This window comes from Trichosurus vulpecula, chromosome 2, assembly GCF_011100635.1.
Source record: "Trichosurus vulpecula isolate mTriVul1 chromosome 2, mTriVul1.pri, whole genome shotgun sequence".
Taxonomy (NCBI): domain Eukaryota; kingdom Metazoa; phylum Chordata; class Mammalia; order Diprotodontia; family Phalangeridae; genus Trichosurus; species Trichosurus vulpecula.
Genome location: NC_050574.1, coordinates 33,539,508 through 33,610,880, shown reverse-complemented (window position 1 = coordinate 33,610,880; position 71,373 = coordinate 33,539,508). Strand labels below are relative to the sequence as shown.

At 45.8% G+C, this 71,373-nt stretch overlaps 2 protein-coding genes and 1 pseudogene across 2 annotated transcripts; all 3 read left to right on the top strand.

Annotated features, from left to right (window-relative positions):
• Positions 1-12,851: 12,851 nt before the first annotated feature.
• TTLL10 (tubulin tyrosine ligase like 10) lies at positions 12,852-36,334 on the top strand. Its single transcript, XM_036743648.1, has 11 exons — positions 12,852-12,906; positions 17,512-17,677; positions 18,152-18,270; positions 20,078-20,207; positions 20,832-20,917; positions 21,152-21,323; positions 22,717-22,888; positions 25,058-25,198; positions 28,629-28,745; positions 34,304-34,397; positions 35,622-36,334. The coding sequence occupies exons 1-11, from the start codon at positions 12,852-12,854 to the stop codon at positions 36,332-36,334; spliced, it is 1,965 nt and encodes a 654-aa protein (XP_036599543.1).
• Positions 36,335-49,007: 12,673 nt separating this feature from the next.
• Positions 49,008-49,519, top strand: LOC118835485 (annotated as a pseudogene).
• An 8,229-nt stretch (positions 49,520-57,748) lies between these two features.
• Positions 57,749-65,579, top strand: LOC118836319 (rho guanine nucleotide exchange factor 7-like). Its single transcript, XM_036743647.1, has 8 exons — positions 57,749-57,859; positions 58,503-58,572; positions 59,681-59,817; positions 62,472-62,618; positions 63,088-63,174; positions 64,093-64,168; positions 64,268-64,344; positions 64,993-65,579. Exons 1-8 carry the CDS (start codon positions 57,749-57,751, stop codon positions 65,059-65,061), a joined length of 774 nt encoding a protein of 257 aa, XP_036599542.1. The 3' UTR covers positions 65,062-65,579.
• Positions 65,580-71,373: the final 5,794 nt, after the last annotated feature.

Genomic DNA, 71,373 nt, shown 5'->3' with positions numbered 1-71,373 from the left:
CCTACTATGTGTCAGGTGCTCAGGACACAGAGACAATTGTGGAACAGTCCTTGCCAGGACTGGTGAGGAGAAGGGGCGGAGTAACTCAGGAAATGATAAATATCTGATGAGGGACAGCAAGGCACGGGGCGGGGGAGACCCAGGTCCTGCCTCTGACAAGTATTGCCTGGGTGACCTTGGATAAGTCACTTAACCCTCTGAGGGCTCTAGGCAGCTCAGACTTAGACTAGAGAGTGAAAAGAACCAGATGTTTGTGAACATGCAACATGTGAACAAGTATACATGCATGTGTGTAGTGTAGACATGTGTTCTGTGTACACACATGTACAAATATAGTTTGCATTGCGTGCACGTATGTATATGTAGTTGCGTGTGTGCATATGTGCACATGTGTATATGCGCATGTCAGTCTATACGTAGACTGTGCATGCTTGCATTTATAGGCACGCTTGGATTTGTACACGTGTGCAGGTGTATGTGTCTATGTGCTTTACATGCACGTATGTAGCTGTATGTGGATAGGGATACAAGGTGCACATGCACGTGTGTGTATTGCAGGCACATATGTGCATGTGGTCCATACTTGCATGTGCATACACGTGTATCTATGTGCGTGTGTGTATTCAATCTATTTATACATACATATGTGCATGGGTATAGTGTATGCATGTATATGCATGCATGTGTGTAATACATAAACTTGTGCATGTGTTGCATGAGTGTATGTAAATACATGTGACGTGGTATGTGTTGCATGCCAACATGTGCACATTCATACACATTGTTGCACACACACATGTATGCCTGTGTAGCATGTATAGCAGCCTGTACGCATGTATTGTAGGCACATGTGTATAGCACCATGCATATGAACTTGTACAGTGTGTTGCATGCATGTGTGTACATATGTATAGTGTGTATAGCAACTTGTACTAAGTTATGACTCCATGGCAGGCTCTGCACACACGACAAAACCCAAAGGGTCTCTCCCCTCAAGGAGCTTCCATTCTATTGGGAAGATTGGAAGGGAGATCTTCTGAGATGCAGGGGTGAAGAGGGAGGGCATTCCCAGCAAGGAGCAGCACCTGGACAAGGGTGTGGAGGTGGGAGATGGGACCCTGAGTGGGGCCCTGGGGTGACCAGGAAGGACGATACACCCAGGGTTGGAGCTGGTTGGTACAGGGCCTCAGAGTCTGAGCTGAAGAGTCTGTGCTGAGGGCCACGGGGAGCCAAGAAAGTTGCCGGAGCAGGGGCCTGACAGGCACAAGATCGTACAGATGATTCTGTTGTGATATGGCGTGCGTCGTGAGCAAGTTTTGTGTTTGTGACTGTGCGTCTACAAGGGCAGCTGGAGCATCTGACCCACAAGGCAGGCTCTGAATACAGCAGCAACAGCAGGCCTTCCTGGAGAGACCATAAGATCCTAGGATCCTACAGTTGGGCCTAGAAGTGGCCTTCGAGGCCATCAAGGGTCACACAGCAAGTAAGTATGTAAGGTAGAATTTGAACTCAGGTCTTGACTCCAAGTCCAGTGCCCTATCTTCTGTGCCATAGGAGGGAGGTCATATCTCTACTCATGTCAGCGAACAGGCCCAAGGTATGTGTGTGCAGATGTCTTCTGTGCTTTTTAGTGGACAAAATTTTCTCATCCACTTATTTAGCATATGTATGCCCAGGTCCAGTACCCTCCACCCATCCCCCAGATGTCAACACAGTCATGGAGGTCAATCCTATTTGATCCTATGAGCTTGGTCTTTGTCCAGCCTTGTCCTGTCTCCTGTGATACCCCTATCCTCATCCTAGGCTCATTCCTGCCTTTCCCTGTGCTTGGCCTTCATCCATCCTGCCCTTAGCCCTGCCCTTGGAACTGGCTTGGCTCAGTCTGACCTCTTCCCCAACCCCACTGAGGACAGACAGTCAGTGTACTACCTTGGGTATGAGCGGTGCTAAATCAAAGGTTCGTCCCCTCCCTTCTCCCCCAGGCTACATGGGTACAAAAGAACCCTCTGGGCCTGGCCCGTCTTAGGCTGCTCCAATGGTCCAGGCTCGAGATCCCAATGAAATGAGATGCTCATAGGCCACTGCTGGTAGGTAGAAGGAACCCAAATGGGCAATAAATAGCAAGGAAAGGTTCTTCAGCAAGAATACGACATTGGTTCAGTGAATAGTTCTCCTGGTTCTGCATTCGTCATGGTGCTGTGTACCCAGTCTGCAGGACTATAGGGTAAGCCCAAGGAGCTCCTGTTCCTCATGCACTGAGTGACTTTATACTCAGGCCATCAAGAAGCTGTGTCAGTGGTCATGTCCTCTGAACCAACTGGGTCTAGTAGATGGCTTCATTGTCTTTTAGGGAAAAACCAGACTCACCTACATAGCAGGGACTTTGGTAGATGTCGCTCCTATCAGGAAGAGCCAATTAAGTCAGAGAGGCTTTTAGTACAAGCCCAGGGAGGATGTGTGTGTGTGTCTGCTATAGGAGGCCCAGCCTATGGAACCAATACCATAAGGACATTGGCCACCAGCCAAATGGCTCAGCTGAATTTTTTTCCTTAAGTCTATATTTCATTTTTTAATTTAATTTTTATTTTCAATTGCAAATTCTCTCCCTCCCTCTGCCACTTCCCCCATGTCTATATTTATTTTTTAATTTAAGTTAAGGGTACTTTACTTGGCCCTGGGGATACACTCTAGTTTTTATTTTTAGTTCCAAATTCTCTCTCTCCTGTCTAACCCTTCCCCCACCTATTGAGAGGCAAAAAAAAATACCCATTAGAAAAATACAGTCATGCAAAACATGTTTGTGCATTGGTCATGTTTCAATATATGTATATATACACATACACATCTACACACATATGTATTCAGATACATATATACATATGTATATGTACATATAAACATACATACGTGTACAGACACACATAAATATATGTCTATACATACAGGCACATACATATAAATATATGTACATGCACATACATGTGATATATGTATGTATACACACCTATATATATCGGCACTCATGCATATGCATATATACATATATAGATGTACATAATAGACATATGAACACACACGTGTGCATGTGTATGTGTGAAAATACGCTTCAATCTTCAGGGACCAGATCTGAGTCCATCAATTCTCCATTGGGAGGTAGATAACATTTTACATTAGGAGTCCTTTGGGGTTTTGGCAGATCATTGAATGGATCAGTGACCAAGCCTTTCAGGGTTGGCCACAGAATTTGCTGAAGTCTGGAAGGGGCCTCACTGGCCATCTAATAGAGAACTCTAAGGAATCCCCGCCATGCCATACCTAATACATAGTGCCCCAGTCTCTGATTGAAGACCTCCAGGGAGGGGGAACCCACTACCTCTGCCCACTCTACTTTGTGACATCAATCATTAGGAAGTTCTTTTTTTTTTTAGATAAATCTGCCTCATTTGCACCTTCCCCCCATTTCTCCTAGTTCTTCCTTTTGACGGCAGGTAGAATGAAGCTAAACCACCTTCTGGGTGACATTGCATAAGGCAGTTGTCATAAACCCCTTCCTCCCACCCCACGGCTTCTCTTTTCTGGGTTAAATGTTCCCGGGCCCTTTTATGATGCCTCATCTGGCCTAGACTCAAGGCCCATGCATTGCTCTCCTCTGGACACTCCCCAGAATATCAGTTACCTTCCTAAATTTCTCACCAATAGGTTATTCCACAAGTAAAAATACTGAGCTTTATGACAGATTTGGATAACAAAGAAGAATAAGGGGCAACACAGTTGACTGGGAGAGAATGTGTGGGTGACAGAAATTTAGAATTTACTGATAACATACCACTATCTAGTTATGCCACCAGAGGTATGGTCAGTTTGGCAAAGTAGCAGGTCAAAGTTCTGCCATTTGTAGAAGCAAGCCCAAGGAGAAGAAAGAGATTTAGGGCATGAAGGGAAATCTAACAGAATATGGAACGTGAACACGAGAGCAGAATCTGACATTTTCAAGTCAAATGTGATAATTGTTCGTTCATGATTGACAAAAGTAGAAATTAGCTCACATAGAGATAAAGAAGACGTCAGGGGAGGGGGTGGAAACTGTCAAAAGTTGATTAAAAAGGCTTTATCTTCACCTCCTTCCCACTCAGCTCTGGGGGACATATCTTGCCTGGAACCAAGCCTCACTCTTTGCCACTAGTTTCAAACTACTCCTTCCAACCCCGCCCCCTCCTCCCTCCCCACCGTTACCTTTCTTTATAGATTGTCTTCTCCAACTAGAATGTATACTCCTTGAGGGCAGGAACTTGGGTTTGTTGCATATATTCATATCCCCAGAACTCAGTATGGCACCTTACACATACTAAGTGCTGAATAAATAGTCTGTCTATCTATCTACTTATCTACCTCTCTTTCAGTTTATCTGTTGGTCCATCTGTCCAGCTCTCTGTACCTTCATCCATCTGTCTGACCATCAGTCCATCCATCTGAGTGTCTATGAATCATCTATCTATTTATTATCTATCAGTATAATCTATCTTTGTCCATGTGTCTCTCTCTATCCCTCCGTTTGTCTGCCCATCTGTCTGTCCATTTGTCCTTCCATCTCTGTCCATCTCTGTGTGTTTCTATTCATCCATTTGTTCATCTGTTTGTCTGTCCATCTGTCCATTTATCCTTCTATCTCTTTGTCCATTTCTATCTATTCATCTGTCCATTTGTGCTTCCATCTGTCCATCCAACTATCTATCTATCTATCTATCTATCTATCTATCTATCTATCTATCTATCCATTTATCTATCTGTCTATCCATCTATCCATCCATCTATCCATCTATCTGTCCTTCCATTGATCTGTCTGTCTGCCCCTCTGGGGTTCCTGGTGAGAAACTCCCTCTACTAAAACTCATTAGTAAATTACTAGCTGGTGGCAGCTGAATAATGCAGTGAATAGAGCGCTGGGCATGGAGTCCAGAAGACCTGAGTTCAAATTCAAGTTTAGGCACTTCCTAGCTGTGTGAACTTAGGCAAGTCACTTGACCTCTATTTACATCTATTTTCATAACTCTAAAATGGGGATAATAATAGCAATAGTTGTGAGGATCAAAGGAGACATTTGTATAGTGCTTAGCATAGTGCCTAGCACACAGTAGGTACTACATAAATGATAGCTGTTATAGTCTTTGAGAGTTTCCTAGGATACTAAAAGGCTAATTGACTTGCTCAAAGTATGTGGAAGGACTCAAACCCAGCTCTTCCTGGCTCTTGGGCCAACTCTCTCCCTTTACTGGTCACTCACTGGGCACTAACTAAATGCTTTTGGATTGGATTGGACCAGCGGATGTGGGAGGAGAGGGAGTGGCATTCCATGAAAAGCAGTAGTCATAATAGTAGCTCACATTTACAGGGCGTTTTCTAATAGGAAAGCATTTGAAATGGCATTATCTCAATTGAGCCACGTCATGAAGGTGGGGTGAGTGGAATGAGCAGCTTTGGCTGGAGCTGATGAGTGAAGGAAGGAAGGATTAGAAAGGGAGATGAGAAGGAAGACTGGTAGATTGTAGGGAGTCTCAAAGGGAGATGGAAGGTGGATTGGTAGATTCTGGGAGTTGGGTCTTTGTGCTCTAGATAGTGTAGAAGAGCCAGGGAAATTTGGAGCAGGGTTAGAGGATATGGGAATCAGTGCTGTTCATTGTTCATTTCTTGTGTACAGGACGGATTAAGGAGGGGAGACATGAAGGCAGTGAAAACCTAATTATGAAGAGGTGCGTGTGTTAATCCAGGGGAGAAGTGAGGAAGGTCTGGGCTAGGGTGGTGGCCATAGGAGTAGAACATTAGAATATCAGAGCTGGAAAAGATGGTAGAGGTCAACTAGCCTAACCTCCCATTTCCCGAAGGAATTCCCTTCTACAGCGTGCCTGATGGGGGCCCATCCCTACTTCCGCTTGAACATTTTCAGTGATGAGAATCTCATCACCACCTCCTGAGACAGCCCATTTCACTTGTGGATGGCTCTAATTTTGGGAAACTTCTTCCATCCAATGAGCCAAAATCTGCCTCCCTGGACCGATGAGACATACCTCGAAGGAAGAATCCTCAGAACTTGGTGAGTGATCATCTCTTCCCAATTGGCATGCGGCAACTTCTCAGGACACCGATTCTATCCCCCTCATCATCACAGGCAGCTAGAGGACCCAGTGGATGTGCAATGGTGGGAAATCACTTAACCTCTGTTTCCCTCAGTTCCCTCTTCTGTAACAATAGCACCTACCTCCCAGGGTTAATGTGCAGAGCAAATGAGTTAACATATGAAAAGCAATTTGCAAGCCTTAAACCGCTGTCTAAATGTTAGCTGTTATTAACATGACTATTATTATCACAGCTCTCAAAATATAGAGGCCGGGTAGACAAAATCAAAGCCACATGGGAGCAGGATGAGGGCCATGGTGTCCCCATCGTCCTGTCTGTTACTGGAGCTTTCCCAGAGATGCTTCCAGTAAGCCTACAGAGGATGGGGTTGGCATTTTTATTGAATTACAAAAGTCATCTTATCCATCTGATGAACATGAAATATAAAATTCAAGCAGATTGATATATTTAATATATCTGATTGTTCAATCTAGTAGAACAAATACAAATGATTTAATATCTAAGATGGAAAAATAGCTGGTTAGTGACTTTCCCCCACAAACCACTTCTATCTGAAACCCATCAAAAGTGAGAATGAGACAATAATCATAATTAATAAGAATTCACAAAATCTTGAGAATATTTTGAATAGGTATCACCATTCCAAACATATCCAGTCTCCAAACTACATGGAAGTAAAAGGCTTTCGAAATATAGAGACTTAGCAGAAGAACTAAATAAGCTCTTTAAACTGAACAGGACTAATCCTAGAAGGGAGGCCCTTCCCCAGCTCTGCAGGACATGGGAAGCCAGGGTCTGGCTTTCTGAGTGCCGCCTCATCTCTCCGTTCCTTGTGTAGCAAGGGCTCTCATCTCAGCAGGAGCGCAGGCCCAGCTCTGAGAGCCCTGAGGTGGAGAAGGGGAGGAGATGGATGGCCAGGGACCATCCTTTTGACCCAGCAGGGATAACCTTAGCAAGGAGCCAACCCCCAACTCCGGCAGCTCCTACTGTGGGTGGGTGAGAGAGTCATTTGCTTCAGTGGCAGGAAGACAGAGCCTAGGATATGTGTGAGGATGCCCCTATTCCCAAATCCAGCAGGGAGGGACAGACAAGGACTCCCTCCCCCCAGCCTCAGGATGGCTCTTGACCTTATCTCTTACCTCCATGGCACATCATCTCCCCCCTTCCAGGAAGAAAAGCCATAAAGAAACAGGGAGGTATGAAAGGGGGAGGGGGATCTGTTTGGCAGATAGCACTTTATTTCCCCCACACACACACCCCTCTGGCTCTCAGAGAGGACACCCCAACTCATCTTTCTCATGGTGCTATGGCGCTGGTGCCACCTGGAGAATGAGGGGAGGAGGGGGCCAACGCAGCCTGGAGCCCTTGGCCTCACCACCCCTACCCCCACCCCACTCTGGGGCTTGGGGACACTGGGCAACAGACAGTTTATAGCTTTCCTTTAGTGATCAAAGTCCTTATTGGTTTTTTTAAATCATATGGGAAGGAAAGGAAATGAATATCATCCGTATTTCCCCATCTTCTAGGGGTTGAACCAACAGTGCTTCCATCAGTGCCTGGAAAGGATGAATTCCCCTTTGTTCTACTCCAAAAAGCAGTGATCTTATCCACGTGCACTTAGCATAGTTCCTGGCACATAGTAGGTGCTTAATAAATGTGGATTGACTGACTGACTATGCAATCATACACAGAAAACAGTAAATAATAGTTGCAGGAGAGCATCTTTCCTGAGCTGAGTCAACAAACATTTATTAAGTACCACCTGTTTATAGTTGAACTCCAAAGAAAAAAAATGAGAAGAAGATGCGTAGGAAGTGATTGCCCTTGTCACCACCATGGTAATTGTGCTTATTATTGTCCTAGCATCTGAAGGTTTGAAAAACGCTGTACATATTATGTTACTTGAGCCTCACAACAACCCTATGATGTAGGTGCTATTATCTCTTTTTTTTTTACAGTTGCTCAGGGTCACACATCCAGTAAATGTCTGAGGCCAGATTTGAGTGGTGGATATGGCATGGTGCCTCTTTCCACAGATCTGCTGTATTAAATGATTGCCATGCTTCTGACTCTAGGCTTCCCCATGGAAGATTCTAGGTAGAAGGCAAAGGACATTTAATAGAAGAGGGTGGCTAAGAGAATAAGGGATGGAGTTGGGGGCTTGGAGAGATTACACATCTCCAGGGAGGGGGCCCTTTAAGCTGCTCCTTCTCCATCTCCCCCCTCCCCCACTTGATAGTGCACTGGCCATGTAGTCACAAATGACATCATTATGGACATTGTGACTAGATCCCTCCACTTTCCCGCAGGGGGTGGGGAAGAGGGCAGAGGCCAAGGACCAGCAAGGGAAGAATGTTCGCTGAAAGCATAGGTCTCACACTGTAATTGACCACCATCCTCATCCACTCATGGGGCCAGAAAAAAAAACCCTTGAAGGTAAGGTCAATAGCACCAGAGAGAAGCAGGGGACTCTTGGAGATGAAAGCAGACAGTCTGACACCCTGGCTTTGGCCAGAAGGGGCCAGAGTCCCAGGGCTTTCAAAAGTCTTCTGAGATCTAAAGAACAGACCAGGAGAGACTGCAGTTCAACTGTGCCTGTCAGGGCAGGCCCCTGGGGAGGAAGGGCACAGTAATGAGAATGACAACAGAGAGGTTGGGGGGTAACTTGGGTCCTTCTGGCTGAGGGCACTCACCCTTCCCCCCACCCCTATCTCCAGGCTCGTGAGCCTCCATCCACTTCCATATAAAAACCATCCCAGCCATAGTGAGAGGCAGTGTAGTGGGAGAAGGAAGACCTGGGTTCGAATGTTACCTCTGGCAGACAGTAGCTATGTGGCCACAGGCTTATTCTCAGGCATGTCTCTAAGACTGACTAAGTTATAAATGGGTTGGGATCTATATTTATACCCCTAGATGACCATTAACATGACATTGATATTGGATCCAGCCATAAGTTGGGTGATGCACCTGGATCCTAGAGTCAGAAAGAACTGAGTTCAAGGCCCAGCACTGATGCTTACTTAACATGGGGCAAATCACTTAATTATCTGCTCTAGGCATCAGTTTCCTTATCGATAAAATGGACATAATCATATTTACACTTGCCATCCTGGGGAATTATTGTATAGAAAGCCCCTTTAGAAGTGCTCAAACATTATAGAAATGTGAAAACTTATTATTGTGTCCTGGAGTCATTTCATTAATTAGTTTTGACTCCTGCCCCTGACACTGTCTCTGTGACCTTGGGTCGTTCTCCTTCTCCTGGGATGCTTGTTTCCACATCTATAAGAGGGAAGGGACCAGAATAAGCGGCTTCTGAGGACCCTTCCAGCTTCAGAACCCGCATCTTAGGGGCTGTTATCAATGTGAGGCATTCATTGGCAGCCAAAATTCAGACTCATCGAAGCTTATTTAGTTAGTTCTTTGCTTAGAAGAAAGGGTATCTTTTTTTCAGAGACATGGGTTGGCCATAGCAGATAAAGAGCTGGCCATAGTCCTGAAGATATAAGTTACTGCTTTGACACCTACAGGCTGTGTGACCCTGGGCAAGTCATTTAACCTTTTATTGTTCCCCACCCCCACCTCCACTGCTCTCTCTTCTCCCTTTCCAAACCTAGTTTACATTGGCAGAAGGAATTTCCTCAATGGTAGTTCACTGCACAAATGAAATTATAAATCCAGATTCCACTCTCCATCCCTTTGCCCCGCCAAAATAATCTTCATGGATAGCTAGGAGGCGCAGTAAACAGAATGCTGGACTTGAGTCTCATCCTCCTCCGTAAAGTGGGAATGATATTGTCCCCTGCCTCCCAGGGTTATTGTGGGGACCAAAGGAGTTAACCAACATAAGTCAAGTGCTTTGCAACCTTCAAGTGTCACATACGTGTTAGTTATTATCATCATTGTAGCTGTTGTAATGCCAGTTTGTCTATGCCTAGGGCTGTTCCCAGGTGTAGGATTCTTCAGATCAGAGGAGGGTGAACCTTTGGAGTCCATGATAGACCTGGGATCATGGGAGCGAAGGGGCCCAGTCTTACATGATCTCACACCTGCACCCTGGAGAAGACAGAGATAAGCATTGCCACCCACTCTCTAATCAGCCAGGGCAAAGGATACATAGAATGAGCATGATGGTGGCTGTGCATGGGGTGCCCTGTCTCATTGGCTGGAACTGTCCCGGTCTTCCTAGCAACCAAATTTTGATTGGCTTGAGCATTAAATGCTTCTAAGCTGGCAGCTCTCTCTGCTGTCCACCTATCAAAAAAAGCAGAAGGTAGAGAAAATTGTGTGTGTGTGTGTGTGTGTGTGTGTCTGTGTCTGTGTCTGTGAGAGAGAGAGAGAGAGAGAGGGAGGGAGGAGAGGCTATAGCTTGGTTTTTAAGGTGCTGTTACATAATGGTTACTGAGAAACAACATTCATTAGGGCTCCCTCATGGATATGACAGGGTGCTTAAGTAAAAGCTTCCAAGTTACAGCCCTTGCCATGGTGATGCTAAGTAGGGCAAGAGTGGAAAGAGTCAGGATCAGGCCCAGTGGGTGTACCAGAGCCGAGGTGGTCAGTGTTGGAGATATCACTGTGATAGAGCTGGGATCCTAGAATGAGGATAATCCCATTATATGGGGGAGGGGGAGGTAGATAATGGTGAGGCTGAAGTCGGGGAATGAAGGTGAGCTCATGCTTCAGTGGTTAGGGCACTGGACCTGGGGTCAAGAAGACCTGACCTTAAAACCCTGTCTTAGATACGTACTAGCTGTGTGACCCTGAGCAAGTCACTTAACCTCTGTCTGCCTCAGTTTCCCCATCTATAAACTGGATATAATAATAACAGCATCTCCCTCCAAAGGTGGCTGTGATAATATTTAAGGAGCACTTTGAAAACCTTTAACTGCTTTGTATGTTCTAGTTATAACTCCATTAATAATGCAAGGGATCAGAGGAAAAGACAACAGGGATATTTATGACCCCCTTACAATGCCTGGGTCAGGGATAGGGATAACACCCTTAAGACAACACCAAGGGTGGAGGTGGCCTCATCCTAATGCTAGAGGATTAGGAGTGAACCTCATTATAACACTAAAATGAAGATAAAGAACTCCGGGCCTGGGGTCAGGGGGTGGGGGTAGAATTATCCTATTAATATACTGAGATTGGGTGAGAAGCATCACCTGAGTTTAAAGGCCAGCGTTGCCGTTGCCATTAGAGCGTAGGGAATCAGGCCTGAGATTTACAAAGAAGCTCGGAGTTTCTCTATGGCCCAGGGAGCTTTCATGGGGGCCCTTCCTAACAGGGCTTGAGGGCACCTCATTTTAACAGGAATATTAAATATATAAATTATAAACATTGTATGTATGTGTATAGCCATACATAATATTTCCATCTCTGTGCCATGGGTAGGGGTGAGAGAAATCACATCCCTGGCTCTTATCCTTGTTAGGAATTTTGTTTGGTTCTCCTAGGCCCCAAGCTGAAGCCACTGCTGTCATCCCTCCCCAAAGGCCCCTTTAGACCTGTGCAGTTAAATCAATGATTAGGCGCTTACTGCGTGCCAGGTACTATTGCTAAGCTGGCAGGGGAAGGTGACAGTGGGGGGGGGGGCGGGACAAAGAAAAGCAAAAACAGTCCCTCTGCTCAAGAAGCATCTTTTCTAGGATGGGAAATAACATACAGAGTAGAGGGAAGGGTGATTTCAGGTAGGAGAGTCGCCCTTACAGTGGTAAGGAGAAGAGGGAAGAGAAAGAAAGGAAAGAAGGCACTAGGTGTCCAAGCCAGAGCTACTCCCAGCAAGGGCGACCCTGTGGAGAGGAGGTCACATGGAACATCTGGCCACCTATAGTAAGCCCCAGGTGTATCTTTAAGGAGCAGCAGCAAGTTCCCTGTACTATGTAGGGATGGCGGCTAGAGATGGCAGTCCCTTGACCATCAGAGTGCTAGGGATGGAAATAGATCCCTGTTCTAACACCGGGGTCAGGATATTATATGATAACGTTAGGGATGGTGTCTAGGATGATTTCATTAGAACGCTGGGGGTGGAGGTGAGCAGGGAAATTGGGGTGGAGATTGTTATCCCTGGTATACTGCTTGGGGGTTAGGAGATGGGGGTAGCCTCATTATGATGCAAATTGGGGCAAGGGATAAGGGACCAGGGAATGGGGGAGTCCAGCGGTAGGTGGAAGTGCTCTTTAACTGTTTCATGACACCCAGGAAGTGCATTCAGGAAGGCAAGGAATTCTTCAGTAGATCTGAGGGAAGGTCAAGATGCAGAGTGCAAAGGAGAGGAAGAGAGAAAGAGTGTGACTGTTAGTATGAGCGAGAGAAGGAAGCATGGTGATTTGGGTCTGTCCCTAGATGGGGGGGATTCCTGTCTTGTCCTAGGGAATGTTGGGAGGGCAAATAGATCAGATAGGCTGTGGGGCCTGGGCTTCAGAAAGGCATGGAGGAAACCCTCCCATTATACATGTGCTGGGAATGAAGAGAATGCCCTGATCCTATTTAGAAGTGCCAGTGCTGGAGAAAATGCTGAACAAACCCAACCACATGCAGCCCTATATCTGAGTAGCACATGTCTGAGTTTCCTGATGGGGAAAGAGAAGCCAGCTGGGGACTGGGGTGGGGCTGGGGGAAGGGAAAGAGGGATTACATTAGCAAGTGTACTCAGATCATAGGATGTAAAGCTGGAAGGTACCTTAGAGATCATTGAGTCCACCCCATTCATGGTACAGATGAGAAAACTGAGGCCCAGAATACTGACCTCAGCAAAGTGGGGAAAAATGGTAAGTAGGAGAACCCTGGATAGCAAAATAGGTGGAACACTGGACTCAGGGTCATTAAGAGCTGAGTTCAGATCCTGCCTCAGACACTTACTAGCTGTGTGATCCTGGGTGAGTCACATCATCTCAACCTCAGTTTCCTCATCTATGAAATGGGGGAGGGGATAATAATTGCACATTATTCACAGGGTTGTTGTAAGGATCAAATGAGATAATATTTGGAAAAGTGCTTAAAGCACTATCTATAAATCCAAGCACTTATTACTATGATCGTTCTCAGACGCCAAACTCTGGGCTCATTCCAGCACTCTGTGCTCACCTTGGGGCAGGTGTGAAATTGGTGGCGATTGTGTCCATTGTGTTGCTGCCAATGATCAGGCCATTGACACCAAGCCCTTGTAAGAACGTTGCTGACTGGGCTCTGCAGCCAGATCTAGACCTGGAAGACCCTGGTAGCACTTCCTTCCATGTGACTGGTCTCCCCAACCATAGGAGACCAGGCCATTGGTAGGCTCAGGGCTCCAACCACCAATGCTGCTCTCTCCCCTGACCAAGGGGATCAGGCCACTGAGCAGACAGAATCCCAAACCTCTGAGTTAGACTGGACCACAAGAGGACTTCCATCCAATTCCATCCCTGAATAAGAATTCCATCTACAGCATCTTGGACAAGTGTCCTGCAGGCTCTGAATGAAGGAAAACATACCATCTCCCATTCTGCTTTGGGACCTCACAACTCTTGTCCATTGTTAGGAAAATTTTCCTAATACCCATCTGAGTCAGTAGGCAGCTACCTCTGTCCTCTTGAGGCCATGGAGAAAACAAGCAATCTCTATTCTACACAACAGCACATCAGCTATTTGAACTCAGCCATGATGTGTCCCTCCACTAAATCTTTTCTTCTAGATTTTTTAACTGTTTCTCATATGGCATAGTCTCAAGTCTTTCCTCCACCTATGGCATGGTTTCCAGTCTCCCCCCGCCCACACACACACACAAAACACACCATGTTGGTCTCCACCTTTACTGTCTTTCCTAAAATGTGGTTCCCAGAACAGATAAAATACTCTAAACTGGTCAAAGAGCACAAGGATTATTGAGAATTTTCCTGATTTTAAGTAAGTGTATTATATACCTCTATCATTAGCCTAGAATAGCATTATTTTGGGGGCTTGCCATGTCACAGTCTTTTAAGTGAGACTCCTCCGCAAAGATCTTTCTCATGAAAAACTTGTCCAGCTATGCCCCATCAAGTTCTGAACTAAAGTACAGAATTTGACCTTTATATACCAATTAATTTTTCCCTGTTGATGATGGATCTGGAATACTGTATGTCACTCAGGGCACTGTTTCCCCAGACTTTGTATTATGTGCAAACAGGATCAACACATGATGAACAGGATGAAACAGAGTGTTCCAGGCACTGACAAAAAATAAAAATGTTAACTGGCTCAGGACCAAGGACAGATCCCATAACCACTACCCTAGAAATCCCCCTGGAAGTTGATAAAACACTTTGGTTCCAATTGTTCAACCAGAAAGAACACTGGCACTTGAGTTGGGACCTGAATTCAAATTCCACCTTTGTTACTTAGTATCTGAGCAAGCAACCCCAGAGAGTGACCGCAGGCTGTCATTTCCCTTCTCTGGCCTTGTTTCCTCACTTGTGAAATATCTAGATGGCCTCTAAACAAGGTCCTTTCCAGCTCTTTATCTACATACACTCCTATGAACCAATGCCCTCATTTTGGAGGTGCCTTCCACTGTTAAATCCATAATTCTGTTATTACCTTTTTGACATCTATCTCGCCACAAGAATAGCATAAGACAGACCAAAGATTTGGTTAAACTTAGGCATGCTGTCCCCACTGTTCTACCTCAGTCAAAAAAAAAAAACATAGGAAATTAATTTAGTCTGGCATGACTGGACAAAGCCATGGTGGTTTAGAGTGGTTACCTCCTCCCTGTCTAAATGTTCGAAATCCATCCCTTGGATAACAGCTTCTGGCATTTTGAGAGGAATTATTTGATCTCACCTATGGTCAGCAGAGTCTTCATTCTCTTCCCTTCTTAAAAAAAAAAATCAGGAGAAAATGACCCTTCTGCAGTCCATCGGCACTTCTCCATTCTCTGTGATCTTCCATCAGCCAACCACATCTAATTGTAAAATACTTAGCTCAAATGCCTGACACATAGTGGGTGCTTAATAAATGCTTGTTCCTTTCCCCTTCCCTTCCCTCTTTTGGTTCCCTAGGATGGAGTCTGTTTGGGGCAGGTAACTTGAACTCACTCAGAACTCAACTCGACTCCCTTTTACCACCTTCTCTTTTATCTTGGACATCAACTACTCGTTAACTTTGGGTTTATTTTGCTTCTCTTTCCTGTGCCAAAGAGCATTCATCTTGACCAAGAAAACAGAAATTCTCCTTCCTCTCTCTCTCATACTTTATCATCACCTCACTTACCCATCTCTTTTTTGACTCTGCTTTTGCCCCCAAAGTAGCTAAAGAAACTCTCTTTAACTGTTCTTAGCATTCATTCCTCCCTAACTTGAACTCATTCCAGTTTTAGTGATCCCCATACTCTTCTTAAAGGACTCTACTATACTTTTGAATTTTAGCCTCTTATCTTTGTTTTCATTTATCTTTATTAAAATCTGACTCATCCAGTGAGTTCCCTATGCATCCACATCGGTCTGTTTAAATAGCTTCTCCTTCTCTTATCAGCTTTGTCAATAAACATTAAGTTCTTACTGTGTGCTAGGTACTGTACATCAGAAGTATTTCTCTTTGTAAAGTTCTCTTCAGAATTTCATTCTCAAGAGCTTCCCCTGCAGAAATTTGGATTGTTGGAATCCTATTATTTCTCTCACTCTTTTGAACTCCACTCTCCCCAAATCTAGGGTGCCCATCATACTACACTTTCTTCTACTTCTTTATTATGAACTCTATGACAAAGTGGTCCCTTGCCACCCACCCACTGCCCCTCCCCCAAGGCACCCATCTTTTTTACTTCAGCAACCAAAGTTCCATCTTGATGCTCAGATGTTTCAGGTTCAGAATTGCATTTCCCCCCTCACTACACGTTTTAAAGAATAAAATTATTATTCAGGTGAGTCAGGAATTTGTCATCTGCCCACATGGTATCCCAGAGGATCGTCTCCCATCTTTTAACAACCCTCAGCTCTCCAGAACCCCAAACTGAAGCTGAAAATTCTGGTTCTTTTCGTTACATATGGCATCAGCTCTCCTCATTTCCTGAAGGCTCCCACTGTCCCATGCCTGAAATCCAAACTGTTATCTTGACATTCAAGGCCCTCTACAATCTACTCCCTACTCCCCTGATGCTCTTCCTCCTGGACCCTTTGTCTTTCCCCTTGTGCCTGTCTTCCCCAAAGGCCAAGCTCACTCTAATCTTTCAATCTCGCCCCTGCTCTACCCTCTGCTTGGAATTCTCCCTCTCTACCTCCTAGGCAATATGCATGGTTCCCCGGTGCTGTTTGAGTACACTCCCTATTATCTTTGTCTGTGATCTCCGGAGATCTTGGATTGCTTCTGGTATCCAGATCTCATCGCCTACCTTTCCCTAGGACTGTTAGTGTGACAAGCACTTAGTTAAGAGCCAGATTTCCTTTTTGGAGGGTGCCCTGGACCCCTTGGGCAGTCTGGTGAAGCCTATGGACTCTACACGGTCATGTTTCTAAGAGCATAAATAGAGCACATGGGATACTAAGGACCCAAATTACATGTAATGCAGTTGTGAAAAAATCTCTATTTTTTAAGGTCATGCACTCTGGTTTAAGGACTCCGGCACTGGAGTCTATTGGAGTCTCCAAGTTCTGGAGGAACCCTCAAATCTCAGACTCCAAGGGGCCCTCAGATGCCATAGAGCCTGACCCCTATCCAAAGCATGAGTCAATGTCCACAATGCCTCACCCCACCCCCAGCAAGTAGCCAACTGGCTTCTGTCCTTCAGGGAGTGTGATACAGGGAAAATAGCCCTAGGTTTGGAAACAAAAGACCTGAGTTTGAATTCTAGCAACTGCATGATGTTGGGAAGGTCTCTTTTTCTGTTCATGCCTCAGGTCCCTCCTGAGGAAAATGAGGGATTTATTCTAGCCAAGTTATCCTGAGATGTCTTCCAACTCTCAAACCTTATGACCCTGTGCTTGATATAGAGGAAAGGGCACTGGCTCTTGTGGCCAAGGGTCTGGAATCAAATTTTACCTCTGCTGTGTGACCCTGGACAAGTTTCTCCCCTCCTCTGGGCTTCACTTTCCTTCTTTGTAAAATCAGGGGGTTCTACTAGAGGGGCTCTGAGGTACTTTCCAGGTCAGGGTCTGTGATGCTCTTCTAAGTTTATTCGCTGTGTGTCCCAACACTGCCTACCCTACTTTTGGGCCTGAAGGTTCTTTCTCTCTGGGACTCTGCGGCCAGGTAGAGATGGGAGCTCCTGGTCTCCCTACTGTTTCCAAAGGGCAGGGGTTCGAGTGAGCCCTGGATGGATGCTAGCTCCCTTACTACTCTCTGACCCCAGACCAGCCTGACTCCTCCACAGAGGGGGAGGAAAATCACTAGGGTGACATCTCTTGGGGCCGGGTCATGTTTTTGCAGGTGCCCTTGCCCACCCAGAAACACAGGCTGTGACCAAAACTGAAGCCCCAGGGATTCAAGCCAACCACACTCACCCCCCAGAAGAGCCCAACCTGGAAGAGAAGAAGTTGACGCCTCCCGCACAGGGTCCCTTTTTCTACATCGGGGGGACCAATGGGGCCGTGCTGTAAGCAATCTCCTTGGAAGAAGGGAGATGGGGAAGGGGGAACCAGGTGCCACCACAGGCCTCTAGGGGAGGAGGGACTGATGCCTTAATTGCCTTTCCTGAGCCAGAGTCTGGGCACCAGAGTGATGTTGATAACCCTAAAACTGAGGTGCATGACCGAGGACACCCACCCCTACTCACTTTGTCCTGCCCTGTCCCCACAACTGCCAGGTCTGACCTGGTATCACCCCTCCTCAGCTGCCCAAGTGCTGGCCCAAAGGCTACTTGGCTTACTTTTTAATTAAGAACAGGAGGAAAAATTGCTGGCTCAGGGCCACGTTTTCCTCCTCCCATCCCCCCTCACCCCCAGGTTTGAGACCAGCTGCAGAGCCTCGGGTGTCAGTCAGCCTTCCCAGGAGCTCCTCAGGGGAATCTGAGGCCCCAGAGCTAATTAAGGCATCGTTAACAGTCCAGTGAATCTTGTTATCCTGGCAGGATCAGTTCCTATTGCCGGAGCAAAGGCTGGCAGAGAATCCATGACAACCGTCGGGAGGATTACAAGCTGAAATGGTGTGAGATCAAGTGCAGGGACACCTATTACTCCTTTCGAGAAGGTGCAGCCCAGAGAAAAGGGGGGCAGGGGGCAGGGGGGTGGGGCAAGGGCTTCCTAGACGGGATACCTGGTCCCAGCCAGTCCAGATAACCAGCATCTGAAATGAATGCCCGACAGGAGCCAGCTGGCTGGCCAAACATGCTGGGATTCTGGCTCAGGAACACAGAATTTCAGAGCTCTAAGGGACTTCCATAATTCTCCAGCATAAGCTCCTAGGGAAAAGAATCTCCCCTATACCTTCCCAGACAAGGGAGGGCTCCAGTGAGGGGAGGAGAAGTCCATTCCATTCCTGGACAGCTCTCACTGTCAGGAAGGTTTTAAGGACATCCAACCTAAATTAGCTTCTTTGTAGTTTGACCCATTCATTACTGCTGGTTGGGTCCTCTGAGGCCAAGCAGAATAAAGCTAATCCCTTTTCCCCAAGAAAGCCCGTGGGAAGGTTCTTTGGTGACTGCTGCCCTTAGGCATACCACTTCCCATAGTTGCTGCCCCATCTGGAAACATGGAAGGTCCCTGTCCCAACCATCCCCATCTCAACCGTCCCCGTCCCAACCAATGTCATACGTCATAGCAGTGGCCAGGCCATCCTTCAGGCCCAGAGGGAGACTGGGATGACCAAAACACCAGACCAAGCCATACCTGATGAAGTGAATATTAATCCCTGGCCCCTCTGGCATCTTTTGCTCACCTTGAAAGGTACAAGGGAGCTTCCAGTCCATCCATTGACTGTCCCCTGCCCACTGTCACTGTTACAGCTTTTTCCAAGGAGCAGCATCATTGGAACAATAGGAAGGAGGCATAAGTGACCCCAACTTGTGTCCTTTTTGGGACCCTTGAATTTGGGTGTCAGATGTATATTCCTTTCCCCACTCAAGAGTCTCTGAGTCCAGTAATGGCCAGAAAATGCCAAGTACTTTCCTGTTGAGTTGCCATACCCCCACTCCTTAGAATGGTCAGCTGGGGGCTCCTAATGGCCTTACCTTTTCTGTATATTCTGTCTCCTCCCCAATAGAGTGTAAGGTCTTTGAGGGTAGAGACTGTTTCAATGTTGATACAACCCTAGCACCCAGCATAGGGGCAGCCTGGTACAATGAGTGGTATTTAATCAATTGCTTAATTGGGCATTAATTCATCTGGGCATAATGAAGAAGGGTCCTGGATCCCTGAAGCTACAATCTATGAGTGGGATCTAGGCATCTGGACTGAGACTAGAAGCTGTGCCAGGCTGCATATCAGCAAGGTGCCTTTGGGGACGAGATAGCAATGTCTCTGGGCATCAAGATATGCCAATCAACCAATTGCCAAATATTTGTTAAGTTCCCTATGTCAGGAAATGTCTTAAACACTGAGGATACAGAGATGGAAATAAAACCATCTTTACCCCCAGGGGCTTACACTCTTATTGGTGGTGTGGGGGTCGGATCATATCTAGGCGCTCAATCAACCAACATTTATCAAACGCTGTATGCTAGGCTGACACACTGGCAACAAAAGTGAAAACAGTCCCTGTACTGAAGGAGCTTACACTCTGTAGGATGTACAAGCCATAATTCTTTAGAAAAGCCATCTTCCCTCCTTCTCCTCTCCTTTCCTCACTTCTTTCCCATCCGTCTATTTTCACCCACCTATCCTTCCATCTCTCCTTCTATCCCCCCATCTATGCACCCATCTTTGCTCCCATCCACTTTTCTACCCTCCCATCCCAGAAACACCTACTGGGTGCCCTACACTATAGAACAGAATCCCTTTAAAGACAGGCACCCACCTCCCCACTGCCCAGCTCATCATCCCGGTGTTTTGTGATATAGGCGAACAACTCCTCTACCAGATCCCTAACAACAAGCTGTTGACAACTAAGATCGGCCTCCTGAATGCCCTGCGAGAATATGCCAGAGTCATGAGCAAGATCACCAGGTCACCAACTGCAGTGCACATCAAGTAAGGACACCCCTCCCCCCGCCATGCCCAGGTGCTATCTGTAGAAGCAGGAGCCATCTACCCTCCAAGCCAGTGTCCTCCCATAAAGAGAAAGATCATCAGTTTAGACCTGGAAAGGACCTTGGGTGTTCAGTAGTCCCAGCTACCCCTCCCCCATTTTAGAAAGGATAAAACTGAGGCCCAGATCACATAGAAAGTGACAGTGTCAGGCTATGAACCCAGGTGCTCTGACTCTAAAGCCAAATGGTGATGGCTTTGATTGACACTACTCTGCAGGCTTTGTTTGAGTGTCCTGACCTCAACTTCGGGGAAAGGTGGCAAGAAAGCAAGCCTTACATTTATTTATTTCACAAAGTGGGCACTCAGTAAAATGTCTCTGTGATAGATGGAAGGAAGGAAGGAAGGAAGGAAGCAAGGAAGGAAGGAAGGAAGGAAGGAAAGAAAGAAGGAAGAAAAGAAGGAAGGAAGGAAGAAAGGAGGGAGGGAGAATGAAAGGGTGGATAGAAGAAGAGATGAATGGAAAGAGACAAGATCTGGAAGGAAAGAGGGATGGAATGAATGATTCAAGGAGGTGACTCCTTTTCCCTCCTGTTCCTTTGTCCTTCATGCTGAACTCTCCCACAGGGTTCTGAAAATGGATGACTTTTTCCCAGAGACCTACCGTCTAGATGTGAAAGATGAACGGGAAAACTTCATTACCGTCTTCCGTGGTAAACTGTCAGCCCTACTCTAGGGTGGGGCAGGGGGCAGAAGGGAGGGGAGCCAGGCACCTGCAGAGCTTCTCTCCTGCCATGAGGTCTGTCAGCCCAAAGACCAGAGCATAACTGAAGGCCTAGGCCCCTGCCCCTTCCAGGGCATGTCAATGCCAAAGGGTGACAGGAGTGACATGGCAGAGTTAACCCCTTCCCCCTCTCCCACACCCTCACCGCTCTCTGTGCCTGCAGATGAAGAGATCTGGATCTGTAAACCTACTGCTTCCAACCAGGGGAAAGGCATTTTTCTGATCAGGACCCAAGAGGAAGCAATTTCCCTCCAGGCCAAGATGCAGAGCATCGAGGATGATCCCACCTATAAGAAGATGCCCTTTAAGGCTCCCCAGGCACGAGTTATACAGAGGTGGGTGTGATCAGCTCTAGGCATGTGAGTGTGGGGGAAGGCACTAGGACCTCTCGATGTGGCCCAGAGGAAAGACCCTGCTCTGGAGTGTAGGGATAAACCTCCCCTCTGCTGTGTACCACCTGCATGACCTTGGGCAGAATACTCCTTTCGCTGGCCTTCACTTTCCTACTCTGAAATAAGAGGTCTGGACAAGACCATCACTGGGGTCCCTTCCAACCCTAAGCCTGGGACCACTTTATACACCGCATCTTTGTTCAATGGACTTAAAGCCATGAGTAGCTGACTTAGTTAGGGGTGGCTGTGACACCCACCTTCAATCCTGGACCCATGATTAAACAAAGATGGCCCTCGCTTCCAGCCTTGACGCCTTTGGACACCATTGGCCAAAGAGGAGAGGCAAGAGGTTTAGAGCCAGAAAGGGCTCCCAAGGACATCTCATCCAATCCCCTTACTTTACAGATTAGAAAAGTAAGGCCCAGGGAGTTCAAGTGACTTGCCCACTTGAGGTCAGTAACCATCCTGATGCTCATAGTAAATAGGATTTGAATCCAGGTCCCTCTGACTCCAAATGCAATGTATCACCCTGCTTCTCCCAATACAAAAGAATTTTCATGAAGGAAAGAATGCTAACAACTTGGGACCAGGGTGTGGGGGAGAGGAGGGAGAAGGGGGGGAAGATCAAGGAAGGCTTCCTGTAGGAGACAGCACACAGACCAAGCCTTGAAGGAAAGCTAATTCTAAAAGGTGGGAGGAGAGAATTCTGGGCATGAAGGGGAACAGCCTGTGCAAAGACAAAGGGTTGGGGGGTGAAGTGTCAAGTTGGGGGAACTTTGAGGTATAAATAGGGCAAGGTCACACAGATAGTAAGTGGAGGATCCAATAGTCTTGGGGGAGACAGTCTAGTGGAGAGAAGGGGATGGAAGAGGAAAAGGTCGTGGAGGTGGAATCAATGAGATCTGACAACAATTGGATATATTTGGGGAGACAAAGGAAAAAAGTGATTATTAAGCACCTTCTATGTGCCAGGCACTGTGTTAAGTGCGTTACAAATATTATCTCATCATTATCTCATTATATCAATCTCACAATATTATTATGTCCACTTTTCAGTTGGGGAAACTGAGACAGAGCAAGGTTAAGAACTTGCCCAGTGTCATATAGTTAGGAAGTGTCTGAGGCTGGATTTGAACACAGGTCTTCCTGATTGCAGGTTGCTCTCTCCATGGTGCCCCCTAGCAACCTTTAGGTGAGAATGAGAGAAGGGTTAAGAATAATTCTAGGGGTTTTACCTTGGGTGACCAGGTACCTTCAACAAGAAAGAGAGAAGTTTGGAGGAGGGAGGGAGAGATTTTGAGGGGAATGTAGTCAGCCTGCCTTTACTTTCCCAAAGATATATCCACAACCCACTGCTCCTGGATGGGAAGAAGTTTGATGTGCGATCCTACCTGCTTATTGCCTGCGCTATGCCTTACATGGTCTTCTTTAGTCATGGCTATGCAAGGCTGACTCTGAGCCTTTACGACCCCAAGGCCAAGGACCTTGCAGGACATTTGACTAATCAGGTATGAGGAGAGGTCCCTGGGGTATCATGTGGAGTGGAAACCAAGGCTCTCCCTTCTCCCATAGTCATAGACTATATATAGTCCCATAGACTAAAAGGTGACCTTTCCACCCACCCCCACTCAATAAACTCCTGTGGCGCCTGTCTCCTCTAGGATCAGAGAGAAGACTTCCATTTAGCTTTTAAAGTCCATCACAACCCAGCCTTTCCAATCTTCTTGTACTTTGCTTCCCTCCATGCACTCTCTATCTCTCAAAGCCTTTGCACTGGCTGAACCCCATACCTGGAATGCTCCTTCCTTCTCTCTTCCCTCTGTTACCACCTCTATCTCCTTCTCTTCATCTCCTTTCCTCTTCCCCATCTCTCCATACCTCCCTCTTGCCTCTCTCCGTTTCTCTCAGGACAATGTCCACTCCCCCAGGCCCAGTTTGTTGGTATAGCTTAGGAAGGTCCCTATTGGGATCTGGGCAGGTGGGAGATAGAGGTCCCTTCACCAACTTCTCCTGTTTCTGTTGAGGGTACCATTATCCTACCAGTCATCCAGGTTCACCTCTTTGGAGCCATCCTTCTCTCTCACCCATATCTGATTGGCTGGGAAATTTCATTGATCCTACATCCTCAGTGTCTCTCCCATCCATCCCCTTCTCTCCACTCACATCACCAACATCCCAGATCAGACCCTCATCATGCCCACCTGAACCGTTCCTATAATGTCCCAATTGATCTCCTCATTTCCAAGTCTCTTCCCCTTCTCTAAGTAAGTAAACCTTCCCTCAATTGCTAAGACAGTCTTTTTAAAGACTAGGTCACTCCTCTGCTCAAGGCTCTTCAATGAATCTCTACTGCCTCTAGGATAAAATACAAACTCTTCAGCCTGACATTGAAAATCTCCCCAAAAACGAAACTGGCCTATTTGCCAGTCCCCCATCTAACTTGGAGGCTGTCCCCGAAAGCTGGAATGCCCTCTGTTCTCACCTCATCCTCTTAAAATTCCTAGCTTCCTTCAAAGCTCAGCTCACTTGCAAACTTTGCTTCATCCCCTTAAGCTTAAGTATACAAGTACTTATATAAGCATTCTTTCCCTCTTCCTAAAAAATACATGTTTGTCACCTGTCCTTGGGTTACCCCATGTAAGCTCCCTGAACTCATTTTTTCACTCTGTATCTCCAGCTTCTAATATAGTTCCTGGGCCATAGTACCTGTTGAATAATTCTTTGTTGGATTAGCTTGGAGGTGGGGGGGGGCAGAGAAAGGGGTTGAAGGAATCATTTGAACGTGTGGGGAAGGGGCTCTGGGGAGGGGGTCAGCCAGTCAAATCAATCCTAAAATGGTCATTCTTGTAGATGCCTTAGGTCCATAAACCTGAAGGTGCCCTCCCTGTATCTGCCCCCCCTTAACACACACACACACATACTGTAACGACAACAACAAACCCTCTAGCCTGGTGGGGGAAGGTCTGTCAGAGGGATTTTTACAGTTATTTAGGGGGGCAAGTAGCCAGCAGTGGTTGTTGGGGAGCTCCATGTGGGGGAAATACCTGTAATTGGGGGAGGGTCTACAGGAGAGTTGTCTGTGTTTATGCAAGGATCTATGAGACAGGTGTGAGACTCCCTTCAATTAATCTGCACAATTAATCCACATAATAATTAATTGCCAAGTAAGAGACAAGTTGGTATATTTATTAGAGAGCTGGCCTTGCAGCCAGATAGATCTGGGTTCAAGCCCCGCTTCTAACACATATTGACCATGTGACCCTGGGCAAGTCACTTAACCTGTCAACTCACTAAGACCCTCCGTTGAAGAGAAGATGCAGACCTGTTCTGCTAGAAGGAGTTTTTCTTTATCTGGAAGTTCAATGAAGTTGTAGATCTGATCCTATTCTTCTGTGCTAGGAGCTGAGGAAAAAAAATCAAATAGTTCCTGCCCTCTGCGAGTTTATAGTCTACCCAGGGAGGAAATATATAACCATTAGAAATATACACATGAAATGAATGCAAAATAAATAGAAGGTAGTTGGCAGGGAGGGGAAAGGGTAGATGTAATGCTTTCTGAAGGTCTATGGCTTGAAGGATGCCTGTGGCTATTTCAGGAGCTGAGGGTGGAACGTCTGTGGCTAGGAAGCCTGGTGAGGATTCCCAGAGCCATATTTGTTTCTCATCCTTTCTCCTAGTTTATGCAAAAGAAAAGTCCCCTGTACATGCTCCTGAAGGAAGAGACTGTGTGGAGCATGGACCGCCTCAACAAACACATCAATGAAAAGTTCCGCAGAGCAAAAGGGCTCCCCAGGGACTGGGTGCTCACCACTTTCACTGTAAGGACCTCCTGCTGCAGGCTCTAAGGGGCCCCCTTCTTTGGGGGAGGAGAGGAATTACCTAGTGGGTTTGAGTCTCCAAGGGGAGAAAGAGATGTCTAGGTCAAGAAGAACCACAATACAGCTTCTCAGGAGGACGGGACCACAGCTTGGCAAATGAGGATGGGACAAGGTAGTGTGGGAAAATGGACAGTGCACTAGATAGGGAATCAAAGGGCCCGGGTTCAAATCCTCTTCTCTAATAATTACTACCTATGAACAAACAAGACACTTCACTCCCTTAGATCTCTGTTCCTCAACTCTAAAATGATGGGGGTGAGATTAAATGGCCTCTGGGGTCCCTTTCAACTCTAGATTAATGATCCTAAGCTACTTAACCACCCTGGGCCTCAGTTTCCTCATCTGTAAGTTAAGAGGGTGTTGGATGCAATGGCCTAATGGCTTCTGAGGCTATGAGTCTATGACTTTATTCCATGTGTATATGTGGCCATATGTCTGAACGAGTAGTGGGATTCAAATAAATTAACAACCAGTTCTCCACGGAACCAAGCCACGGTGCTGCCACTGCCACTAATGTGGCAGGCACAGGTCCCACCCCACTAACAACTGGTTTGCCGAACTCAACCTAAAATTAGGTGCCAGTTCTGGTGAACTGGTGTGAACCAGCTGGATTCCACCACTGGTCTGAACTTTGGGGTTTTTGCCTGTCTGCTTTTCTGTGAATATGCCCATATCATGGGGCATGACTATACCACCTGGGGATGTTCCTAAGAATCCTGCAGCAGGTGCATTCTGGAGAGGTCTTTGCTAATCAGGGTACAGATCTCTGGGCATGTCGCCCTCTCACTGGAAGGATCCAAGGGGGAGGGGGAGGAGCCCAACCTGAGCTGGCAAATGTGGACTTCCTAAAAGGAAAGGGTCCCTCTGCAACCCATATCTCTCCATGCCTCTTGGAATTTTCCTAGTCCTGATGAGTTCTTAGGGAAAATCTGGTTTCCCCAGGTGTTTCCCAAGTAGAATGGCAGCCTCTTGAGGAGAGGCAGGAAAAAAGAAATATAATGGGGATACATGGAAGCATCTTGGCTCCTCTCTTTAGGGAGTCACCCTCTTGCCTTCTCCTAGAGCCCCTGGGGGAGGGAGAGAGGAGAGGTAAGGGGTCCAACTGGCACAGCAGTCACCCATTTAGGAGGGCTGAGGAAGTCATGTTGGATTGACCACTAAGGGTTGTCCTTGACTCCTTATTCTCTCTACCATCCAATCCCTCATATCCAATCAATGGTCAAGTGCAGGCATTTCTTCTTTAGAACATCTCTTGTACATGCCCCCTTCTCTCCTCTGATACTACCCCCACCTGGTACAGTCCCTCATCACCTCAGACCTGGACTACTTCAGCAGCTTCTGGGACAGGGGTCTTCCTGCCCCAAGTCTCTTCCCACTCCAATCCTCCACTCAGCTGTCAAATTGATCTTCCTAGAGCAGCAATCTGACCACGTCACCCCTTATTCAATAAACTCCAGTGTGTTCTCTATTACCTCCAGGATCAACTATAAAGCCATTGGGTTTTTAAAGCCCATCACAACCCAATCTCCTCCTACTTTTCAATTTTCTTACACCTTAATCCTCCATGTAGTCCACAATCCAGCCAAACAGTCCACCCAGGAAGCAGTTCCATGGACAAGACACTCTACATCCTGACAGTCTATTTTCACTGATTATCCCCCATACCTGGGATACTCTTCCTCCTCATCTCTACCTCCTGGTTTCTTTGACTTCCTCCAAGTCTTAGTTATGGCCCCATCTTCGGGAAGAGTCTTTCCCCAATCTTCTCTAATGCCTTCTATTGATTACCTCCGGTTTATCCTATCTATATCCTGTTTGGACTTAGTCATTTGTATGCTGTGTCTCCTCCATTAGGGCAGGGGATTGTTTTTGCTTTACTTTGTATCCCAAGCACTTAGCATAGTGTCTGGCACATAGTAGGTGCTTAATAGATGTTAGTTGGCTAGCTCATCCTTTAAAGGGAGTGGTATACCCCTTCCCCCTCTGTTCCCACAACACACAGGATGAGTAAAGGAGTGGGTGAGGAAAATAAGACAGATGAGTCCAGGACCTTGTGTCTCCACGGGTTTTCAGGAAAGGGGAGGGAGGGAGAAGAAAGAGAGGAAGAAGTATCATAACCCCAGGTGACACAAAGCTGAAAGAGAGAGCCAGAATACTGTGACAGGGTCCAAAAAGTATCTCTATGGGCTAGAACAAGGGAGCAAACCAGATCAGATGGGATGTGTCATAGAGATAAATGTAAAGTTTTCCATGCTGGTTCAAAAAACCAATGTCCCAATGTCCCATGCACAGGATATGTATGTGTGACTAGAAAACTGATTATCTGAAAAAGTACTAGGGGGTTTAGTGGATTGAAAACTATACATGACTCAATAGTATGACATTTGACTTTGGAAAAAAAAAACATTAAAGCAATCAGGCTATATTAAGAGAAGAATGTCTACAAAAAGGGAGTTGTCTTGCCATTGTCTGCTCCGGTCAGACCTCACGTAGAGTATTGTGTTTCATTCCAAGCCCTACATTTTAAAAATATGTTGATAAGCAGGATTAGCCAGAGGAACATGACCAGAATCAAGAGCATTGAGGGGAGTGGAAAGAGCCCTCCATAAGAGGATCAGTTGTAAAAGTGAAACATTTATGGCCAGGAGAAGAGAGGATTCATGGCAAAAGATGTCAGCTGTTTTCATGACTGAAGGAAGGGGGGTTACACTGAAGAGGGATCAGTTTTGTTCTACTTGGCCCCAGAGACCAGAACCAGAAAGATGGGAGGGGAGTAATCTCGAGGGAGCTCTAGGTTTGATGTGAGGGGAAACTTCTTAGCTTTGAAAGCTGTCCCAAAGTGTCTCCTCTGTGACATTCTTCAAGCAAAGATCAGATAAGCATCTTAGCTGCATAGTTTTCTAGCTGGAGGCAACAGAAAACATTAATTAAGAGGACTTACTATGTGCCAGCTGGACCCTGCATCAAGTGCTAGGGCTATAAAGACAAAAGTGAAATCAGTCCCTGCCCTCAAGGGGCTTACATTCTCTTGAGAGAAACTGGAAGGGACCTTAGAGGTAATCTAGCCGAAGCCGCGTTCCGTCCCCCTCCCCCCCACCCCCGCCATCCCCTTCACTTTACAGATGAACAAATTGAGGGGGGCTAGTCCAGTGCATCATGGAGGGTATAGGCTGCATTAGACGGCCCCTGAGGTTCCTTCATCCAGGGATTCTGAGAGGTAGAGAAGAGAGTAGGCAGCAGGAGGAGGGGAGGTAGTGGGGGAGGGCTGTGGAAGGCAGAGGCAAGGCTGCAGGCTCTGGACTTTGGGTGGATCTGTAACCAGGATGTCCTGACTCTGCCCCATGTCTCCCCACCCCCACCTCCTGCCCAGAAACGGATGCAGCAGATTATGCTCCAGTGCTTCCTAGCTGTGAAGTCCAAGTTGGAGTGTAAACTAGGCTACTTCGACCTCATTGGCTGTGACTTCCTCATTGATGAGAACTTCAAGGTGGGTCCTCCCCTAAGGGGCTTCTGGATCTTAACCATCCTTAACTCCTTGGGGAGAGGGAGGAGGGAAGGGGAGGAGATTCCTTGGAACTGTGGGGATGGGAAGGAATGAAGGAGGGAGGGAAGAAAGAAAAAAAGAAGCTAGGAAGGAAAGAAAGAATGGAGGAAGGGATGGAGGGAAGATAAGAGGAAGGAAGGAAGGAAGGAAGAGAAGGGGGAAAGTGGGAGGAAAGGAAGGAAGGAAAGAAGGAAGGAAGGTGGGAGGGAAGAAAGGAGAAAAAAGAAGCTAGGAAAGAAAGAATAAAGGAAGGGATGGAGGAAAGACGGGTGAAAGGAAGAAAGGAAGGAAGGATGGATGGATGGAAAGACCCAAGAGAAGCATAAAGAAACCAGAAGATGGAAAATGGCAGTGGTTACGGGCACCTTGGAACTCTGAACAATCACCTAAAGCTCCCCTCCATAGAAGCTAAACATGGAGCAGCCTGGTGCTTCCTGACCTTTCCAAAGACCACTTCCAAAACTATAGGATCATAGATATAAAGCAAGAAAGAGGACTTAGGAGTCACCCAGTGTGGCACCATCTTCTCACATAGGCAGAAACAGGCTCACAGGAGGGAAGTGACTAACCCGTGATCACATAGTTAATGACTGGTAGAGTCAGGATTTGAACCCAGGTCCCTGACTCTAAATGCAATACTCTTTCCACTTCATTTCTCTTCCCTCCTTGTCTCCTTCCCTTTCCATCCTCCCCCTCCTGGGTGATGGGTAGGTGGGATTCCACAGGAGCTCAGTGGTTTGTTAGCATGGGAGAACACAATACCGCAGACATAGTCCGCTGAGGACAGAGAACTGGCTGGATTTAGAGTCAGGATTATAGTCAAGAAGGACTTGGATTCAAATCCTCTCCCACCCCACACACACTTGCTAAATTACTTAGGGCAAATCGTTTAACCTGCCTCCAGTTTTTTCTCTAAAGTGGGGATAACAACAACAGCTCTCCCACAGTGCTATTGGGAGGATTAAGTAGGAGAGCATAGGCAGAGTTTTTGCCAAACCTTAAAAGTTCATGATAAATGGCAGGCCTTAGTATTATCATTGTCATTATTAATTATTATTATCATTACAAAGGGAAAGGCCTTTCACTGAAAGCCAGGTTGTATTTGTGAGGTGGGGGAGACAGGAAGCAGAGAGGGCTGACTCCCTACCCAGAGGCAGGCCTTCTTCCTCCCCCAGACAGGATGCTCCCCATGGGGAGCTTCAGAGGTGGGTGGGGGGCGGGGCAGGGCCAAGGGGCAGCAGTCAGTCCCAGCGCTGGCTGGGGAGAGACTTTGCTCACGGCCCTGCCGGGCAAGGAGCCGGCTAGCACAATACCCTGCTTTGTTGAGGCGGTAAGGGGCTGGCCCAGCTCTGGTTTCCCAGTCCATTGTGTCTTGGGTGTGGGCCCACGAGCCCCCCTCCCCTCTCTCTCTGCTGCACTTCTGGCTGGGGGAAAGGGTAAGATCCAGTGTCAGACATGGGGACCAGTCCAGGGGGGCTCATTAAATGGTCTTAGTGAGCCTAGCAGGGGCCCTGCACCATCTGGGGGCTTGGCTTGGCTTGGCTTTCAGAACACTCCTTTCTTCAAGGCCTCCTCTGGGCTTCTTGAGAAATCCTGTTCCTCAGCTTACTGGCCCTGGGAAAGTACAGGAGAGAGAGAACTCTGGACTGGAAACTAGGAGACTCAGCGGCTGTGCTCCATATTCCCCTGTGTGACCTTGGTTCAATCACTTTCTTGGCCTGGGTCTCAGTTCTGTAAAATGAAGGGGGTGGATTCAATGATCTCCAAGGTCCCTTTCAGCTCTAAATCTACGATCCTATTAATAATGTGGAGGACAGGGCAGCAGGAGACAGAACTGAATCTCCTGATCAGAGATGGGGCTGAACTGAGTACCTGTGCTATGTCTTTCTATTTGCTGAGACCCTACAAGTACAGGGTGTTCTAAGAAACCACCCTAGCAGGCCAGAGGACTCACTCCTGAGAGAGGAGGGGAGAGAGGGAGCAGAGAAGAGCCAAGACCTCTTGTGTGGGGGTTGTGGTCCAAGAGGAGGCTTTCCTTAGGCCCCAGGAGAAAAGTAGAACAAGTGCTGGACAAACTCTGCTCACTGGGAAGGTGTGAGTCTAGTAGAAAGTTCACATATATAATATTACCTGGGTCAAGTCTCTTCCTCTCTCTGGGTCTCAGTTTACTAATCTGTAAAATGATGGGTATTGGACTAAATGGACTCTAAGAATCAAATGAGATTACGTATCTAAAACATTTTGCAATCCTTAAGCCGCTGGATGAATGTCTGATGTCAACATTAAAGACCTTTCCACTTCTACTGTGGTAGGACCTAAGACAAAGTGATAGATCTTCATGTTCAGTGTTAATAAGTTCCTTGAATGGAAAGCCTGGAATAAGGGTCTCTGCATAAGAGAAGCCCTGCAATGTTCTCATTGGGCCTGATGAGGGGTCAGTAACTAGGAATGACCACTGGCTGCAGTGGGAAGGTATTCCTCCTGGGACCTCACAAGCGAGTCTAGTCAGAAACTACTACTCCCCCATGTTCCAATTAACTAATGACCAGGTCCAGAAGACCAGGTCCCAGCAGCCTACCCCCAAAGACACTGGCCAGGCCAATCTCAGCCAGGCTGGGAATATAAGTTCATTCATTCATTCATTCATTCATTCAAGAAGCATTTGTTAAACATCTATAATGTTCCAGGAATTGTGCTAGGCACTGTGGCTGTAAAAATAAAAAATAGAAAATAATCTCTGTCCTCAAGGAATCTTACATTTTAACTGAAGAAATGGAATGGGACAAATATACCCAAATAAATCAATATAATATATAAAGTGCTGTAGCTGCTGACAAGCCAGTCGAAATTGTCTGTGGGGTTGGGGTGCCCTCTGCTGGCTACAGTGTGGTAAGACCAGGTAGAAGGGAGGTCCAAGTTCTCAGCTGCATTGCAGCCTTAGGCTGGGCTCAGGACTGCTCCCCAGCTGGTGTTTGAATTTGACTGCTGTCATTCCTTCTTGACTTGGAGCAGAGCACTGCACTTTTAGAACACATCCACGTTCCCTGGTCAGTTCTGACATCAGCCACTAGCAATTCTCAGAATTGGTACAAGTCACACTGGGTTAAAAAGAGCTCTGGAGTTAAGAAAATGGAGAGATGAATTCTAGCCTGCTCCTGTCACAGACTTAAGTATGCCAGACTAGGGAGTAAGAGGACATGAGTTCAGCTGCTTTGGACAATTAGCTACCTGTGCGACTATGGACCTCAGTTTCCCTAACTATAAAATCAGAGGTTTGGATTAGATAACTCCTCCCACCCTAGATCTAGGATCTTATGATCCTACTGTGTGACCTTCAGCAAGTCATTTTCCTCTCTTGGGCCTGTTTCCTCATCTGAAGTCTTGGAAGTGTCTCTTAGACTTCTCACTCTGACAGTCTGTGATTTGTGTGACGTGGGCTCCAGATTTCTCAGAGCCTGATCCACCCACCCCAGCCCTGAACAAGAGAGATTGCAGATGCATTATTGCAAAATCAATATCTAGGGTTAAAGGACCTAGGTCCAAATATTGACTCTGCCAACTACTGCCTCTATGAGCTTCAGTTTCCTCATCTGTAAAATAAAGGGGTTGTATTTTGGAAAACCATTTGGAATCAGGCTAAGACAATGACTAAAATGTCCATACTCTCTGACCTAAGGTATGTACTCCAAAGAGGTTAGCGGCAAAGAGAAAGATTCCATGCACATACACCAAAATATTTCTAGCAGCACTTTTTATGGCAGCAAAGACCTGAAAACAAAGTAGATGCCCATCGATTGGGGGATGGCTAAAAAGATGGTGGCACATGAAAGTGATGGAGTATCACTGTGCCATGAGAAATGAGGAACATGAAGAATCCAGAGCCATGTGGGAAGACTTAGAGAACCTGAGAGGAGAGTAAAGTGAGCAAAACCAGAAAAATAACAGACACAATGATGACAACCATGTAAGAGAAAAGAATAGCAACAACTCAATTGACGTAGAAAGAAGTGAAAAATTATGATATCTAGAGGCAGCTAGGTGGCGCCATAGCGGATCAAGCACTGGGCTTAGAACCAGGAAGACAACTTTGAGTTCAAATCTGACTTCAGACATTTACTAGCTAGCTGTGTGACCCTGAGCAAGTCACTTAACCCTCTTTGCCTCAGTTTCCTGAAGTGTCAAATGAGCTGGAGACGGAAATGGCAAACTACTCCAACATCTCTGCCAAGATAACCCCAAACGGGGTCAGGAAGAGTTGGACATAACTGAAAATGAACAACAGCAAAGCCTGGCCCCAAAAAAGAGTTACAAGAATACCTACTCCTTTCCTTATCAGCAAGGATGGAGGACTGCGAGTGTGGAACACTATATATAATATCAGACTTGGTTGATTGTATTGGTTGGTTTTACTGGATTCTTGCTGGTGTTTAAAAATTATTTGTTACAAGAGATGGCTCTCTGGCAGGCGGAGAGAAGACAATTTCCCGTGTATTGGAAAGTGAAGATGATATGAAAACAAAAGATCTCAAAAATATTTTTTAAAGAAAAGTAAATGACCAGGGTGGACTAGATAGCCTCAAAGGTCTATGATTATAAAGTCGGCATTATTGGTTTTAATCCTCACAAGGAGCCTGTGAGGCCAGGGCTATATATACATATGTGTATATATACATACAACATATACACGCACACAATGTATATGTGCATACACACATGCACATGTGGGTATATAGTGCCAGTATATGTATGTATGCCCACATATGTATGCAGTAGAGAAGACATATATGTGGGTATATGTGCATAGGTATATATGTATATATGCATGTACACAATACATGTTTATATGTATACATTTGGTTTTTAGTCATTTTTTTTTAGTTGTATTTGACTCTTCATGACCCCATTTGGGGTTTTCTTGGCAAAGATACTGAAGTGGTTTACCATTTTCTTCTCCAGCTTATTTTACAGATGAGGAAAGTGAGGTAAACAGGGTGAAGTGACTTGCTCAGGGTCACACAGTGTTTGAGGTGGGATTTGAACTCAGGAAGATGAGTCTTCCTGACTCCAGGCCCAGCATTCTATCCACTGTGACACCTAGCTGCGCATTTGCATACATATATGTACACAAATATGTATATTGCATATATACGAATATCAAATGAGATATACCCATTTTACAGATGTAAGTGAGGGAAGTGAAGTGATTTGCCCATGATCACATAGCTAGTAAATATTTGAGGCAGGATTTGAACCTAGGCCTTTCTGGCTCTTATGTCCATTTTTTTATCCACTGTGGAATATTATGTTCAGATAATAGCCCAAAAGGACCCTAGAGGAAGGTGATAGAATCTAGATTCCTAGTTTCAAACCCTAGGGTTAGAGTAGAGTTGGAAGTGAGGAACCTTAGTGTCTTTGAACTTGCTTCCCCTATATATCCCAGACTGTCCTTAAGCTGTTTTCAGGAGCTATGCATAAAAATTTCCTTTTTTTTCTTTTTCTAGGTATGGCTGCTGGAAATGAACTCCAACCCTGCCCTACATACCAACTGTGAGGTCCTGAAGGATGTTGTACCCAGAGTGGTCCATGAGACTTTGGGTAAGGGATGTCCCAGTTTAGAGACACTCAACCACCCTCAGGCCTAACCGTGAGCTCTTCTAGCTATGTTAACCCTGAGCCCCCTCCATATACTTTAGCTCCCAACCCTGAAATCCCTCTGCCCACCATAGCTTCTACCTCCTTTGGCCCACCCTTCTCAGGCTTGGAGCACCTACTTAAAATCTAAGCAAAGTCTTATCTCTATTCACCTTAGCTAGATAAGCCATAAGCCCTATTTGCCTCCCAAGCCCCAACCTTGGGTGCTGCCCTCTCTACCTAAGCCCTGAACCTCTCCTGGCCACTTTCACTTCCACTTCCAGTTTTAATCCACTTTCTCCATCTTGATCTCAGAGGCCCTCTGCCTACCTAAGCCCTGAGTCACCTCTGCCCCCCCAAAACCTGAGCTCCCATCTGCTCATCTTAGTATTCAGCCTTGAGCTGTTTTCCCCTAAGTCCCCAGCCCTGACCTCCTCTGCTTATACCTTAGCCCTTAGCCCCACTGTCCTCTGCCTTGTTCAGATCCCATATTGAATACTGTGTTTAGTTCAGGATCCTCAAGTCCTTAACTCTGATCTCCTCCAACCTGTCTTAACTCTGAGCCCTCAGTCCCTTCTTGCTCTTCTGAATCCTGAGCTTCTCTGCCCAGCTGAATCCTCAGTTCTAGACATCTTCTGACTACTTTAACCCCAAACACTGAGTCCCTAGCTCATCTTAGCCCCAGCCCTAAAGCTCAACTTATTCATCTAGCTCCAAAGTCTGGTACACTCTCCCCTCCTGAACCCTAGAGCTGAGCCTCTCTGTCTGCCTTGGCCACAGACCCTGAGCCCCTTTGATCATCTTGGCTCTAGCCCTAAACCTGCAGTCTCGAAGCCTTCTCCTCCACCTCCTTAGCCTTGAGCTGCTTTTCCCTAAACCCCCAGCCCTGAGTTCCCTTAGCCTTAATCACTCTTTCTCCATTGCAGTTCCCAGACTGTGAGTATTCAGGAACCCTAGGCCCAAGTGCAAAGGTTTGAAATTCTCTGTCCCAAAGCCCAGATATACAGGCATGTGTCTCTTCGTCCCACAAGTGAAGGCCTATGGACTTCTAGTCCAAATTCCAAATCTGTAGATATGTGGCCCTCTGTCCCAAGGCCCGGACATGCAGGCCCCTCTGTCCCCAGTGCTCAGTGTAAAAGCTGTTGACCCCCATCTGAGGGGTCCAAGCCACCACATCTCCTATTGCAGATCTCGCTCTGGAGACCTTCCACAAGAGCCTCCGAACAGAAAAGATGCTTCCTCTGCTAAGCCAGCGTAATTTTGTGCTTTTGCACAGTGGTGAGGATGACCTGTGGCCCCGGTCTGTCCGCTTAAGAAGCCCAATACGACATCTGAGGCTGGGCTGTGAGCCATCCTGCCAGGCCATGAACCTGCTGTCGTCAACCACAGGCTCCAGCTCAGCCAAGGCTGTGGACAGGTCTTCGAAGAAGCAAGAGCCCTCTAGGACCTCTCTGAAACGAACAGGCCTGCTGGGGCCCCCAGGGCCCGTCCACCCCAAGTCCGCCTTACATCTCCTCAACCCAAGCTCCATGGTGAAAGGCCAGTCCCAGGCCCCAAGCCAGGGCAACCTCCAGCCCCAGCCTCACCCCAGCACCTTGTCTGAGGAGCCTGAGGTGGTTCCTGACCCCCCAAGTCACACGCTTACTCTCCTCCGGCCACTAGCCTCAAACTCCTCTGACTTTTGGTTCCAGGGAGCTCTGGAGATAGAGCAACCCATAATAGCTAGCAATGACCTCTTCTTGCCCCTCTATCCATCCCGGATGCTGTCTCTGAGCTTCCCGTCAGAGCCCATTCCCCCATTTGATACCCCCAGCCCTTTGGAGGTCCAGGATGGTGCCCTCGAATCCTTCCTGGGCCTCCCTGAGTATGAGCGCAAGGATGTGGGCTACCGGGGTTCATAGCCCTGCCTGGGGGCATTGGCATGTACAGAGTGATTCCATAAAGGCCCATATACCCACATCTGTGACGTATGTATCTCACCCTTTTCTAGGCTGACCAATTTATAAAAATTACTTTGCTATAAACCCACTAATCATTGACTCTCCTGCCCTATTCCCTACCCATGGCCCACCCTGCCACACCTCCCCTATACCAGTCCCCCCTGGCCAGTGGAGGCTCTGGGCCAGACAGGACAGCAGAGCAGGAGTGGGCCTTGGAGCAGTTTGGGGGAGTATGAGATACAAGGGGTGCATAAAGGGATAAAAGAGGGGAGCAAAACTGGGATTCAGCCAAGGGAGGTGCTCAGGAATGGAGCCATGGGATGGACTCAGAAGGGACAATAAGAATGGGGACAAAGATGTGTTGAACAGTGGGGACAGGGGAGTGAGAGGAGCAGGGGTGTATTTGGGCTCCAGGCCTGGGGGAGCCGGTGACTTTTAAGCTTTGGGATCAGAGGTGGTGGGGCAGGGTGAACAGTATTTGGAGCTCTGGGGTGGGGGCATATATTGAGAAGTGGAACTGGTTGATAGGGAGAAGAGAGGAAGTATCTTCTCCAAAATTCATCCTGCAGCTGGCAGAGTAGAGGTTTGGGATGGGGAGACAGGGTGTGTGCCCATGCCTTCTGCTGATGGGGTCAGGAGCATAGGAAGGTGGTCAGAGCCTTTGGGATGTACTAGAATGGGAGCATGGGTGGGTGGAAGAGTAGGCCAAGGGTGTGCCAGAGGCCCAGGGCCTGGAATCATGGATAGGATGTGGTTGCCCCTGCTCCACTGGAGGATTAGGGGCATGCCAAGGCCAGGGGGCTCCTGGGGAAGGTCAGGATGCCTGGGGCAGCAAGGGTTCTGGTTTGGATCCTTCACTGAGCAGCAATGGCTAACTATCCTTACTGAAGGCTCATTTACACATTCAATGCACTCTGAGAGCCTACTATGCACCAGCCTCTGTGCTAGTTGCTGGGGACAAAACCATCTTTGCCCAGGAGTTTACACTCTCTTAGGAGTAAGCAATCAGTCCATAAAAACAAAGTAATTTGAGGAGAGAAGGCCAAGTTCCAGTGACAAGCCAGGCACTGTGCAAAGACAAAACAGTCCCTGCAGTCAAGGGACTTAAACTCTACTTAGGCAGCAAAGGGCATGGGCAAGGGCTGGCGTATGCACAAAATAAGAATAAGGATGAAACTTGTAGTTTTGTCAAACTAGGATGGGGAAAAAAGTTTTAAGTACCTACTATGTGCCAGGCACTGTGCTAAGCACTTTACAATTCCACTCATGAATCTTTTTTCTTTTCTTTGCAGGGGGTAAGGCAGGGCAAGTGGGGTTAAGTGACTTGCCCAAGGTCACACAGTGTGTCAAGTGTCTGAGGCTGGTTTTGAACTCAGGTCCTCCTGACTCCAGGGCTGGTGCTCTACTCACTGGGCCACCTAGCTACCCCTTACACTCACGAATCCTAACTGTCTGCTTGCCTGCGTTCTCTGTCCCCTCAGTTCTCTGGTCTCTGCAGCTCCCTGGTTTCCATTCTTCCTCCACACTCTTTCTGCAGCTCTGTCATCTCAGAGCTCTTACTTCTCCTCTTTGGGCTGGATTCTGAATTCTCACTTCTGACTTCTGAATTCTCAGTTCTCAATGGCCACCTTTTGGGTGTATATATTCTTTTTAGGGCCCAAGGACTTCACTCCCAATCAGCGAAAGGGTGTGGGCCTGAGGCTTAGCATCTACTTAGGAAAAGGATGTGGGAAAGATCTTTAATCACTGATTGGCATCACAAAGGTGTAGGCCTGCCTCTAATCAGTCCTCCTTTAACTGGCCCCACCTGAGGCCTGTTGAATGGGTGGGAAAGATCCCCCCCAAGATCTTTCACGTCCATTACATAGCCCACTTGTGTCTGAATAGGCATTAACATTTCTTAAGTACAACAAAATCCCCTCAAAATAAACACATCACATTTGCAAAATACTTAACCGAATACCAGAGTGGCCACATGGCTCACTCCTGGGCCCCTACATCTTTGTATCTATTACATAGGTCAATGGGAAACGGATGCCAATAATACCATGACAGTATAATAATACAACAAGAATAATACAAAATAGGTACACACAACAATATCATCATAATTATCTGATTCTTGCAACAATCCTGGGAGGAAGGTGCTGTTATCATTTTTACAGATGTGGAAACTGAGGTTAAGTGACTTGCAGAGTCATACAACCACTATGTGTCAGAGACAGGACATGGGCCCAGTTCTTCCAGGGTCTGAGGCCAGCTCTCTCTTTTTGGCTATTTTGCCAAAATACTCGGAGTAAATTCAAAGCTTTGGGTTGGTGGTGAAGGAGGCATGAGTAATTGTGGGCAGAGAGTCCAGTGACAACCATCAATTTGCTTCCACAGTTCGGGGGTGGGGGACGGGACAGGAAGATGCTTAGTGGGCCCCCTGCACTGTTTTGAAAGAAGTTGGGGGGCTCCAAGAGAAGAGGAGACAGAGAGGGCATTTCTGGTATGAGGAGATGCCTATGCTTACTTAGGGAGGTTAGAAATGGAAGAACGCTCAGAATTGGCCAGAATGTAGAGTGTATGAGGAAGACTCATGTATAATAACTCGGGAGAGAATGGTGGTTCCTGTGCTGGTTGGCCCCTAGAATCCTCCTCAGCTCCCACCAGTACTGGGACTTTCCCCTGCCCCTGGCTCCCGCCACCCCACCAGCCACCCATTGGTGTTCTCTCAATGTGCTTGGGTTGCACAGTAGGAAACAAAGATGCTCTGGCCCATCTCATTCTAGGCTGAGCCAAAACACCAGGTGATTCAGGAACAGAAGATGGAGGGAGTTCCCCCCACCTCCCACAAAGGCAAGATGACTTGCTCCACCCAGAGCCTACACCTGTTTGTTTAAACCCCTCAGGCTTCCTGGACATCTAGTCCAACCCCCTCATCTTACAGATGAAGGAACTGAGGCCCAAGGTTAAATGACTTGCCCCAGGTAACATAGGTAATAAGATTAGAGGCTATATTTGAACTCAGGTCCTTTGCTCTTTCTCCCTAACTAGGGTACTTGAAGCCAAAAGACCTGGGTGGAAGTCTGGCCTTGAGAACGTCAGAGAGGAGTGTGGCACCAGTCAAGTCACTTACCTCTCAGTTTCCTTATCTTTAAAATGGACATAAAAAATTATATGCCCAGAAAAGGAGACAAGTTGGTTATGGGCTGAGAAGGGGAGACAACAGAATATTACAAGGCCTTCACTGGGGTAACCTGTTTTGTTGGACTATACATATTTGTTACAATGGCTTTGTTTTTCTTTCTCAATGGGGGATGGGGATGGGGAATAATTGCTTAATTGAAAAAGAATTTTAAAAAGTTATAAACAATAAAATTATTAAATTTTAAAATATATTAATAGAATAAAATATATTAAAATTTAAAATATAAATTTGGATAAATATTTCTGAAACATAAATTTTTATTCTTCAAAATATGAAAAAGAAAGTAAAGCCAACAAAAGGTATGACCAGGCCTGGTGACATGATATAATGTAAAGATACAGTGGATTTGAAGGTGCTCTACAATACATTCCTATTTAAACACATTTTCATATTAGTCATGTTGCACAGAAGGATTGTAATAAATGGGAGAAACAATGAGAAAGAAAGCAAAACAAAACAAGAGAAAATAGTCTGCTTTGCTCTGCATTCCAACTCCATAGTTCTTTCTCTGGATGTGGGTGGCATTTTCCACCATGAGTCCTTTGGAAAAGTTTTAGGTTCTTGCATTGCTGAGAATGGCTAAGTCTATCAAAATCAGTTCTCAAATACTGTGGCTATTACTGTGCACAATGTTCTCCTGGTTCTGCTCACTTCACTCAGCATCAGTTTGTAGAAGTCTTTCCAGGTTTTTCTGAAGTCAGCCTGTTCATCATTTCTTATAGCACAATAGTATTCCATTATATTCATATACCACAACTTGTTCAGCCATTCCCCAGTTGATGGGCATCCCCTCAATTTCCAATTCTTGACCACCACAAAAATAGCTGCTACAAATATTTTTGTAATGTGGATCATTTTCCCATCTTTATGATCTCTTTGGGATACAGCCCTAGAAGCAGTGTCACTGGGTCAAAGGGTATGCACATTTTTAGAGCCCTTTGGGCATAGTTCCAAATTGCTCTCCAGAATGGTTGGATCAGCTCACAACTCCACCAACAATGAATTAGTGTTCCAACTTTCCCACATCTTCTCCAACATTTATCATTTTCCTGTTTTGTCATGTTAGCCAATCTGATAGGTGTGATATGGTACCTCAGAGTTCTTTTGATTTGTATCTCTCAGGTCAATAGTGATTTATAGCATTTTTTCATATGACTATAGATAGCTTTATCTATTATCTATATAATTCCTTCCTCTGAAAATTGCCTGTTCATATCCTTTGACCATTTATCAATTGGGGAATGACTTGTATTCTTGTAAATCTTACTCAGTTCTCCACATACTTTAGAAATCAGGCTGTTATCAGAGATACTAGTTGTAAAAATTCTTTCCCAGTTTTCTGCTTCCCTCCTAATCTTGGTTGCTTTGGCTTTGTGCAAAAACTTTTCAATTTAATGTAATCAAAATGATTCATTTTGCATTGCATAATATTCTCTATCTCTTGTTTGGTCATAAATTCCTTCATTCTCCATGAATCTGACAGATAAATTATTCTTTGCTCCCCTAATTTGTTGATCGTATCAGCCTTTATACCTAGATCGTGTATCCATTTGGACTTTATTCTGGTATATGGTGTCAGACATTGGTCTATGCCCAGTTTCTGCCATACTACTTTCCAGATTTCCCCAGGGGTTTTTGTCAAACAGTGAGTTCTTATCCCAGAAACTGGGGTCTTTGGGTTTATCAAACAGTAGATTGCTATAATCATTGCTTACTGTGTCTTGTGTAATTAACCTATTCCACTGATCTACCCCTCTATTTCTTAGCCAGTACCAATTTAATATCCAGTATGGCTAGGCCACCTTCCCTAGCATTTCTTTTCATTAATTCCCTTGATATTCTGGACCTTTTGTTTTTCCAAATAAATTTTGATACTATTTTTTCTAGCTCTATAAAATAATTTTTTGGTAGTTTGATTGGTATGGCACTGAATAAGTAAATTAATTTAGGTAGAATAGTCATTTTTATTATATTAGCTCAGCCCACCCATGAACAACTGATGTTTTTCTAATTATTTAGATCTGACTTTATTCGTGTGAAAAGTGTTTTGTAATTGTGTTCATATAGTTTCTGGGTTTGTTTTGGCAGGTAGGCTCCCAAATATTTTATAATGGCTACAGTAACTTTACATGCAATTTTTCTTTCTATCTCTTGCTGTTGGACTTTGTTAGTAATGTATGGAAATGCAGATGATTGATGTGGGTTCATTTTATATCCTGCAACTTTGCTAAAGCTGTTTATTATTTCAAGTAGTTTTTTTCCTTGATTCACTAGGATTCTCTAAGTATATCATCATGCAAAGAGTGAAAACTTAGTTTCTTCTTTGCCTATTCTAATTCCTTCAATTTCTTTTTCTTCTCTTATTGCTAAAGTTAACATTTTTAGTACCATATTGAGTAATAGTGGTCATAATAGACATACTTGTTTCACCCCCAATCTTATTGGAAATACATCTAGCATGTTTCCATTACATATAATGCTTGCTGATGGTTTTAGGTAGATGCTTCTTATCATTTTAAGGAAAGCTCCATTTATTCCTATGCTCTCCAGGGTTTTCAATAAGAATGGGTATTGTATTTTGTCAAAAGCTTTTTCTACATCTATTGAGATAATCATATGGTTTCTGTAAGTTTTGTTGTTGATATGAGCAATTATGCTGATAGTTTTTCTAATATTGAAGCAGCGCTGTATTCCTGGTATAAATCCTATCTGGTCATAGTGTATTATTCTCGTGATAAGTTGCTGTAATCTTTTGGCTAATATTTTATTTAAAATTTTTGCATCAATATTCATTAGGGAAATGGTCTATAATTATCTTTCTCTGTTTTGGATTTTCCTGGTTTAGATATCAGTACCATGTTTGTATCATAAAAAGAATTTGGTAGAACTCCTTCTTCGTCAATTTTCCCAAATAGTCTATATAGTATTGGAATTAATTGTTCTTTAAACGTCTGATAGAATTCAATTGTAAATCCACCTGGCCCTGGAGATTTTTTCCTAGGGAGTTCATTGATGGCTTATTCGATTTCTTTTGCTGAGAAGGGGTTATTTAAGTATTTTATTTCCTCTTCTATGAATCTGGGCAATTTATGTTTTTGTAAATATTCATTATGGGCATACAATTGGGCAAAATAATTCCTAATTATTGTTTTAATTTCTTCTTCATTGGAGGTGAATTTACCCTTTTCATTTTTGATACTGGTAATTTGGTTTTCTTCTTTTTTTTCTTAATCAAATTAACCAAAGGTTTATCAATTTTATTGGTTTTTTCATAAAACCAGCTCTTAGTTTTATTTATATTCAATTGTTCAATAGTTTTCTTAATTTCAGTTTTATTAATCTTTCTTTTGGTTTTCAGTTTTTCTAATTTGGTATTTAATTGGGGATATTCAATTTGTTCTTTTTCTAGCTTTTTCAGTTGCATACCCAATTCATTGATCTCCTCTTTCTCTATTTTATTCATGTAAGCATTCAGAGATATAAAACTTTCCCTAAGAACTGCTTTCACTGCATCCTGTAAGTTTTGGTATGTTGCCTCATTATTGTCATTCTCTTGAATGAAGTTATTGATTGTTTCTATGATTTGTTTTTTGAGCCACTCATTCTTTAGGATTAGATTATTTAGTTTCCAATTAATTTTTAATCTATCTTTCCATTACCCTTTATTACATATAATTTTTATTGCATCATAATCTGAAAAGTATGCTTTCTGCACTGGATTGTGAGGTTTTTATGCCCTAGTACATATGTATGTGTCCTGTACTGCTGAGAAAAAGGTATATTCCTTTCTATCCCCATTCAATTTTCTCCAGAGGTCTATTCACCTCCTTAACTTCTTTCTTGTTTATTTTGAGGTTAGATTTATCAAGTTCAGAGAGGGGGAGGTTGAGGTCCCCCACTAGTATAGTTTTGCTCCTTGGTTTGACTTTTAAAAGCCCTTTATAACCTAGCCCCTCCCCATCTTTCCAGTCTTACAATTTACTCCCCTCCATGAACTGTTGTTCAATTCTTTTCAGTCTTGTCTGACTCTTTGTGACCCCATTTGGAGATTTCCTCAGCAAAGGTACTAGAGTGGTTTGCCATTTCCTTCTCTAACTAATTTTTCAGATGAGAAAACTGAAGCAAATAGGGTGAAGTGACTTGCCCAGAGTCACACAGCTAGTAAGTGTCTGAGGCCAGATTTGAACTCAAGAAAAGGAGTCTTCCTGATTCCAAGCTCAGTGCTCTGTGCACTATGGTGCTACCTAGCTGCCTTTGAGTCATAATCACACATCTTCAACAACCTTTTGGACATCCCAAACTGGATGTCCCATAGGCATCTCATGTCCAAAGCAGAATTCATTAGCACCCCCTTCCTCCAGCTCTCCCTTCTTCCTAACTTTCTTGGGGGTCTCAGTCATCCAGGCTTTCACCCTCAGCATCACCCTGGACTCCTCACTCACTCTCACTCATCCCACAAACTCAATCTGATATTAATTCTGTCATTTTTACCTTCATAACATGTCTCATATATTCCTCCTTCTCCCAATTCACACAGTCATCACCCTTTATACATGCCCATATCACCTCTGCCCAATCCCATCACAGCCTAATCACCTTCTACCTTTCTAATCTACTCACACTTTACTCTGTCCACATACTCTTCAATCAAATGACACCGGTCTCATTCCCATTCCTCACATACAATGCTCTATCTATCTTCTGACTGGCTGTCTGCCATGTCTGGAGTGCTCTTCCTCCTCCTCATCTCCAGCTCCCATCTTCAAGTCCCAGCTAAAATTCTACCTTCCACAGGAAGCCTTTTCTAGTCACCCTTAATTCTAATGTCTTGCCTCCATTTATCTCATATATATCTTGTACATACATGGGTATTTGTAGGTTGTTCTCCCCCCCCCCCAATTAAACTGTGAGCATCTTGAGGATAAGAATTATCTTTTGCCTTTCTTTGCACTCCCAGGGCTTAGCACAGTATTTGGCACATAGTAGGTACTTAATAAATGCCTGTTGACTGATTGGCCTATAGTCTGCTAAGAAACAGGAGACACAGTTCCCCATCTCTTCTCCAGAATCACCACTGGATACTGTACCAGTATCTGTTGTTTTTGTTTGTAATCCTCAGATGTTTCCTTCTCCTGGTCCTGCTTAATTCACTTTGCTTCAGTTCATACAAGGGTTCCTGGTATTCTCAGAATTCTTCCAATGTAGCATGTCTTAGAGCTGAGTAGCAGCCCATTGCAGTCAGACATCCCTATTTGCCCAGCTCTTCCCAGTTGATGAGCACTCACTCTCTTTCTAGAGCTTTGTTACCAAAAAGTGTCATACTCCCAATAACTGTGCTCATAGTAACACAGTAACACAGATTTAGAGATGGAAGAGACCTTCGAGACTGTCTAGACCAATCCTCCCATTTTGCCAATGTGGAAACTGAGGCCCAGGGAGATGAAGTAATTTGCCCAAAGTTTCACAGTCAGTAGGTGATGTTGGGAACTCTCTCTCTGACTTTGCCCTCCTTGGGGTATACACCCATTGATCCCAGTTTTTCCCTCTTCTGGGCCAAGTAGATGAAGTCTAATGGCCCCTGCACATTCCCCAGGTGACTGTGCCGGAAGGAGACTCAGAGAGATGGGCTAGCCTGGGCCCTACAGCGATGGGGGAGGCAGGGGGAGGTGAGGGTCCCACACAAGAGGAAATGCAGTCTTTCGTCTTGTCTTGTGGCTTTCACTTGTTCTAGCCTCTAAGATCATACTTCCTCTTGTCTGCACTTTCTCATGTACTCCTGACCCAGTAACAAGGGCTCCCACACACCACAGGGGCCAGGCTCCCTGGGAATCCCCAGCCTCCAGGGCAGAAGATGGGTTGTTGCAGCCTGACAGCACGAGGCAGTGAGGCTCCCTCAGAGGGAGGACAAGAGGAGATGCAGCCACTGAAAGGGGGAAGCAGCAGGTAGGTGACCTTTCCTCACCCCTCCCAAGTCTCCGGCAAGTCCCAGGTCTCCACAGTCATCAGAGCTCTAGGCAGGGGAATGCAGGCTATCTTCTTGCCCCAGGTTCAAACCTGGAGCTGTCTGAGCTTTGCTGTGACACATGGGCAGCTCCAGATTGGGGGCAGGGTGGGGCTCCCCCTGCTAAATCCTCCCCTCCCCCCCACCCAGAACCAGTTCCTGGCTGGAGTTCATGCCCAAGGAGAGCCCCTGGAGGATCCTGAGGGGCTCAGAGACTCTCTGAGGGTGAGAAGACAGAGAAAATCCTGGAGGCTAGATGGGTTTGGTGGGCTGGGATAGGGCCCGACCAGGGCTTCTGTCTCTTTCTGACTAGAAGGCTGTATTACAGGCTCTTTTCACAGCCTCCTCCTTTATTCAGTCAGAACTGAGAAAGCTGACTCATTTTCCTCCTTCGGGCCTTGTACCCTCCCTCCCCCCCTAGGCTTTCCATAGGCTAGTGAGGAAGAAGGAAAGAAGGACCTGGAGGGAGCTAAGGACTGTCCTGCCTGAGGCAAATTCTTTTGGAGGAGAGGTGAACCAGGAGTGAGGGCATGCCCATGAGCCAGGTTCATGGAAGACAGAGGTTTGAGGAGCTGAAGAAGTCGAGGAGTTGGGAGGTCACAGTATTTGGGGGAGACCAAGGCTGGGGTGGACCTGTCAGCAGAGGGAAGGCACTAGCATCAAGGAGAGTAGGAGAAAGTTTTCTGGCAGAAGATTAGCTGAGACTTGAGGGAAACCAGGAAGCAGAGACATGGAGGGAGAATGTTCTAGGCATGGAGGACAGCCAGGGAAAGTGCCTGGCTTTGGGAGATGGAATGTTATGTTGAGGGATAGTACCAAGCCAGTTCCAATGGACCAAAGAGTACATGGAGGGATGTAAGGTGTAAGAAGACTGGAAAGAGTAGGAAAGAACCAGGTTATGAAATGCTTTAAAAGCCAACTAGAGAATTATAATTTAATATTTAATCCTGGACGCAATTGAGAGTCACTGGAGTTAATTAAAGGGGGAAGGTAAATGACAGAGTCAGACCTGTGATTTAGGAAGTTTGATGGCTGAGTGCAGGATACACTGAAATAGGGAGAAACTTGAGGCAGAGAGATCAAGGAACAAGGCAGTGATGAGGGTCTGCATCAGGGTGGTAGCTGTGTCAGAGGAACAAAGGAGATATGTAGGCGAGATATTAAGAAAGTAGAAATGATTCCATATGGGGATTGACAAAGAGTGAGAAGCTGAGGATAACATCTAGGTTGTTAGCTTGAGTGCCCCAGAGAATGATGGTGCCCTTGGGAAGTTATAGAGAGGGGAGAAGGATTATGAATTCAGTTTTGGACATGTTAAGCTTAAAATGTCTATAGGACAGGTAGTTTGAGGTGTCTAATAGGCAGTTAGAAGTGCAAGGCTGGAGGGCAGAAGAAAGATTAGAACTGGATAAATATATCTGAGAATCATCAGCATAGTGATGAGTTCAAGGGAACTGATGAAATCATCAATCAAAACAGTATAGAGGGAGCAGAGAAGAGGGTCCAGGACAGAGTCCTAGGGAATACTCAGGTTAGTGGAGAATAATGGATGAAGATCCGGCCAAGTAGATTGAGAAGGATGGGTCAGACAGGTAGGAGGAGAGCCAGGAGAGAGTGGTGTCACAAAAACCTAGAGAGAAGAGGCCATCAAGGAGGAGGGGGTGATCAACAGAGTCAAAGAGGTCAAGAAGGACAAGGATTAAAAACAGGCTATTAATTTTGGCAATTAAGAGATCGTTGGTAACTTTGGAGAGAGCTATTTCAGTTGAATAAAGAGATTGGGAGCCAGACTACAGAGAGTTAAGAAGGGACTAAGAGTATGAAAGAGGCATAGAAGGAAGAAGTTTAATAGTGAAAGGGAAGATGGGGGGCTTGGTAGGCAATATTCGAATTTCACTCTTATTAGAGTTGGTTCAACAAGGGAAGAATATATGTACATATTCAGGTGGGTATAGAAATCTATCTTATCCAATATGGAAATAGGAGAAGAGAATATGAGATGTGGGAAGATATGATAAAAGGGAGGGCAGATTAAAGGAGACCATGGTCAGAAGCAAAACAGACTTTTGAGCAGAGACAGGATAAAAAGAGAGAGAGAATGATAAATAGAAGAAAATAAGCTAGAGGGAAGTACATAGTTAGTAATCCTAACTGTGAATGTGAATGGGATGAATTTACCCATAACATGGAAGCAGATAGCAAAATGGATTAGAAACCAGAATTCAACAATATGTTGTTTACATTTGAAACAAAGATACACACAAAGTTAAAACAAAGGGCTGAAACAGAATCTATTATACTTCAGCTGAAATAAAAAAAAGGCAAGAGTAGCAATCATGATCTCAGACAATGCAAAAGCAAAAATAGACCTAATTAAAAGAGATAATAAGGGAAACTATATTTGGCTAAATGAAGTAATATCAAAATTTTTTGCAGCAAGTTTCTCAGATAAAGTCTTCATTTCTCAAATTTATAAAGAACTGAGTCGAATTTATAAAAAAAAAATAAAACCCATCCCCCCAACTGATAAGTAGTCAAAGGATATGAATGGGCAGTTTCAGAAGAAGAAATCAAACCTATATTTATATTTTAAAAACCCACTTCTACAGAAGAAATCAAAACTATATTTATATGAAAAAAACATTTGTATGAAAAAACACATTTATATGAAAAAATCATTTACATGAAAAAAAACCACAAAATCAAATCACTATTGATTAGAGAAATGCAAATTAAAATAACTCTGAGATACCACCTCACACTTATCAGAAATGACAAATGCTGGAGGGGATAAGGCAAAATACCTACACTAATAAATTGCTGGTGAAATTCTGGACTGGACCAATCATTCTAGAGAACAATTTGGAACTATGCCCAAAGGGCTACAAAACTGTGCACACCCTTTGACCCAGCAATACCACTACTAGATCTGTATCCCAAAAAGATGAAAGAAAAAGGACCTATTTGTACAAAAACGTTTGAAGTAGTTCTTTTTCTGGGGGCAAAGAATTGGACATTGAGGAGATGCTTACCAATTGGGGAGCAGTTGAACAATTTGTGGCAAATGATTGTGATGGAATATTATGAGAGAGGTGATTTAAAAAAAATGACAAGACCTATAAGAACTGATGCAAAGTGAAGTGAGAAGAACTGGGAGATCATTGTGCACAGTAACAGCAATGTTGTAAGGAGAATTCAAGCATGAAACGTGAGAGCTGTCCAAGTGGAAGGGGCTGTAACAGCAGGTAATGGGCTTCTCCTCTATGGAGGCTTTCAAGCAGAGACTGGACAACCATTTTTGGGTATGTTATTGTCAGAATTCCTTTCAAGTATGAGTTGGATTATGTGGCTACTGAAGTACCATCCATCCATCTCTCCAATTCTATTGGCAATGAGGAGCCATTGTAGATTTTTTAAAAAATAATTATGGCTGGCTACTGCCTGCCTGCTCTCTGCCTCCTGCTGACCTGAGAGAAGAGCTCCTTGAAGTCAAGGCCATGGCTCAAGAGCCCATTGGTCTGACCCCATGCCCAAGAACCTGGGGTCTTTAGATCCAGCTCAGATGGAGCAGCTCATTTGCAAGGGCCAAGAAGCCAAGTAGTTTGCCTACTATCCCTACAGTAACCTCCCAGTGGGGGCAGATCTCCTGAGTCTGGACAAGATTTTGTCAGGATGCAACATAGAAAATGCTTCTTACCCAGTAGGAGCCTGTGCAGAATGAACCACCATTCAGAAGGCCATCTCAGAAGGCCACAAGAGTTCTGGCCATTGCTATTACTAGTAATTTGGAGAATGACTTTATCGCACCATGTAGAGCCTGCAGACAAGGGATGAGGAGTTTGGAAAACATTGGTATGTCTACATGACAAAAGCCAATGGTATGTATGAAGTCAGGAGGGTCCATGAACTACTGCCTGGATCATTTGGACTAGATGACTTGCAAAAGAACTAGTGAACCCTGATGATGGAATTGTCCAACTGAGAGCCTTTCCAACCACCTGGGAGAAGATTTGCTCTCAGTATTGTCTAGTAGCATCATTCTCAGAGCAATATTGATATGAATCAACCCTAGCGTTGAGTAGGTCCTAAGCACTGGCTGCTTCTGCATTCCCTGTTCAGTCTAGGGACCTCTTTGCCATTTCTGCTTAAAGTGCCTTGAACATACTATATGGTGATAGTGGAGAGAACAACAGCCTGGGAGTTGAGAGATCTGTGTTGTATTCTCAGCTCTGCCTCTAACTTCCTATGTGACCTTACAGTGTGCATTTAGGCTCTCCAGGAATCAGTTTCCTTTTCTGTCAAATCAGAATGTTGGCCCAAATCAGGAGTTCTTAATCTTGTTTATGTCCTGGACCCCTTGGGCAGTAAGCCTATGGACTTTTTCTCAAAAGAATGTTATCAAATGCGCAAAATAAAATACATAGGATTACAAAGAAAACCATTATATTGAAATACTAAAAGCAAAATTTTTAAAAAAACAAACAACAAAAACAGGTTCACAGAGCCCAGGTTAAGAATCTTAGGCCTCTGAGGTTCTTTCCAACTCAAACATTCTGTGTGTTAAGGTCTATCCTCTTTGTTATGGCTCAGCTCTAATGCTCTATGTTCTCCAGTTTCCACTGTTCTCAGACCCTCCCTAGAAATTGTAGCCTTCATTGAAACCAGATGCCAATCAGGAATCCTGCTGACAGCCAAGATCTTTCTCTCTGTCTCCACCTTCTATTGTGGATGGGGTCATGAAGTAATGTAAAAGAATTATCCAGTTACTGTATTAATTCTGTTTAGCTGAAACCAAAATAATCACCCTTTAGTGGCCAACCTTCCAATGACTTTAGTTGGAGCTATAAGGGCCAAATTCACAGTGTATTCTTGGCTTGAGTCCAGCTTCATCTCTTCACACTGTAACTCATACTCAATGAGCACCAACCCACTCATACCAAAGCCAAAACCAGAAGGGGTGGCTTCTCCCTAACTGTCACTCAAACAACCCAACACATCATATAACAACCGAGAAAGGACATACATCTCTGATGTTTAAGTGTCCTGTTTTCTTCACTCAAACACCCACCACCAGAGCTCAGGTTCTCATTCCTCAGACCAGTGCATCTCAAAGTGTGGGTCAAGGATCCCTGGGGGCTTCCCCAAGACTCTTTGGGGAGGGGTCCACAAGATCAAAACCATTTTCATAGTACCACTGAAACATCCTAATTTCTCATATGTAAACATTGGCAGGTATAACCCACATAAACAAAGACTTTGGGTGGGGGGTGGGGAAGGGTTTGGTCCTCAGTAATTTTTAAGAATGTGAGAGGGTCCTAAGACCAAAAAGTTTGAGAACCACTAACCTGGACAATTCCAATGGCTTCCTAATTGTTCTCTGAATGTCAGAGCTGTATGTCCTTTCTGGGTTGTCATATATTACAATTTCCATTGTCTTGCACTGGTTTCATCCAAGTCCAAGCTTGGGAAGAAGATAGTCCTCTATGGTCCTAGTGACAGCACTACTGTGCTGACCTATCACTGCATTGATTCATCCTCTGGTTATCTTGGCCTATCCTCTGCAGATTCTACATTGTGGTTTTCTTATATCCATCTTCCTGTAGCATCTGGCTGATTTCAGGTACCAGACCCAAGGACCAAGGACTACCTGACTTTTCCATCTGTCATTTCTTTTCCTGAATCCTTGATATAATATACTTGAAGTATTACATTCTTAAAGTTAATGAAGTTATTGTAAATAGCATAGAGGGGCCTCAACCAGCCTCTGCTCACTCCAGCCCATACCTAGCTTAACCACTTGGTCACCATAATAGTCTTCCTCTCTTAACAAATCCAATAGAATAAGAATAATCAACAAGTAAGACAAGTCAGCAAACATTTATTAAGTACCTACTATGTGCCAGGCACTGGGCTAAGGGCTGGAGATACAAAGAAAGGCAAAAAACAATTCCTGCCCTCAAGGCACTCACAGTCTAATGGGGGAGACAACACACAACTGTGTCCAAATAAGGTAAAATGGGATAAATTGCTGGTAGTCTCAGAGGAAGACACCAAGATTATGGAGGACTAGGGTAGGGAGCTGTGGCTTCATTGCTATAGTGAACACTCAGATAAGGAAACTCCTTCTTCCAAGGCAGGTCAGCTCCTCCCCTGCAAATTTATAGTGTCAGAGAGTAGTTTGGGGCACTGAGGGGTTAAGGAATTTGCTCACACTTCCACAGCCAATATGTGTCAGAGGCAAGCCTTAAAGTCAGATCATCCTGGCTTCAAGGCCAGATCCCAATCTACTGTGCAGCTTTGCTTCAACAAATGTAAGAGAGTAAATGATTACTATATACAAGAAACATAGTACATGGTCTGGAGTCCCAAATTGGGCACCAGCTATCGACCTGAATCATTCTTCTCCCAATGTATCATTTTACCTGTCACTTCCTCTCCTGTGGTTGCCACATGGCCACCCTTCATATACTTTATTTTTTTGTTTTTGAGAGGCAATCAGGGTTAAGTGACTCACCCAGGGTCGCACAGGTAGTACATGTCTGAGGCTTGATTTGAAATCAGGTCCTCCTGACTCCAGGGCTGATGCTCTGTCCACTTCTCCATCTAGTTGCACCCAGCCCCTCCCTTCATATACTTTAGAGAAAGGGATGGAGGGGTGGGAGAAAAATTTGGAACTCGATATTTTGTAAAAATGAATGTTAAAAATTTCTTTACATGTAATTGGAAAAATAAAATACTCTTTTAAAAATAATTATTGCTTTATTTTTAATTAATTAATTTTTAACTTTCAACATATACTTTTATAAAATTCTGAGTTCTAAATTCTTCCCTCTCCCTCCCCCCACCAAGACATCATGCAATCTGATATAGGCTTTACATGTACAATCATATTAAACATATTTCCACATTAGTAATGTTGTGAAAGAAGAATTAGAACCAAAAGGAAAAGCCATGAGAAAGAAAAGGCAACATAAAAAGAGAAAATAGTACGCTTTGACCTGCATTCAGACTCCATAGTTCTTTCTCCAGATGTGGATAGCTTTTTCCATCATGAGTCTTTAGGAATTGTCTCAGAACCTTGCGTTGCTGGGAAGAGCTAAGTCTATCAAAGTTGGTTGTCACACATTGTTGCTGCTACTGTATACAGTGTTCTCCTGGTTCTGCTCACGTCACTCAGCATCAGTTCATATGAGTCTTTCCAGGTTTTTCTGAAGGCTGCCTGTTCCTCATTTGTTATAGCGCAATAGTATTCTGTTACATTCATATGCCACAACTTGTTCAGCCACTCCCCAACTGATGGGCATCCCATTGATTTCCAATTCTTGGCCAGCACAAAAAGAGCTGCTATAAATATTTTTGTCCATGTGGATCCTTTTCCCTTTTTTATTAGCTCTTTGAGATACAGACTTAGTAGTGGCATTGCTGGGTCAAACGTTATAGGTCTGTAAGCATGGAGGTGACTTGGTCAGGTGAGGGCATTAGGAAGATGACTCTGACATCATGTGAAAGATTGGAGCGGGGAGAGATCAAAAAGCATCCAGGAACCAGCTAGGATTCTGTCATGAGAGTCTAGGCAAGAGAGAGCAAGGGTCGGTACTAGGCTAGAGACCATGGGAGATGGAATGAAGAACTCAGATGATGGAGATGCTGGGGGAAGAGAAATGGCCAAGATTTAGCAACTGATGTGGGAAAGGGAAAAGTCAAAGAAAACTGGAAGTGTTAGGCTTCAAACCCAAGGAAGACAGTGCCACAGAGCTGGATAATCAAGATAAGGTGAAAGTTTGGAAGTGGGGAATGGCACATTTCTCGCTATCTGAGCAGAGAAGGGATGATGGTGTGTGTCGAGGCAGGGGGTGGGGGTGGGGGTGGATCTTTCTCCTGAAGAAGGGAAGGGAAGAGAAGTCAATACTTTCAGTTGGGGCTCTCAGACTGTCCCTGAAAGAGGACATCCAGTCTTCCAGTCCACTCCTTCCTCCCACTTTCGGCAATTACCCTGAAGGGAACCCAAAGAAACTTTTGTAATCCTACCCATCTGCCTCCCCCATGCAGAAAATGGTCGACTTCCATAACTAGAGAGGAAAGACCCACTCATCCCCAAGATCCCTCAACCAACCAGGGAAATGTAAGTATAATAGAACCTCCTCCAGAGGCTTGGTGAGTAGTGGGGACACCTTGGCCAACCCTCCATCTTTGAGGAGGGAACAGGAAGGCCCATTAGGAATGAAACTCCCAATTTCCATTCTACTGGGGCTGCAGTTCCCCCTCTCCCAGGCTGGCTTCCAGGACTGACTCTCAATTCTTCCCAGGGACAAGTGATGGACCTTGGACAGCTCTTCAAAGAAGCCCTTCAATCTCTGGATCCCCAGGCAAGTGTTCAGGATGGGACGTAAGGGTGGGGAGGAGAGAGTCAGTAACAAAGCAGCCCCAACCTGAGTCTAACTAAGGGATCAAAGCCAGAACCAAGCCCCACCTTAATGTGTGTGTGTGTGTGTGTGTGCATGTATATATATGTATGTATGTATGTATGTATATGTATGTATGTATAATGTGTGTGTGTATATATATATATATGTGTGTGTATATATGTATATATAGAACCAGACACCAGAAAATGGAAATTTTGAGGGCAAAAGCAGGGAAGATTCTCCCTATGGGAGTTCTCAGAGAACTAGGTTTAGGATTAGAGTGATGGGCTTGTCTGTGTACATACCCATACCCTTGTTGTGTTTGTTCATTCTTAAAGAGGACCACGATATCAGGGAAATGATGACATGACTTGCAGTTGACTTTGATGTGAGTGAGGGAGGGCCATGCCCATAGTGTGATTGGAGATTCCCAGCCTTGCCAAAGAGTACCATCCTGTCTTGGCCAGAAACTGAAAGACATAAAAAGAGGGGCCTGGGGGCAGAAGGAGACACCAGACTCCCCTATGTCCATTCTAGTTGCCTGTGCAAGTCAGGTATAGTACCAACTCTTCCTACAAAGAAATCTTTATTCCTAGAGGCCCTGAGAAACTCAATCCTTTCATGTGCCCAAGTGCACACACGTGTGCACATATGTGAAATCATTGCCACAAGTTTTGATGAATTAAATTCAACTTTTATTAAGCAGATACCATTCCAAGTACTATGCTAGGCTCTGGGTTTACAGATACAAAAATGGAACAGGACCTGCCTGCAGGAAGCTTCCATTCTACCATTCCATTCTTCCATTACATTCAAGAGGAGGGAATGGGAGTGGGGATATAATACATACACAGAGAATACATAGAAAGTAATTTCAAGGGGGGAAGGAGGCCTCATGTAGGAGGTGGCATCAGATCTGTAGATATAGAGACTGACTTGTCCAGGGACCCACAGCTAGTTAAGTGTCTGAGGCCAGATTTGAACTTAGATGTCCTGACCCAAAGTCCAGAACTCTATCCATCATACCACCTAGCTGCCCCTACTAGGTGCCTAATAAATGTTGATTGATGGATCATAGAGAAGGTGCTGCCCTGCATGGCTAGGGGGAGTCTCCTTCTTAAGACTATATATAGTGGAGGAGGGGCCAAGGTGTATTAGTAAAGTGAATTTCCTCTTCTAAAGTTCCCCAATGAAATCATGCCTAGTCCCTATCCATGAGCCTGAAAGTTTGGAAAACACTTCACATCTTTTGTTCTCATCTGACTATCTTATGTATGTCCTGTTTTCTTCACTCAAACACCCACCACCAGAGCTCAGGTTCTCATCCCTCAGACCAGTGGATCTCAAAGTGTGGGTCAAGGGTCCCTGGGGGCTTCCCCAAGACTCTTTGGGGAGGGGTCCACAAGGTCAAAACCTTTTCATAGTACCATTAAAACATCCTAATTTCTCATATGTAAACATTGGCAGGTATAACCCACATAAACAAAGACTTTGGGTGGGGGGTGGGGAAGGGTTTGGTCCTCAGTAATTTTTAAGAATGTGAGAGGGTCCTAAGACCAAAAAGTTTGAGAACCACTAACCTGGACAATTCCAATGGCTTCCTAATTGTTTTCTGGGTCTCATGTCTCTCCCCGCCCCCACCCCACCCCCAATCCATGCTCCACTCAGATGCAAAAGTATGGCAGCCACATGGCACCATGGATAACGCCCTGGGCCTGAAGTCATGAAGACCTAGGTTCAAAAGCAGCCTCAGACACTTCATTTGCCATGTGACCCTTGGATGCAAGTTACTTAACCCCTGTTTGCCTCAGTTTCCTCAACTATAAAATGGAGATTATAAAAGGACCTGCCTCCCAGGGTTGTTGTGAGGATCAAATGAAATGATATTTATAAGGTACTTAGCCCAGTGCCTAGCACATAGTAGGTGCTGAAATATCACCTTCTATGATCTCCATGCCCCCCCACCAATTGCTATTGCCTCCCTCCCACCCCCACCTTTGAAAGCACTTTGTATTTATTTTGTGAATACCTATATGTATCCATAATGGAATGTAACCTCCCTGATGGTAGGGGCTGGGTCTCCAGCGCAGCATCCGACACATAGTAAGGGCTTAATAAATACGTGCTTGTTAATGGGTTATTTGATTCCAGGAGGAGGTGCTGTGGGGCAAGACCCGAAAGGAGCTGGAGGCATTTCTGTTTGCAGAGCCAATCCAGAAGTGGAAACAGGGCAGCCTACATTCTCTGGGGGACGTCTTATGGTCTTCCGTGGTCCAGTTCCACAGCTGCCACATGGAGGTAATAATGCCCTGGTCCCCAAACCACCATATAGACACTGTCCACTCCAACCTAGGTCAATCTCAAGACATCCAGCCAGGGAGAACATTTTCTCATGTAGGGTCTGTTGTTCTTCGCTGTATTTCAGTGTGCCCATCTGTAAAGTGGGCCCAAAATTGTAGATTCCAACTACAGCTGGAGATGGTGAGGAGTAGTGGAAAGAATGTTGGCTTTAGAATCAGAGGACCTGAGTTCAAATCCCAGCTCTGACTCTTATTACCTGTGTGACCTTGGGTAAGTCACTTTACTTTCCTGTGCCTCAGTTTCTTCATCTGTAAAATGAGGAAATGCAGTTAGGTAGAGTGCAGTGCTGAGAGTCAAAAGGACCTGAGTTCATATCTGGCCTCAGACACTAGCTCTGTGATTGTGAGCAAGTCACTTAACTCTGTTTGCCTCAGTTTTCTCATCTGTAAAATGAGCTGGAGAAGGAAATGGCAAGTCACTCCAGTATCTCTGCCAAGAAAACCCCAAATGGGGTCATGGAGAGTGTGACACAATTGAAAAAAAAATAACTGAAAAGGCTGACAAAATGAGGGTTATTGGACTTGAGGGCTTCTGAACTCTGTCCCAGCTCAGAATTTATGACCCTGTGCCCATTAGCCAAAGCATCACCCCCAAAATAGGGCAAATTGAGGTTTGATGGAAGAAGAGCTTTCTAACAATAAGAACTGTTCCAAAGTGGAGTGGACTGCCTGGGGAGGAGTGGGCTCCCCCTCCCTGGAGGCCTTTGAGCAGAGGCTAGATGACCACTTGCTGGACATGGGTTAGCAGGGATTCCTTTGGTGGATGGTTTAGACTAGGCAGAAAGAGCGGTGCCGAGGTCCCTGACAGCTCTCAAATTCTGTGATTCAGTAAAGTTAGCACATGATCAGAGACAAAGTTTGCACACACACACACACACACACACACACACACACACATGAGCTCCTGGAGGGATAGGAAGAGGAACCTCCTCAGGAAAAGGAGGAAGGACCCCACATAACAGAATAAAGCCAGAATGGGAGGTCCTAGACCAAGGAGGTAAAGGAAGATACCATCCCATTCCCCCAGAGAGGGAGGGAGGCCAAAGGGGTTGTCATTCAGTCATGTCTGACTCTTTGTGACCCCATTTGGGTTTTTCTTGGCAGAGATATTGGAGCAGTTTGCCATTTCCTTCTCCAGTTCATTTACCAGATGAGGAAACTGAGGCAAACAGGGTTAAGTGACTTGCCCAGGATCACACAGCTAGTAAGTGTCTGAGGCTGGATTTGAATTCAGGGAGATGAGTCTTCCAAACCCGGAGCTCATCTACTAGCAGCCCAGGCCAAACAAAAGCAACTGTGGCCAGAGGACTTTTCTGTCCCCAACTCACTAGGGAAGAGTTTTGAGAGAAGGATCTTGTATCATATTTGGGATTCACTTGACAAATTCTGCAAGCTTGTATAGATGTGGCACCCAGCATGAACAGACCCCTCTCCCAGCAGGAGGCAGCTGAGAGGTACCTGGTGCTCTTTCCTTCCCACGTTCTCATTCTGTCGCTGGCCCCTGGGCATCAAACTTTTGTCTACCAGGTGAGCCTTCCCACCCCATTTCCCTCCTCACCTTTGTCCTTGTGTCTGGTTCTGGGGAGCAAAGGGAATGGGTGGATTAGGTTGCGGGTGGCTGCTGCAGACGGGGTAAAGCATTGATGATGTATCCACTGAACCAACCTAGCTACCTCAATAAGCATTTCTATGAATATAAGCTAACATAGGGCCCACGATTCCCTCACTTTACCACTTCCCCAGAGCCATAACTAAGATGGGGCAACCAGGAGTTTGTCTCAGGGTACCAAAACTTAGAAGGCAACCCTTGTTACGTTTGAGCATAGCACCTATTTGGCAAGAATAATTAGTTAAAATGGGAAGTTGGTTGATGGCTTCACCTCCCAGAAATGACTGGTGTTCTGGGATGTTCCCCCTACAATCATCTATATTCTGAAGTTTCTGCTCCTGGCTATAGGACAAGAGTCTTAAAGTCATGGTTCATGCTGCCTGCCCAAGGTCCCAGGATTTAGTTATTGCCCTGTTGCTCTAATCATTAAGAAGAACGAGAACAGAAAGGAGAAAACTGGGGGCATCCTGGGCCCCAGATCTGTAAGCACCCCAGAGGGATTTGAGAAGACCAGCTAGGATCAGAAAAGGGGTGGAAGTCATATCTTATTCCTGCCTGCAGGGACTTCTTCCCCTCACAGGGCTGAGGGTGAGAGAGCACCAGGGTAGCCAGACTGGGCTTGACATCTTTGGTAAGTCCTTTTTTTCTCAGAGCCTCTCAGACTATCACAGCTACTCCCTTCTTGGGGTGAAGAAGAGTTCTGTACCTAAGGATGGACCTAGGGGACAAAGAATCAGGGTCCCCTGTGCCTGGGATGGGGAATCAGAGCCCTCTGTGGTCTAGAACAGGGATTACTAACCTGGGGTCCATGAACTTAAAAAAAAAAGACTTGGATAACTGTATTTCAGTATAATTGGTTTCCTCTGCAATCCAAAGTATTTTTATTTGTTCATTTAAAGACATTGTTCTGAGAAAGGGTCCATAGCTGCGAAGGGTAGTGCTCCAGGCCTATGCTTACCACTCCTAGGGAGGCTGAGGGTGGTGGATTGCTTGACAGCTATATGCTAAGCCAATCCTGTATCTGCACTAAATCTAGTGCCAATGGGGTGAACTCCTGGAAACAGAGAGTCACCTGGCTGTGTAATGAGGGGCAAACAGGCCCGTGTCAGAAAAATGGAGCAGGTCAGAGCTCCCATACTGATGAGCATTGGGGTCAGCCTCATGAGTAGCCACTGTACTTCTAGCCTGGGTGAGATAGGCAGTCTCGGTCACAAGAAAATGGATGGAGGGGTTGGTGTGTCAGTAGACTTCACCAGATTGTCAAAGGGGTCCATCACACACAGACACACACACACACACACACACACACACACACACACACACACACAAGCTAAGAACCCCTGGTCTAGATGGACAATCAGAACCATGGGACCAGAATTTCATAAATTTTAATCTTGAAGGGACCTTAGAAGCCATCTAGTCACTTCTTCATTCTACAGATGGGGAAACTGAGGTACAAATAGGGCAAGGTCACACAGATAGTAAGTAGAAGATCCAGAGTTTGAACCTAGGCCTTCTGATTCCATATTCAGCACTCTTTCCTCTGAAACCATATTGTTCCCAAAAGGGGGATTGAGGCCATCTGAGCCTGAGATGGTGAATTAGGGTACTCAATGTTCATAATGCTTGGGCATCATGGGGCCCCCTGTAACTGAGATGGGAAACTAGGGCTTTTGCCAGAGATGGGTATTTGGAGGCCCTTAGGGCCCTGGACATAGTACTGGGGTGTGCTCCCACAGGTTCCATGATTGAGACCAGGACCATCTTCTGTGGGACCCCCGACAAGTGCCAGCTCTGGGTTCTTGGGCTCCAGTATCGAATACAAGAGTTGAAAGGCCAGAACTCGGGGCCCTGTTCTAGTCCCCTGTCTCTACTGGTGAGTCTCCATTTGGAGAAGTGGGGAAGCCTCCATCCTAGAAGACCACTGAGGGGGCATACTAGAAGAGGAAAGGGGAAGCCTGAGTCTCTGCCAGGTAGTTGTAAAGAGATGCCCAGATGTGTCCCATCGCCCCCCCCACTCCCACCTGCCATAGTAGGAAAGAAGCTAAAAAGGTGGACCTCAAGGAATAATCTGATTATGTACCTCCCTCAACAGACCTCTATCCAGTACTCTGCCTGGATTGATTGTTTAGTGATTAGCATTCTCTCACCTCCTCTTACTCACCCCAGTCCAGTGATTCTGAACCCCAAGCTGCCAGGTTACAAATCCTCTTCCCTATCCTCATGTGGCTGCTCCCTACTCCTATCCACTTCAACTCTTCCCCCTCTCCTGTTCCCCCTCCCCACCCCCTCACCGTGTTTACACTCCAGATCATCCTATACCTTCCACTGTGCTCTCTGGAATGCTTATACTGTAATGAATAAACCTCTCCCTTTCTCACTCCTTCCATTTTCTGGCCCTGTCTGAGATATATCTCCATCCTAATGAAGCCACATTCCTTCCAGTATTGCCTCTACTTTTTCTCATATGCCCTGATGCATTGGTTCCTGTAGGAGAGTTGGGATATGCCTCACTCCCCATCACCACTTTCAGACTGTTCCTCTTCCACCTTAACTAAGCAACCTTGCCCTCATACTACGGGACTTCAACATACATACTTCACACTCCTTCAAATACCCAGCTTCCCAGTTCCTCGGTCTACTCACTTCTTCTGACCTGTTCCTCCACTCCACCTTAGTTATAAACAGATATAAATGGCCATACTTTTGATCTTACCACCATTGATCTTGTGAATGGATCCTCATAAATATTCCATTTCCATGTTCACAGACTATGAAACCCTTTGCTCTGACCATAATCTTTCATCATTCCATTTTCCCTCTCCCTTGTGACTGCTGACCCTGCTCTTCACCTTCACCATGACCTCCATCATCCCCACCTCTCACTTCTTTCCCAAGACATCAGCCCTCTAGTGGCAACACTCCTTCCTTCCCTATCTCAACAACCTCTTGGTGAACCAGCTCAACTCGACACTGTTCTCTACACTAGAATTCCCTGCTCCTTGTCCTATCATTGACCATGTCCAATACAACCTGGATCACTCCCACCATCCTTCTCCTTCACTCCTACTCATATGCTGCTTCAACCCATCCTCCACTCATCTGCCACAGTGACTTCAAATCCAAAGGACTCGTCCATGTTGCCCTCTGCCCCCAGGGGCCTTAGCAGGTGGTACAAGGGTCCTGAGTGAATACAGGAGGGAGGCCCTCCAAAAGCTGGGAGAGAACTTTAGATATTATCAGCCTCTTCATTTTTACAGACAGAGAAACAGAGGATCTGAGAGGGGGCAAGGTTCCAACCACTGGGATTACCGTTCCCCCTCTGCCAGCCCCCACCTCTACTGGGAAGGCCACAGCCAGAGGGTGCTGGGAGAGAGGTCCTCTGGGGACCAAGAGGGATCCTGGACCAAGCTCTCCCAAGCCTGAATGGAGGGGAGATCACTGAGCTGGGTTGAAGTCCTCTCCCCAGTCTGGCACAATCCCTCTATTTGTCACTAGAGGGCAGGCATAAGCTACTTTAGGACCCATAAGCCTGGGAACTCTTCCAAGCTCTATTTCTCTGAAATAGTTGTTAGCTTCCCTGGCCCCTAGCCTACCTCACCCAGGGACCTCACACACACACGTCACTTCTTCCAAGGTCCCCTACTTCCAGCCAGTTGAGGCCCTGGTAACCTGGGCTCCCATCCTACCCCCATCACCCATCCCCATCTAAGGGCAGGAGGTGAGGATGGGCTCTAGCCTAGAACAAGGTCCCTTTTTCAAGGCTGTTTGGGAGATGATTAGACTAGGTCCTGTCTGGCCTGGTCTGACTTGGGCTGAGCTAGAGGGTGCCTATTAATAGACAAACCTCAGTTTGGCCTTTGGGAATGAGTCCTGGGTCACTGGTCCCAGGCTGGGCTGGGCTGAAGGATTCCTAGGACTAAATTGGGCTTAGCTGGGCCTTAGGAGTCAGATCATGGGATCCAAGCTGGGATGAGGCCTGGGGCTGGGCTGAGCTTTAGGGGCTTAGTCTGGGGGTCCTTGATCCCTGATGCATGCTAGCAAGATGGTCAGGGCTGTGTTGAAAGGGTAGGTCTGCTCTTAGGTCTCAAGATAGCCTGGGCTATCTTGGGGTCTAGGTTCTGGCTTTAAAATTCCAGACTGGGCTAGGCCTGGGGCCTGGGCCCTGGAACTGGGCCAGGTTGAGGAGTGGGGCCTAGTTCTGGAAGAGTGGATCCTGAGTCCTGGGTCTCAAGATGAGCTGGGCTAGAGGGACAGGGCTAGAGATTGGGTCCTGTGTCTTAGACCCTGGTTGCCAGGCTAGGCTAGATTGTAGGAGCAGACCTGAGCTGGGGCCTGGGGCTGGACTACAGGGATGGAAGAGAGAAAGGAAGCCTGGGAATTGGGCCTGGGCCTAGGGGCTAGGTCCTCCACCCTGGTTCCTGGGCTAGGCTTGGCTGGAGGGGTCTATGTCCCAGACTGGGCTAAGTTGGGCAAAGGGGGAGAAGGGGAGAGATGGGCTGTCCAGACACCCTGATCGGGGTCCTGCAGGTTCCCTGTGATGAGCCCTGGAAGAGGCAGGAGCTCCGAAGTCTCCTCCTCTGCTCTCCTATCCAGCAGTGGGAGGGAAAGCCCATCCAGCACATGGGCCCAGTACAAGCTCTGGTGCCTGTCCAGGTGGCCTCTGCAGGCTCCAGGGTGAGTATTCTACCGGGCAAGGAAGGGGGACGCGGGTTCAAAGGGACCAGGTTGTCTATCGAGAACTCCTCCAAACGTTCCTTCTGGGCACTTCCCCAGGCTGTTACCTGCACCCACCTCCCAGACTCTATTACCAACGATGTCACAGAACTAATTTTTATTTAAAAAAATTTTTTTTCACTGCATGCCTTCCCTTATATATTAAAAACAATAACAGTGACAACCACAGATAGCGTGGTTACAGCTTACAGAGTTTCTTTCTCAGAATAGTAATGGAAGGGGAGGATTACGGAGCATTGTGACCACCGCTAAGTAGAAAGCAAGATAGACAGAGTACATTGACCTGCCCGAACCACCCACACAGGGAGTCAGTGTGGGAACTGAGGGCAGACCCAGGCTCCTCAGCTCAGGGGCCTGGGGTCCTGCCCCGCTCCTGGCCTGCAGGCCTATCACACTCTCTGTTCTATAGGAGTTTCAGGATCGTCTCCTGCTTTTGTTTGCTGAGGACCTGGTGTTCTTGTCTCTGAGCCCTGGAGGCTCCGGCCTCATCTACCAGGTAGAGGACCACCCCTGGCCCCTAAAGGGCCCCAAGGATCAGGGTTTTCCTAATGCCCACAGTGGGGAGGTTATTGGAGGAACCCCAAACCAAGGAAAAAACAAGGGACTAGCTTCTAACCAAGGAGCTTTCTCTTGTTCATTCACGTTTGCCTGCCATCAGTCCCCTGGCCCCCTGTCAGGCCAACCTTGACCTTGGCTATGTTGGAGGAAAGAGCCAGGGACAGAGGTGGGCCCTGACAGTCCTGGAAGGAAGTAAGAGGGGAGCAGAACCATCCTTGCCACCAGAGACCTCACAGTCTGGGAGGAGAAAGAAGAGAGCGGCCTTGGCCATGCCCTAAGGAAGCTCACCGCTGGGGATGGGGGCAGTTGTCAGTTGATTCTTTCTGGGAACTTTGGGGGAAAAGGAATGCATACTAAAGGCCACAAGAGTACATGCTGTCAGGCCTCAGGAGGAAGCCAGGAGTGTGGGCTGGAGGAATCACAGCGGGCTTCTTGGAGGAGTGAAGGTGGTTTTTGAAGGAACTCATGATGGTCATGGGTTGGCCTGGAGCAGAGGGGAGGTGATTCCCAGAAGCGAGGAAGGTGTGTATGGGCAGGGCTGGGGACCAGACTCCGCAGATGGTAATCACAGCTCCCACTTTGACGTGCTTTTCAGGTTTAAAGCACTTTAAAGACATCTTTTCATTTGATCCTCACAACCCCGGGGGCCAGGTCCTATACCAAGGCACAGTGATTATCCCTATCTTAGAGAAGATGCTCTGATGCTCAAGCTCAGAGATAAATGACTTACCCAGGGTCACACAGTGTGTAAGAAGTAGATTCCAAACCCAGGTCTCCATGACTCTAAATCCAGTGCTCTGTCAGCTGCCCTCAGATGAGAGCTAGGGCCCAAATACGTTTTTGTTCCTCTCCCCAGGGAAAGCTCCCTCGGTCAGGAATCCAGGCTCTGGAGAAGTCAGCCATTCTCGGGAGGCTGGAATTTGAAATGACAGGTAGAGGGGCCATAGAGAGTGGGGATGGGGTGTCCTAGGAGCAGCACTGTCTTCCCAGCCTTCACTCCACTCAGAAGCTGCCTGCTCTGTGTTCCTTAGGCAACATAATGGAGCCAATCCTGGTGGCCTGCTCGGAAGCAGAGGACTATGAACTGTGTCTGTTCCACCTGCAGAAGGTATGGGAAGAGGGGGTTATCCCATTGGCTCTTAGCTCCTGGATAGCCATGTCCATCTCCCTTCCTCACCCCAGCATGGAGACAAGGTCTTACCCCTGACCTTTAAGCAGGGACATAGTAGATGAGGAAGGGAAGGAGGATCTGGGATGGAAAGTGTCTGGGAGAAGAGCACGGAGCTGAGCCCTCCGAAGTTAGGGAGACAGAGGAGGGACAGATCTGGGCCCTGCCCTCAGGGAGCTTAGAGCCTGTGAGTGCCACAGAGCAAGAAATCTGGGTCCAGTCCTCTGAAATTCATGGTCTAATTTTGTTTTGTTGGGTACCGTTGTGGTTGAGTTGTGTCATTTCTAATTCTTTGTACCCCATTTGGAGTTTTCTTGGAAGAAATACTGGAGTGGTTTGCCATTTCCCTCTCCAACTAACTCATTTTACAGAAGAGGAAACCGAGGCAAACAGGGTTAAATGACTTGTCCAGGGTCACACAGCTAGTTCGTATCTGAGGCCAGATTTATTGGGTATGGGGGGTAGGAATATCCCATCAGGGCTGAGCGATAGCCTCAGATCAGGCCTAGACCTAAGTACTGTCCAAGCTTAGGAGAAAGAGGAAGGCAGGCCTGGTCCTGGGAACTGATGGCCTTCTGTGTTTTCCAGCCCAACACGCATCTGCCTTCGATGGCCAGCCAGCCACCGATTATTCCCAAAAAGGTGAAGAGGATATAAGAGCCAGCCAGGCAGTTCCACCTGCCAGACAGAGCCCCTCTGTCTCTTACAGCAAACCAGCCTCACTCCACCCTCTGCTCATAAAGCTGGACATTTCTCATAGAGACTCTGGAGAAAGGAAACAGGAGGACATGGGCCCCAACATCCAGGGCTCTGAGCAAGGGCTCCCACTTCAGGGCCTGGCAACCCCCAAGGAAGCTACTGCTGTAGATAAAGGGAGGTGGGGCTGCCGCCAGGACATTGGGCCATTTTTCTTTTCCTGGAGTCATTAACCCCTAGCCAGTTCCTGGCACCTGTCCCAGTGGCCCGAGGGGACCCCGCACATCTTATGATGTGCTTTCCAGTCACAGCTGATAAAGACCCAGACCTCAGGATGCCCTTCCCTGTTTGTCCAGATCAGAGAGTATGTGAAAAGGAGCAAATGTGAAATAAAGCCAGAACCTTAGATAAGGCCCAGAGGCATTTATCCTGGGGGCACTGAGGAACCAGTAAATATTCTTGAGGCAAGAAAAGCTCCTCAGGCCAGCTAGATGAGATTTGGAACAGAAGAAGAGGGGCCACAGGGAACTGCTAGGAAATTCCTGGTCTGGGAGCTACTAGAGACATTCCTAAGAGCATATCCTTGACAGAGGCAGGGCTACTTCTGATCAGAACTGTAACTAAGGTGAGGTAACTGGGGCTTTGCACCAGGGTGCTGGATTAGCAGTTCTTCAGAAGGAGAATCAGAATTTAGCATCTAGTTAGCAAGAATTAGTTAAAATAGGAGATTACCAAGTAGACTCTTTCTTCTCACTGGTGAGCTCTTCCTCCCGAGGCCACTCTCAATTCCCACCTACACCCCTCCCAAAAGTAGGCCCAGGCACAACAAAGGCTAACTATGACTCCATCTCTTCTGACCTCCAAGGACCCATGCCTTGTAAGCTCGGGTTTTAGGATTAAGGCCACATCCCCCCAGGTTCTTCCCTAGATAAAGAAGCCCTCTACTTCACATATACTCACTACAAGGGGAAAGTGCTGGGGGGAGAGATGGTCCTGTGCTGGATGTCAATATCCCCATCTGTCTAATGGGGACAAATGCTGACCTCTTTCTGTGTTTGGAGAAGATAACCCACCTACCTTTGACTGCTGACTATCTGTGAGTCATCTGGATGGTGGGAGTGGGGGTAGAGGTAGGGGCTAGGCAGGGGAATTTCAGTTCTGCCCAAGGATTAATAGGCAGTATCACTGATTTCCTGGTGTCAGTCCAAGAGGGCCAGGGGTCGTGGAAAAGACCAGGACAGGTTCCTTCCCCACAGGATGCCAACCCTTCTCTGGCCTGCCTTCCCTGCTCATTGCCAGGGGAGGTGGAGCTTCCCCAGAGATAAACAATGTTGACAAAACAGCTCCCAAGACCTGTCATTGCCCAATATTTTTGCTAAAAGTCAAAAAAGGCTGGGGAGGGTTGTCAGCCTCTCCCTCTTTAACCTACCCCCAGGGCTCTGTCTGTCTCCTGCCTAGAATTATGTTTACCCAAGAGTGTGGCCATTAGCATCAGGGCTCTGTGAACACAGGAAGCTGTTCTCAGAAGCCAGGGAGCCTTGGCCAGCCACCCATCCCTTATCAGCTGGGCTCTTCCTGCTGAGCTTTGCTCTCCCCGCTCCAAGGGAAGGGTGCATCTGAGTAGGAGTGACTTTGGTTCCAGGAAAAACCAGGGACCTGGGGGCTTGGGAGGGAGAAAGCAGAGAGGCAAAGCCTGAGCAGAGGCTGGAAAGGGAGATGGAGGCTCCCAGCCTTGTTAGAGCCCATCAAGAGGACCCTGTCCTTTAAGAATCCAGGAAAGGCGAGGACCCTCCTAAAGATGAGAACCAGGGTCCTCTCTGCCTTCTTCCTCTGCAGTTCTTCCTTCCTCCTCCTTTAGTGATATGGCGAATGTTCTGTTCTCAAAAGCAAGGTCCAGTCCTGACTCTGATACTTACTCCCTGTGGCACCTCTCAAGCTGCTTCCTTGCTCTGGGCCTCTCAGTTTTCTCATCTGCAAAATGAACTGGAGAAGGAAATGGCATCTTTGCCAAGAAAGCCCTAGATGGGGTCATGGAGAGTCAGACACAACTGTCTGTAAAAGGATATCTGTAAAAGGAAAGCCTGTGATTATCCGGTCTCTGCTTGAAGACCTCAAGTGGCTGAGAATGTCAAGGCAGCCCACTCTACTCTGAGATGTTCTACATTGTTGGGCAACTTACACTCCAAGTTCCTGAGCAAGTGTCAACCTGCACTTTAATGATACAGAGAGATTCTGCACCAGGAGTTCCCTTTATCAGTGAAATCACAAGTCTAGTACAAAAAAAAAAAAGGTTTTTTTTTTTCCTTTACGTCAACCCTAAATTGGCTTCTTGGGAACTTCCACCCATCTTTCCTGGCAAAGTGAGTCTGATCCCTTTTCCATTGTGTTATCTTTGGAGTATTTGCCCTTAGTCCACCTTCTCTTCTCCACATTAAAAATCTCCATGGCTTTTCATTGGCCCTCTAACCTCCTGGACTCCAGGCTCTCCATCCAGTGACAAAGGAAAGGCATTAGCTTAAAAAGGCCACGGACCCCTGCCACATCCCAGACCATCTCTAGTTGTCCTGACCTATATGCTACCACTCGACTCTGATGACTCTGAAGGAGACAGTGAGGCTGACGACTTTGCCCAGACCGGCTTCACTTCAATCTGATTCTCTTGCGAGGCAAGACATCGACCTTGTGATGTCATTGGTCTTTGAGAATGAAGGATGAACAACCACAAACAGTTTTGCAAATATTAAATCTCTATATAGATGCTGGTTATCACCACCATCACCGTCATCAATGGCCTTCCTAAAATATGACAGCCAGAACAGAACAAAATTCTAGCTGTTATCAGACCAGGGAACAATATGAAGAACTCATATTGGGAGCTGGTGGTACAATAGACAGAGGGCTGGCTGTGGAGTCAGGAAGATGAGAGTTCAAATCCAGCCTCAGGCTCTTTCTAGCTGTGTGACCCTGGGCAAGTCACTTCACCCTGTGTGCCTCAGTTTCCTCATCTATAAAATGAGCTGGAGAAGGAAAGGGCAAACCACTCCAGTGTCTTTGCCAAGAAAACCCCAAATGGGGTCAACAGAGAATAGGATATAACTGAACATCTTACACTTGTGAAGGTGATTTCTCTAACCCAAGTTGAAGATGGCTAAATAGCTAACAATTACATAGCGCCTACTACGTGCTAGGCTAAGCGCTGTATCTCATTTGATCCTTACAATAATCCTGGGAGGTAGGTGATATTATCTCCACTGGACAGATGAAGAAACTGAGACAAACAGAGGTGAAGTGGTTTTACATTAATTCCTCTTCACTTTGATCCTAGTAGACTCAGCTTAAGAGTGTAAGCTTTGTACCAATCAATCATTTATTGATTTAATCAAGCATTTATTAGGTACCTTCTGTGTACTGGGCACTGGGCTAGGCAATGCAGGCACTAGGTTTTCTCTTTCAGTCTAGCTATTCAACCAGTTCTGAACCCGTCTAACTGTATTACCCTCTAGCCCCTATCTTTCCATCTTGTCCACAGAAGTAATGAGCTACTTGGTCAAGAACTTTGCTGAAAATCTCGGTAAACCATAGACAGAGCCTTCCCTTGACCAAGCAATTTAGTGACTTTGACCTAAAAGGAAAGAGTTTGGCCTACAGGGGATAAAAGAATTTGTTCTGTGAGGTTTGGATTCAGTCAAAGGGCCACACTTGAGGACCTAGAGGGTCATGTGTGGCCTCAAGGCCACAGGCTCTCCATCTCTGGTCTAGCATGACCTTTTCTGCTGGAATGGTGTCAACTCTTCATGCTGGCCACCTGTGTTTCTGACCCTATTTCTTTAATAATATATTCTAGGAACTGAAGTCAAGTTCACAGGCCTTATAATTTGTCATTTCTACTCTCTTCCTTTTTTTCTTTCTCCAATCCATCTATCTCTCTCCTACTCTCCAAGATCCTTCAAATATCCCTGACAACAGTACATCAATCACACCTGCCAGTTCTTTTAGCCCTGGAAGGTGTGGTTTAGTGGGGCCAGGTGATTGGAATTCATTAAGGAGCTCTCTGATGCCCTCTTCACTTAGCTCAGCTGTCAACTCCCAGTTAGACACATTGGTTCTGCCATTTCTACTAAAAAGGTCATTCTCCTTGCTGGAGCAAACAGAACTAAAATCAAAATAGAGAAGCCATCACTTCTGTGTTTTCTGTTAATGTTCCGCCCACCAAAGTAGGTGTCTCACTCCTACTATCCTCCTCTTTTTCCTATCATAGCTTAAAACAACAACAGTGCCAATTTTTTGTTATCCCTTAGATTTCCTTGCCAGCCTTGGTTCATTTGGAGCATCAGCACCCTCAACATTATCATTATGGGACCATACCACCCCTGCAGCCATTTCCGTCTTTGGGTCCCTATTGCCAGGCATATGACCTGGCACGTGGTAGGTGATTAATAAATGCTTATTTGAGTTCATTGAATTTATTCAATTGCTATTTGCCCTTGTTTCCATCTTCCATATGTAACTTTAGGAGAAGGTCAATTGTGAGCTCCCTGTGCATCCACATGTCTTTTAATACAATCCCCACATTTCCTGGAATTATTTTCCTGAGAGTTTCACAACCCTCCTGGGCAGATTGTGCCAGTAGAATTTTAGTGCATGGGATCCTTAGAACCCTTTGAAACCTGTCCTTCTTAAATGTCAAGCTGCATCTGGCTTTCTTCACCTTCTACATCACAAACTCTAGAAGACAATGCTTATTTCCCCAAAGTCTCCATCATTTCTGCCCAGCAAACCATTTCTCCTTGTTGGTGAGAATCAGATCCAAAATAGGATTCCTTCCTGTTGGTTCTTCCAGCAGAAGGAGAGATAGTCAAGTGAAGAGAAGTCGATATTAGCAGCTCAACTTTTGGTAGGAAGAAAACTCCGATAGATGTCTGGATAATTGAAGTCAGCCATTATTACTATATGGTGCCCCAGTGCAAGGTTTGTGATCTGTTGATGCCTTTTGGGTTATTTATTTTTTGAAGCAATCAGGGTTAAGTGACTTGTCCAGGGTCACGCAGTTAGTACTTCTGTGGATTTTTTTTAAAAAGTATCTTATTCATTTCTGAATATATCCTTTCCTTGCTCTACCTCCCTCCCCCTCCCCTTAGGCCATCACTCACAGCAGACTTTAAAAAGGTGAAGAAGAAGAATTTTGGCAAAAACAAGTAATATTTCAACCATGTATAACAGAACATGTAATATTTGGCATCCATAGTCCCCTACCTCCTCAATAAAAGGAAATATATCTCTTTTAAAATAAATTTTATTACTGTCCTACATCATCATATATCCACAGTATCTCTCCCCCTCCCAGAGAGCCATCCCATATAACAAATACTATTTTTAATATAAGAAAAGAAGAGGAAAAAAATCAGCCCAACTGGCCAATACATTGAAAAGGTCCAAAAATATGTGCAATGTGTGACATCTGGGGACCTCCCACCTCCACAAAGGGGTAGGTGTCTTCTCATGAATCTCTTAATTCAAGTCCTACTTGTTCTCTATAATTTTGCAACATAGTTTATTTATTTTTGTATGTAGTTTGTCTTTCCATTTCCTTTGTTGTAGTTGTTGTACGTATTGTTTTCTTGGCTCTGCTTTCTTCACTCTGCATCAGTTCAAGTAGGTCTCCTGCTTTTCTGTTTTCATCACACACATCATTTCTTGTGGTGTGATCAGATTATTCCATTACATTCACAATTTGTTTAGCCATTCACAATTGATGGGAATCTACCTTGTTCCCAATTCTTTGCTATCACACACAATGTCGTAATAAATATTTTGGTGTATATGGGGACTTTCTTCTTATTAATTGACTCCTTGGTATATAATCTCAGTAATGGAATCTCTGGGTCAAAAGATCTGGACATTTTAGTTACTTTCTTAGCATTATTCCAAATTGCTTTCCAAAATGGTTATGCTGATTCATAACTCAACTAACCTATCTTCCCAGAACCCCTCCAACATCGACTATTTCCATCTTTTGTCATCCTTGATAATTGACAAAGTATGCAGTAAATCCTCAGGGTCATTTTGGTTTACAATTCTCTTATTCTTAAAGTTTTGGAGAATTCTTTCATGCGGTTGTTGATACTTTACAATTCTCCTTTTGAGAACTAACAATAATAATATTTGCAGAAAAATTCACAGCTCCACCGGGAGAACATTAGTGTGCCTATCTTTCCTCAGCCCCTCCAGCACTGATTATTTCCATCTTTTGTTATTTTTATGCATTCAGGAGGA

Coding starts and splice junctions, on each gene's coding strand:
- TTLL10 (XM_036743648.1), top strand. CDS start 12,852: ATGAGAAAACTGAGGCCCAGAATACTGACCTCAGCAAAGTGGGGAAAA. Junction 20,208..20,831: donor CCAACTGCAGTGCACATCAA/GTAAGGACACCC, acceptor ACTCTCCCACAG/GGTTCTGAAAATGGATGACT. Junction 21,324..22,716: donor CAGGCACGAGTTATACAGAG/GTGGGTGTGATC, acceptor ACTTTCCCAAAG/ATATATCCACAACCCACTGC.
- LOC118836319 (XM_036743647.1), top strand. CDS start 57,749: ATGAACAGACCCCTCTCCCAGCAGGAGGCAGCTGAGAGGTACCTGGTG. Junction 58,573..59,680: donor GACTGGGCTTGACATCTTTG/GTAAGTCCTTTT, acceptor GTGCTCCCACAG/GTTCCATGATTGAGACCAGG. Junction 64,345..64,992: donor GTCTGTTCCACCTGCAGAAG/GTATGGGAAGAG, acceptor TGTGTTTTCCAG/CCCAACACGCATCTGCCTTC.